Here is a 60,948-nt window from a genome sequence, read left to right as displayed (position 1 = left end):
ATAAGCTTTTGACTTTCAACTTTACAGTAAGGCTAGATCTTTTCCCATCCTCCAGGTCAATTTTATAATGAAGAAGTGGTGAATGTAATAGGCTGTGTATCATTTACCACAGTGGTAAATGAAGTCATTACTACTGTTCAACAAAGGCCCTAAGGCCATCCTATTATAAAGAGATAAATGGCACAGACTGATAGGACGGAACCAAAAAAAGACCAAGGAGACACCTTTGTTCTGTGAGATCAGAAGTGAGCAAGAGAGGACCTGGCTGAAATAAAACGACAGACACAAGAAATTTCTCATTTGCAATTTTAATGAAGCGTTGCTATTCATTTTTAAAGTCTTTCCTCATAAGCACCAAATTTTAATATCTATATCAATTTGGGGGGGAAAGAAACTCCATGAAGAACTCCCCTCCAGAAGAAAACAATGATGTGCACTCCTCCAAACGACCAAATTCAAAGTCTACCAAAATGAAAACAAAACAAAACAAAACAAAAAAAAAGCCCACACAGAAAAACAGAAACAAAAACAAAAATCACATTCTAGGGGTTCAGTGCATTTAGCAGCCTTCACTGTGCTGTCTAATCATCCTGGTTCATCAAAATATACATTTTTTCCGTTTGATTTTTTAAATTAAAAAAATAATTAAAAAGAGGAAACGTGAAGGAATTCACAATCAATTGCCTGACTTGTTTCAATTTCACACACAGCATAGAAAGGTCAGGAAGGCTATTTGCAGCACACGTGACTCGGGGACACTGACTTTCAAGGTTTAGCTTTCTTCCAAACAGTGTAAAATACCCACCTGGAGAGGGAGTCAAGGAATAAGAGTAGGTAATTGAAGGCATCACTTAAAATTTGTTTTCTGGCCTATAGATTGGAAGATGGATGCGCACGTCACAGCTTACAGCACTGTGGTAATGAGAGCGAAGGCCTCTGAGACAAGGTCACTTCACAGCCTGGATGCCCACCATCTGTGACGTTAGGGCGAGGCTAGGGGGGAGCTTAGCAGAGAAAAGGTTAAAGGGACACAAATATTCTCTCAGGGAACACTTGTGCTTCCAAAGACTCTAAAATGTTTTGGGGAATCAATATGAGAAGGAAGGGTGGGAAGGAGAGAGAAAGATCAGAGGGAGTTGCTGGGGGGAGGGGGTGGCGGAGGTGGGAGGAGGGGGACCAAGGAAGAGAAGGAAAAACTGGTGAAGGATGAGGGACCAGAGAGGAGCCAGAGGGTGGAAACCTTTCCTCCAGATGTCATAAACTGCTTTCAAAAGTCTTTGAGCATGTAGACAAAGATCTGACTGTCATGGAATGCTCTGGAGAGCAACCCTGATGAAGGGGCCAGGCAGCGAGAGGAAGCTTTGGACTGCAGAACACTGTCCGGTTTTGAGGAGGAAGAAATGCACTGTGAAAGTCCAATGAGAATGCTCTCCTTTGCCTCTTCTCGGGGTTCTTCTTTCTCTGAGCCAACTTTAAAGTGGAACTAAATGGAGAACACCAACAGTGACTTTGGGATGCCTGGCATTATTTTTAGCTCTATCTCTACTGCAAAGCGGCATCAAGCCAAGTGTAGAAATGAATATTAAAGTAGAATAATATAAGTGTAAAAGGACAATGAGCTTCTTCAGCCAGCCTGCTCCAGCTAGGGTGGCTTTCTGAAGCTCTCAAGTGCACACCAATCCCCTGGCGGGCTGGTTGAGACAAGTCACGTGGCCCCAGCCTCGTGTTTCTGATTGGACAGCAGGCCGGGGTGGGGCTTAGGAACGTGCCTGTTTAACTAGCTCCCAGGTGATGTCACAGGTCTGGTGGTCCTGTGAGAACAGTGGTGCCATATCATCCAAACCACCTGTGGCAGTCAGGCCACACCCCAGCACCTGAGGTTGGAACCCAGGAATCTGTATTGTTTTCAAGCTCCCAGGGGATTACAACGTATAGCCAAGTTTGAAAACCAGGGCCTTCTGTATACTACAGAACTAATTCTGTTTCTTGAAACTGGTAAATGGGCATGGTATTTACATGGGGGTTCTGACTGGGCAACACAATGATGTGGTCAAAGGATATAATTCCAAGTACGAAGGGACACAGACGATCTCCTTCGAGAATTCCACAGGACAATACAGGCGCCCCAGCTGTTCTTCATAGAGGGACAGGGCTTCTGTCAAATTGACACAGTTCCCCTAAATCAAAGAGAGAAAAGCAAACAACAGGAATCTTAAGTCCTAGGAGGGTCCCACTCATTGGAAGGTCTCTAATAAATGAGAACAATTCTAGCTTTAGATGAAAGTTCATCTCTGAAAATGAGATAAGGTTTCTGTACTTTCACAAATTGCATTGCATTCTATTTATAGATCCATTAGCTCATTATCCTTCTACTTCATTTACCAAGCCATTTCAAATTATTCGAGGATGAAGCAACAGAAAACAGTGAGACCAATTTCTCATTAGTGACACAGTCATTGTATCAACACCATGCAATTAGCGAAGATTCATACACATAACCCATTCAAAATTAGTTTTCCCTAAAGTCACTGCAGTATTGAGGATGAAGTATCAGAAACATAATGCTCTTGATTTCCAGAATGGCTTAAAGTACAACCCTCTTAAGAGTCTAAGATGTTGACACAGAACTATTTCACATCCTTGTGCTTTCTCCAACAAAAAGTCAATTCCATATATATACACTAAAGGTATTCCCTAGTTTACTCTTTATCAAACATTTTGTCTTGACTTCATTATTCTAATTTTTCTCTGTTTATTGCCATTTCTTTTTTGTCTCCCCAGCTGGTAGGAGTGGTCAATGAAATATAGTATAAATCTGCTGGAAAAGATTTTTTTTGAAATGTATTCTTTTTCTTAATTATTGAAGTATAGTTGGTTTACAACATTGTGTTAGTTTCAGCGCACACCAAAGTGATTCAGCTACATAGATATACACCTACATATACACATCTTTTCAGATTATTTTCCATTGTAGGTTATTAAAAGATATTGAATATAGTTCCTTCTGCTATATAGGAGGTCCTTGTTGTTTATCTATTTTATGTACAGTAGTTTGTATCTATTAATCCCGACCTTCTCATTTCTCCCTCTGGTCCCCTTTCACCTTTGGTAGCTATACATTTGTTTTCTATGTCTGTGAGTCTGTTTCTTACAGATTCATTTGTACTATTTTTTAGATTCCACATATAAGTGATATTTGACTGTAGACAAATCAAGGATAAACACAGTGACCTTGCTCCTTCAACTTTCTTCCAGCCTGTGACTTAGATGTGATATGTGGAGCTGCAGCAGCCACTCTATGACTATTAAAAACAATGGTGAAGAGAATCAGAAGTGCTGGTAGCCAAGACCCAGGAGAGCTGGTGAATGGATACAGAATCTGCCTAATTCTAGAGCTGCAATTCTCAATTTTTAATGTGTATATGAATCATATGGGGTCTTGTTATATTATAGATTTTCATTAGGTAGGTCTGGGGTAGGGTTTATCATTTGAGCACAATTTTCCCCCAATTTTCTCATAATGGATTTAGAAAACAAGATGAGCATTTAATATCAACTATTTCCTTTTAACCTCTGAAGTTCTAAACATTTGGAACAACTAGAGTATACGCGCTGATAACATTTCTTCGTAAGAACTTCTTTATCAATTTGCCTCGAAACAGCCAAGATGAAAATTATTCACAAATAAAGCATCCTGTGATACAAGCATTCCTAAGGATGGCATTTCAAAATCAAAAAAACCAGCCAGCTACGGGGAAGTGGGTAGACAGGACTATTCTGAGAGCTGGCCTGGGCAGCTTTAACTGAGCACATTCGATCAGCATGTCGTCACACTTCAGGGCCAACCTGTTTAGTAACCCATCATCTAGGGTCCTGCAGTGGGAATTGGCCCAAGTGCCTTTGACCAGCATATAATTTGGTTTCAACAGTAAGTTCACCATGAGAGTATATAAACACCACATGTGTAATTTAAGATTCACAAATAGAAAACACTCCCAGTTGTTTTTAGAACACCTCACTACTACGGAAGCTATAGAATGGAAGTGCCACCAAGGTTCACAGTTCAAGCTTTTCCTTGCCATCTTAAAAATGACACCATACTCTCTCTTTATAGACGGAATACAGGAAGACCTCCTTACAAAGACTGTAGTAAGTAAACAGAACAGTTTCAATTTATTCTTCCCCCAAATTGTCAAAAAGCAGTTTAAAAAAGAAAAATCCCCACAAATAGATGCCTACCCCAAAAAAGTACCATGATACATTTCACCTTTCTGTGTATTTAAACTACACTGTTCTTTTCTTAGGACATATAGGAGATACATAACAACAATCCAATAGCAAAAAATTCAGCACCTATTAAGGAGGAGAGGAAGAGAATAACGTGGCAAGGCTGGGGCACACCTGGGAGGTGAACCACAATACAGCGTCTTCCATCCTACAAGGCTCTTGTTGCCCCATGTTAGCTCCGGGTGACACCTGCTTTTTTACCTTATAGGTTTTAATATTGTTTGTATCTTTTTTTTTTCCAGAAAAGTCCTTTATTCCTATTAGGAATACTTTGGGATGCAGAAATACTTGGGGATATGTGGAAGTATAGAACATAAAAGGGAACAAAACCAGTAACACTGAAACAATGCCTTCCCACTCTCCTACTTCCCAACACACTGGAAGCCAGAGTGATCAGAACAATGGCTGCGGGTGGGGTGAGGCGTCTACATTGAGGGCGAGTTGTTTTCACAGCTCTGCAGCCTCTTGGTGCCGTGCAAGAACTTGCAGGGCAGAATCCGGACAACATCATTCTGTTTATAGCTTTCTATGCAGACTGCACAATGATTGAAGTCTGGGTCTGTTTCCTTATCACCCTTTTTCACTGTTCTTGTTGTCAATTTGCTGATGGCTTTCTTGGCTGCATCTCCAAGAGGATGTTTCTGCTGCTGCTGCTAAGTCGCTTCAGTCATGTCGGACTCTGTGCGACCCCATAGACAGCAGCCCACCAGGCTCCCCGTCCCTGGGATTCTCCAGGCAAGAACACTGGAGTAGGTTGCCATTTCCTTCTCCATGTTTGTATCTTTCAAAGAGTTTATGTCATATCTGTAATATAAAAAAGTCTGGAAGACTATTTACTTAATGACACCATTTTTATCTCTTCTAAAACAAGCAAAAATAACGTGATGATTTAGGAAATCACACATATGTGAAATACCTCAAAAACAGAGGGGAAAAAAACTCTGAGTTGCTTCCAGAAGGCGGGAGGGGTTGATGGAGAAATGTAGATGTGTCAAGTGTACTGGTAACATCCAGGTCTGTGGGAGGTGGGGGGAGGGGGGCTCATATCTTTGTATCGTAACTAACATGAATGTCACACACACATTTGTACTTCCAAATAACTAAAGTTTTTTTAATGGGGAGTGGAGGGGCGAAAGTCAAGTCCCAGGATCTGCCTCTTAGTTCCACAAAAGCAACTCTCTGCCCCCTGGCCCACCAGACGTGGCTCCATGGATCAGCACATTCCAAGAGGACTTCCCCAGCTTTGTGGCCCACAGACAAGGCTGTCTTCAAGAAGCCACAGTGAAATTAGTGACATCATAAAATCTCCATGGTGATGCAAGCAATTTTAGGCAGGGACGTTTAGTTTTTGCCAGTTACCAAGTTAACAAGCCAAACACCATTTTTGTCCCATCCTTAACCCTTCCTCTGTTTCTAAGCTACAGGCTAAGGGAAGGGAGATGTGAGTGTATTAAGGGCATTTCCTGAGCATACCACGTGCTACATGAGGAAGTGTTCCACCGTGGCAATACCATCGGTGCGTCCTTAGTCAGAGCATGCTGTGGCTCTTGACCCGACTATTGCTTCTTCACAGGTCTATGCCCCTGTGGTCCATATGACATGTTGAACTACCCGACATACTATGGGATTCCCAGGTATCATAAAATGAGATCGCCTTGAGTTTCCAACTGCAGTGAATGCAGGGGTGGGAAGCACGTCCTAACACATCTTTTGGATAACTCTTAGAAACCAGCACAGCCTTGAGTATTTAAGGTGGTTTTTAGTAAAAGTTGGTTGGCAAAGACCAGGTGATCAAAGCCTGGGTCTTTAGTGTTAACAAATGTGTGGTGACGATTTGTCAAGCAAGTGCTTCTATTAGTTGTCCACACTGAGAAAGCAGTCTACCAGGCAAATATTTATAACAAGACACCAGTCACACTTTCTTCCTAAGAGCACCTGTTGTCTACTGCAAACTGACTGGTTTGCATTAGATCCAAATTGTTCTCAGTCTCTTTTGATTAAAGATGCCAGAGCCTCCCCTTCTTTCCCATCTTAAGCCCCAAGGGATTTCTATTTGCAGAAACATAAAAAGAATCCAGTTCTATCAATATATGCTCTGCTTGAGAAATATTCACTTATGAAAACCCAACTCATTGAATTTGGGTTGCTTTTACAGGAATTAGGCCACTTGGTTTGAGCAGGTTTCATTGTAGAGCTCCTGTAAAGCAGGGGTGAGCAAATTTCTGCAAAGGGCCAGAGAGAAAATATTTTAGGCTTTGCAGATCATATAGTCTTCACCACAACTGCTCCGAGTTGTTGCTGCAGTGCAAAAGCAGCCTCAGACACTGTGTAATGAATGGGCGTGGCTGTGTGTCAAGAAAACTGCAAGAAACAAGCAAGGGCTGAGAAACAGCCCGTGGTTTATGGACCCCTGGCTTTTAAAAAGTCAATATTAGAATTTGTTTTTAAAAATCATTCCTAAGCATCAGGGGTTAAAAAAAATTAAAAGTCCACTTGTAGACAGTTGTCTGTTCCCCTTGAAGCTTGCCAACACTTTCAGCAAGTATGAGATGATCAAGGATTAACTGCCACCTGTAGGGGTGTTCTGTGCAAGGGGAAGAGGAAGAAAACAGGATCGGCTGGAAACAAAATCAAGGAGTTGTCGATTTGTTTTCAGCATTATGAATCTCAGACCTCATAAACTCCCCAGAGCTTACTTTAAAAAAGCCTCCTCAGAAGAATAAAATCAGAAATTTTCCCATCGTTCTTGATATTTTTTTAAATATACTTGGGCTTCCCTGGTGGCTCAGATGGTAAAGAATCTGCCTGCAATGCAGGAGACCCAGGTTCAATCCCTGGGTGGGGAAGATAAAAAATAAATTCCACTAAATATACTAGTGCTTAAAAAAAAAAAAAGTTGGGGGGGGGGGGAGGTAGAGTTCTCCTGAAAATGCTTAAGAACTAATTACAGGGACCAGACTACAATACTGTTTATCTTCTGCTTATGAATCAAGGGCTTTTTCAACCAAGTAAAAAGACTGATCATCAACTAGCTTGCTTTTGCTGTCATTTCCAAAATGTTAAAGACTTAAGTAGGATATATATATGTATTTTTATGTATCAGGAAATACTGACTTCAAACCTTCTTTTAAAATTAAGAATCCCCTAGAAAATGAGGAAAATACAATTTGCTTCCATCTGGTGGCAGCAGTTCATACTGCAGCCAGAGCAGTTTATGAAATTATATTGATGACTTTTCCTAGAGGATGAGGTGCAAAGGCAAAACAAAACAAGAAAAGAAAATCACGGTCTGTGTCTCCCTCTGGTGGCAGCAGCTGATACTGCAGCTAGTGCAGTTTAGGATGGTTTTTTCCCACTAAAAGACTCTCCAGAAAATGGAGGCGGGGGAGGGGAGATACATATATATCACGGTCTGTGTCTCTCTCTGGTGGCAAAAGCTCATACTGCAGCCAATGCAGTTTATGATGGTTTTTCTACTAAACACTCTCAGGAGGGTGAAGAGGGGGAAGGGGGTGGAAATCACGGTCTGTGTCTTCATCTGGTGGCAGCAGCTCATACTACAGCCAAAGCCCAAATTTAATAAATCGGAAGGTTATGGTAACAGGACAGAACAGAACAAGGCGCACGCCTGCTTAGTTGCTCGGTCATGTCTGACTCTGCGACCCAATGGACTGTCGCCCACCAGGGTCCTCTGTCCATGGGATTCTCCAGGCAAGAATACTGGAGTGGGTTGCCATTTCCTCCTCCAGAGGATATTCCCGACCCAGGGATGGAACCCATGTCTCCTGCATTGCAGGTGGATTCTTTACCACTGCGCCATGAGGGAAACTCGCAACAGGACAGGACAGAACTCATTAATTCCCTAAAAGGGACAGGTCAGCTATTTACAAACTTACTGCTTGAGAACACAGACAGACATAAATATAAAAAATTTTTTCAGTACAACAGTTTCATTTATCCACTTCTATATTACATCTTCAACTACCTACTTCCACATTGAGAATGCTGAGGATAAAATTAAAATATTGTATAAATGCTCAATGGCTTTATGCCACATTGCAAATACAACTAAGAAAAGCAATACTAATGCCATCACTACCAATATGATTACTGAAAATATGTAAGATTTTTGCACATACTTGTCCCAGTCTCTCCCACTCACCGTTGTTTCCAGTAGTTGTACTGTTCCAGCATTGGAAGAGCATATTGTCGTACTATACCCAGTCCCTTTAAACCTTTATTTAGTCTTCATTTTACAAGTAACTAAATAGTTAGTGCTATCTTTAGTCTTTATGTCAATGTCTAAGTATCTTGGTGTGTGAAGCACAAAATGCAAAATTTTTATTGAGAATTTTTTTGGGGGAAAAAACAGTTTAAAGTCTATACCTGTGTAAAATATTTCCCATCCTGTTTCAGTACTTTCATTGAGAGGTCAAGAATCAGTCTGAGAAACTCCCATGTGGAATCTGGATGTTAAAAAAAATTAAGTTTTATAAATATCAGTTTGCATGCATGAGAAACAACATCTAAAGTCAAACATTCACATTAATATTCAATGATTCAAAAAAAAAAACAAAAAGAAAAACAGAAATAGCCATGAGACCCAATATTCAAGGGCCTGTGAACAAGAACATATTGTCATATATTTTGTGTCTTAGACACATGTGCACATACACCTATATACAAACAAAATCAAAAGCATATGCGGATGTACATAACATTGCTCTCACCATACCCATAAAGGTTTGACAAAAAGCAGTGGCTGAAATCTGAAAAGAGAACACCTTTAAGCAAGGGGAAAAGCAGGAGAGAAACTCCAAGAGTGAGGGTGGGAACCTGAGTCTGGAAATTCAGCAGGAAGACAAGGTAACGGGAAAAACATGAACACTGAAATCCTAAGCGAGCAGTGATTTTGACTGCATGGCATGAAAAGGGGCCTTGTCTCTGGTATTGCTCAGAAAGGTCACCAAACTGTCCCAGTACAGGTTAAAAAAATCCCAGTATGTAAATTATAAACAAGCCGATATCTCAATGGTATGATTATGAGTCATTTTATTTCTATACTTGTTTCAAACAACTGTGCTAATTTTGCTCGTTTAGTGGCAAAACAGGATCTGACCAAAGCCAAATCTAGCCATCTTCCCACCACTGGCCTGTTTACTACCTTTAATAAATGAAGGAACTTCACTAGGCAATGTCTTAACATCTTTTCATTCTCACATGGTATTAAGAAAAACATTTCCGTATTTCTGTGAACATTATCTTGGTTGGGGCAGCCTGGCTGGGAGAGGGGTTTGGGGAATAATGGATATGTGTATATGTCTGCCTGGGTCCCTTCACTGTTGACCTGAAACTGTCACAATATTGTTAATTGGCTATATTCCAATACAAAATAAAAAGTTTAAAACAGAGTCTACCTTCTTCTGGAGATGTGGAGATTGGAACAGCTGTCAAATCATTAATCACATAATCAAACTCTCTCCCTTCTTTGGCGTACCTCTTCAGTACTGGAATACAGTCTTCTATAAGAACCTTCCAGAGAGAACAAGCATAGATGCAGGTGAGACAACATACGTGAAAGTGGTTAAACACTTGTAAAAGGAAGGGGGAAATGCACACAGGGGCTGCAGCACCTGCCGGAGGAACAACCCATACCTGCCAGGAGCTAAAAGTTCAGGGCTTACCAGATGCTTTACATGCCTTTCAATTAAGTGGAACAACTCCTCTTAGGAATTACTATCATCGCCATTTTACAAATAAAGAAAACAAACAAGAGAGGTCACCAAGTCTGCTCTTGCATGCGTGCTGTTGTGTCTGCCGCTTTGCGACCCCGTGGACTGGGGTCTGCCAGGCTCCACCGTCCATGGGGATTCTCCAGCAAGAAGACTGGAGCAGGTTGCCATGTCCTCCTCCAGGGGATCTTCTCCTGCATCACAGGCAGATTCTTTACCACTGATCCATCAGGAAAGTCCTCTCCTTGGTTGGCCCTTGCAAGAAACCTTGCTTTGCTCCAAACTCTGAGTTTGTTTGCCCTCCCTGTGCACCAGGCACACGGACTGGGTTTCACCACATCTGCTGAGCCACCCAAGGGCCGGTGCCCGTGGCAGGTCGGTCCTGGCCAAGAGCAGCCCTTTTCCTTGAGTCTCCAACCATCCCCAGAGTTCATTCCACTCAAGAGAACTAGGAGGGACAGGTGATACCTGCCCTTTTGGAACGAGGTTTTTTGGAAACAAATGTGACCTACAGCCCACCCACCTCAGGTATGGGTTTGGGGTCTCTCCCCCACATACATAAGCTAGGAATTCTACCTGCTCCCTCTGAGTTCACCCCCTTTCGGAAAGCGAGCCACTCTGGGCACACTGTGAGTCACCCTAATTCTCTCTTGGGACCCAGACTGATCTGTTCGGGGGCCTCCATGTGGGAATGGGAGTGCAATTTTGAACTATATACTTCACCTGATCTCGTCTCTGCGACCATATTTGTATTTTTATGTCTTTGTGTATTAGTACTCGCATTGGCCTGTTGAGACATCGCTAGTAATGGAGCTTATGCTGACACCAGGGTATTCTTCCCAACTTCACTGGCTTCATTTACAGCAAGGGATTTTGCCTTTAGGAGTGCAGCTTGGTCACTTGCCTTCATCTCTAATGGGGAACTGACTGGGTATCTCCTCTCTAGGGCAAGGGAGCGGCGACCTTGAGAGACCATTCTGCATTGCACTGGTGTGCCCTTTGCTTGGTATTTGACTGGGTGATGACAATTCCGTTCCATCTTGTAGTCCACTACAAAACAGGGAGATCAGCTTTGCTCCCATGAATGAAAGAAAAAATTTCACTGTATTGCTTGGCCCCAGTACCCCTCGAACACCCTCCAAATTAGAACATCCTTCACCTAGAACTGTTTTGTAAAAGGGAAGGGAAATGGGATAGAGTTCCTTATGCATAGGCTTTTATACTATTGTATCTTAGGGAGCCTTTTGGAATTGGTTTGGCTTTTATTTGGTGTGTGTGCCCAAGTGTCTGGGTACATGAGTCCTAATACTGTTCCCCCTTCCAGTTTTGATCCTCATTAAGGAGGTCTTGGGAACTTGAATGCTGATTCAAGTTCTTTTGTAAGAGAAGCAAGTGAATATGAGTGAGTGACAGGTATGTAGAAACTGAAGGAAATCTCACCCTGAAAACAGCCAAGATGGGGCTCTTTTGACATTTTGAAACTGGTTTTTGTGTGTGCCATCAGTATTAAGCTAGCTTTCTAGGAGAAACATGCAGATCTTTGTGCCTTCAAGATGAAAATGATCTACCTGGACTCGCAGAAACTTTAATCATCTGTAATCCTGGGGTGGGGTGGGGGGTGCTTTTTAAACTCAAACAGGTAAAGTTTTAGATCTGTGTCTGTACAGACATATGCATGTTTATGCATACATTATAAATACGATGTGCCTCCATCTCCAAATTGCATTGCTAAGCTTGGTTTGTGGATGAGCTCTGTTTAACTTAAAAGAACTTAAGTGCTTATGTAAATTCTCAGAAATGTAAAAAACTAGTCAGAATGAATTTCAGGTTCATATGATCTAGGAAATATTCACTATTAAACTGATATTTGGTATTAAATCAAGCTTTTAAATGTGCTGGTTTAATACAGACGTGTTTCTAGAGTCATCAGTATTAAGTATATTACTTTTATTGCATCTAAGAAAGTCAATAAAGCTCATATTGTTATAAAATTTGTCAACAAGAAAAACTATGATGAAACATTTGAGTAAATTAAATGTAAGAGCTTCCCTGGTGGCTCAGACGGTGAAGAATCCACCTGCAAGGCAGGAGACCCAGGTTCAATCGCTGGGTCAGGAAGACTCCCTGGAGGAGGGCTTGGCAACCCACTCCAGTATTCTTGCCTGGAGAATTCCATGGACAGAGGAGCCTGGTGGGCTATAGTCCATGGGGTCACAAAGAGTCAGACACGACTAAGCAACTAACACTTTCACTTTCAAGAGGATTTCTAGGTAAAACATTTTTTCAAATGTTTAAAAAAAGAGAAATATTTCAACACACAAGTAAAGCTTTTACTGTTTGCAGTAAAAGCATGTATGAAGAATGGAAATCCATTTTGTTAAATGGAAAAAAAGGTAATTCTGTCCTAGAGTTGGTTGTTTCTGAATGGTAAAGAAACTCAGGGACAAAATAATATAGGTATAGAAAGTTTTAGCAAGTTTGTGAAAAAGGAATACTTAGAAAAGTTCATGTATGTGCCTGGTCAGTATGGGCTATGATTAGACTGAATTTAAGTAAATAAATTTTATTATCAAGAACAGACTGATAATGCAAGACTGGAATTTGGATTTTTGGTTTCCTCTCTCTGCTTTCCCAGCAGAAAATAAAGTTTCCTTAGAGTGCTAAGCTGCTTTTGCCTTTTTGAGAGGTCTAATTTTAACTTCATGTATTTATTTACCTTTGAGATCTTTGTCACTTTGGGTGAATGGTTATTGTTTCACAGTGACTTATCATCTTCTTTGACTTTTTAGTATTTCTGACAAGTGCCCCAAATATCAAATTTGATCTGAAGTTCTTTTTGTCCTCCAGCTAATTTTGGGGTGCTTCAGAGGAACCCTTGAGGCATCTCCGAGATTAAATTAACTAGGACAATTCAGTATGTTAAATTACGTGGGAAACATTGCCAGATGAGAGATAAGCCTCCTTAGGTTATATTGTGTGGGCGAATGTTTTTACATTCTTAAAATTATATGGAATACAACATTGTGAATCAACTATACTCCACTAATAATTTAAAGAAAATTATATAGGGACTTCCCGAGCAGTCCAGTGGTTCAGTCCCCATGTTCCCACTCTATGGGGCATGCATTTGATCCCTGGTCGGGGAACTAAGATCTCCACATGCCACAGGGTGTGGCCAAATAATTAATAATAAAATAACATGGAATTTCTAAAATTCTGGTGTGTCCTAACAAAATGGTACCCATAATTCTAGTTATTACAACCAAGTCTGTCAGTGACATTGAGATCAGTTGTTTCACTGTACCTTTTAAGTCTTGTCACTCAATTACTGTCTTACTGCTTTTGCAAAAGTGCTTCATCTTCAAGAAGATTCATAGGAAAGGCTTTTTGACATGCCCTAGTTTCTAATAGATTTCAAATCATACCCATGAACTGGGTAAGCAAGTAAAGAATCCTAAAAGGAAAACCTGGTGGCTTCATAAAAAATGTTAACCAAAAAAAAAAAAAAAAAAAAAAGAGTACTACAGACTTCCCTTAGTGGTACTGTAGATAAGAATCCGCCTGACAATGCAGGGGACATGGGTTCGATCCCTAGTTCGGGCAGATTCCACATGCTTCAGGTCAACTAAGCCCCGGTGCAGCACAACTACTAGCCCACACGCTGCAACTACAGACGCCTGCATGCCCTAGGGCCAGTGCTCCACAACAAGAGGAGCACCGAGTGAGAAGCCTGAGCGCCCCAGCTAGAGAGTGGCCCCTGCTCGCTGCAACTAGAGGAAGTTAGCGCACAGCCACCAGAGCCAGCACAACCAAGAATAAATGAGTCTCTTTAATGTTATTTTATTCAATATATATAATGCATTGTGTTGATAAGAGATTTAAGATTCATATCTTTACATTTAACTACATCTTTTGGGGACAAGATTTAGGGGACAAAAATTCCTTAAAACTGCTAGATTCACTGCTTGCAAATATATATATATATATATATATATATATATACAAAAAAAATCTTTTATTTTTCTTTCTGTACTAAAGTTATTCCATCATAAAAGGAATGGGGTGTGCACTGGAACATTTTCTAAAACCGGTTAACAGTAATTGTGTTTTCAAATGACAAACAGTTGCAAGGACCTGGTTTGTTTTCTTTTTTAATGCTTTTTCCAGAATGATTTTCTTTCAGTTTTATTGAGATATAATTGACATACAACATTATAGTCATTTAAGGTACAACCAAAAAACTGTCTTTTTTTTTTTTTGGTTGTATTTTAAGGGCTAAGGGGCTTGCCTACTTGCTGTCCCACAGACCAGGAACCCTCTCCCCTTTAGAGCTTCGGGAAAACTCTTAGCATCAGAAGAGTTTGTCAGACTCCCCTTGGTGGCTATTCCGTTCCCAAAATGGGGAGGGGGATGCACTGGGGCACTAAACTTCCTCAAGAGCCAACCTATTTAAAATATTTTTCCTTCTCTAAAAGGTCCCCCTGTCTATGTCACCATCTGCCTTTGGGACTCTGTCCTCAGAGCTTGGACTTGCAAGTCGATAAGTTTTTTTCTGGGGCCATTAGTAAATCTTCCCACTTACATCCATATCCTGCCTCCAATCACAACAGTCTATGACTCTACAGTACTGCAGGTTTAGATGTGCTGTTCTTGTATTTTTTTTCTTAACCCACATAATTAAGTTAACCTAAGGAGTCAGGGAGACATGAATCTGAAACATTCCTCTAAAGTTACCCTAGAATCCTGAATAAACTGCCCTTTGGACTCTTTAACTTACTGTCTTCATCTCCAAAACAGAAAGCAGCAACCACATAAGACTTTGAGGATTAAATTTTAAAACACTTAAGCAAAGGGTCTGGCTCACAAGGCAAATATTTGTAAACAAATGATAAAACTTGCAGATATTTTAGTCACTGTGAAAAGTCTGTCATGCTCTGAAGAACCTAAATCCTCCCTCTTCCTTTTCATGTGTACAGCATTCTATTTTAACTTTTGTGTGTACTAAAGCATGCTCACCCCCAAAAGGATCATTTCCATCCATTACCAGACAGCTGGTCCCCTTTACACATTTCAGCCTCTTCCACTCCTTGCCCTTCTGGGAAGTACTACTCTGTTCCCTGGATCTATGTATTATTTGGTTTGGTTTCTTCTTTTAATAAAAAAATTTTTATACTCTGCATGAGTGAAATCATACAGTACTTTTCTTTCTCCGGACTTTATGCTAAGTGAAAATAATACCATCAAGGTTCATCCAAGTTGTCACAGATATCAAGATTTCATTCTTTTATTTTTATGGTTGAGTAAGATTCCACTGTGTAATATACACCACATCTTCTTTATTCATTCATCTGTTAATGGACAGTTAGGTTGCTTCCATATCTTGGCTATTATAAATAATGTTGCAATAAATATGGAGGTGCACATATCTTTTCGAATTAGTGTTTCCCTTTCCTTCAAATAAACACCCAGGATTAGAACTGCTGCATCATCCCTCCCTTTTTAAACTTTACAATAGTGTAAGTGAAATATGCATCTTTCCCTTTTGCCCATAAAACTATCACAGCTGCATTTTAACACAGATATAATTTCTCTCTTGGCTTAAAAATATTGGTATGAGTGTACCATGAAATCAAATTGGACACACACATCTTAAAGAACATGGGTAGGAGTAAGTAATTTATGTAACAAATTAAAGCACTCATCTAAACTGTTTATAAAACTAGAGATACATATTCAAGATTCTAGTCAAATAAAAATATGCATTAGCTTAGCTATCTTGCTCTATCAAATAATGTGGGTATGGGCACTAATATTTGGATACCCAAAATACAATACAAAATGTATCCTACAAACTGCAATGATTGGTCAACTTACAAGCACAGTAGAATTTAGGAACTTGGTTTCCCTGGTGGCTCAGCTGGTAAAGAATCTGCCTGCAATGATGGAGACTTGGGTTCGATCCCTGGGTTCAAAAGATCCCCTGGAGAAAGGAAAGGCTACCCACTCCAGTATTCTGGCCTGGAGAATTCCATGGACTGTATAGTCCATGGGGTCACAAAGACTCAGACACAACTGAGTGACTTGCACTTTCACTTTCCTTAACAAGAAGTAAATATTCCTATGCCAAACATTTTAATCATCTACACTCTCTAATTAAATTAGTAAATCCCTTCTCGAGGACTGAGAAATGGACTCAGGCTAAAATAGACAAAAGGTAGTGGTTGCCAGGTCATAAAAAGGTACATGAGGACCTCCCTGGTGGTGCAGTGGGTAAGAATCTGCCCGTCAATGCAGGGGATACATGCTCGATCCCTGGTCCGGGAAGATTCCACATGCCATGGAGCAAATAAGCCTGTGCATAAGCCACAACTACTGAGCCCGTGCGCCTAGAACCTCTGCTCCACAAGAGAAGCCACCGCAATGGAAAACCCATGCTCCCCAACTACAGAGTAGCCCCTGCTCACTGCAGTGAGAGAAAGCCCACTCGAAGCGACAAAGACCCAGCATAGCCAAAAATAAGTAATGTGTAAAAGGTACATGACATCTTTTATACAAGAATGTATTCATGTTATTAAATTCAAAGCATCTGGAATTGGCAATTTCTTTTCTTTATTAGATATACACATTTTCCCTGGATATAAATATATATAGAACTCACATAAGAGAATAAAGGGCAGCAGAACAGACTATCTCAAAACAGCAAATGTAGAGAGGCTTTCTCTGACCTCCCCTTTATCTACCTAAAGACAGAGTCCGCAAAAGGAACTAAATTATCAAAGACCCCTCCCCGAGGGATTCAACCAGGGAAGATGGCCTCTTATCAGGGCAGAAGAGGCTGACACCACACCCAAACTTTTTCACAAAGTATCACACCTCTTTTTCTACTCTTCTAAGGGCCCTGTCCATTTTTCCTAAGTCATTTACTCTCACCTAAGACACCTTTGAACTATGGTGTTGGAGAAGACTCTTGAGAGCCCCTTGGACTGCAAGGAGATCCAACCAGTTCATCCTAAAGGAGATCAGTCCTGGGTGTTCATTGGAAGGACTGATGTTAAAGCTGAAACTCCAATACTTTGGCCACCTCATGCGAAGAGTTGCTTCATTGGAAAAGACCCTGATGCTGGGAGGGATTGGGGGCAGGAGGAGAAGGGGACGACAGAGGATAAGATGGCTGGATGGCATCACCGACTCGATGGGCATGTGTTTGAGTAAACTCCGGGAGTTGGTGATGGACAGGGAGACCTGGCGTGCTGCGATTCATGGGGTCCAAAGAGTCGGACATGACTGAGCGACTGAACTGAACTGAACTGAACTGAAGACACCTACGTCCCCCTTTCCCTGTTAGGAAAATTTCCCTGTTAAGCCTAAATTCTAAAGCCACCTCTGAGTTGCTTATCTTCCTGTGTATCTTCCATGTATACATGAGTGTAAAACGTTAATGAATCTTGTTTTTCCTCTTGTTAGTCTTATCACAAGGGGTCTCGGGCAAGCATTGGAAGGGTAGAAGGAAACTTTTTCCTCCCCTACAAGATCATCCATCATCTTGATTATCTTCTTCTTTTTTAAAAAAACTATTATTTATTAGTTTATTTGGCTGCAATGGGTCTTAGTTGGGGCATGTGGGATCTAGTTCCCTGACCAGGGATCACACCCGGGCCCCCTGCATTGGGAGTGTGAAATCTTTAGCCACTGGACCACCGAGGAAGTCCCGATTATTTGTCTTCTTAACCAATTACACTTAAAGCTGTTTTAAGAAGGCACAGTTGTGATCAATAACATCATATTATCACTTGACTTAAGAAAAAACACTTATCTAGTAAAAATAATTACCTGATAGCAGTCTCCTTTAAGATTGTCTAAGACATCACCACATGTTTTTCGCATGTATTTCTTACATCCGTCAATCACCATTTGGTCAATGTTCAAAATAGGTTAAGGAGAAATTTCCCCTGGATTTGAACGTGTCAAAGGATTCTGAAATACTTTTTTAAAATACTTTTTAAAAGGTAAAGATGAACATAACATTTTTCACACTAATTTGGGCACTATAAAGATGAACATAACATTTTTCACACTAATTTGGGTACTATAAAGTTTAAAAAAATGATGGATGAGACGATGACTTCATTTGCGCACCAAGGACACTCAAAAGGCACTGAATTTCCTTCTAATGGAGAAGCCGTCTCAGCAACTGCTGGGCAGCTGACACGGTGCAAAGGTTGCCTGCTCTTTAATTCTCAACTCTGCTTCTTTGCTGGTGGCCTGCTGGTAGCCATATAAATAGACTACTGGTACTAAGTTGAAATCTTTGTTCAAAGTAATCTTATAACATTAACTGTAGTACTAAGATAAAAAAGGAGGAAGAGAACAAAGTCCACCAAACTTAATCTCTTATACAGCAAAGGATATCTCTACCATAGTCACCATCTTTGGTTTCAGTTTGACTATTTCACATAATATGCCCCCATCTCCGCCTCCCAGAATCAGTACATCTTTGCCACTGTAATCTTCTTTGCCACTGCCCATGATGGCCCGGGTATACGCCAAATCACTTTCCGCCAAATCTAGGGAGGAGAAACATCCAAAACAGTGACTTAACTAAAGTCTCAGAGCACCTGACTTATCATTCCAGAAATTGCTAGAATCTAGAAAATTCAGACGTTTTCCTTTTCAGTCTTTAAAAACTCAGCATATGGAAGGTTTTAATGTTTTTTTTTCCTTTTGGATTGTGGACTTTTCTTCATCCCTATTCGACTAACCCCCCAACATGTTACCTACATAGATTATACACACATATAGTTTAGTTTAGAAGAAAATTCAGTCTTTAGCCTGTTCAGATATGATAATTAAAAAGCAATTACATATTTCTAGATGAAATATAACAGCAGAGTTGCTTCAAAAGAATATGAGAGGGAGAAAAGTGACTGGAGTTTAAAGGAAACAAGACTGGCCAGGAGTTTATCATTGTTGACACTCAATGGTGAGTATACGTGGGTTCATCTAACTGTTGTGTCTACTCTGATTTGAAATTTTCCACAACAAAAAGACTTCCAAATAAACAAGCAATTAATATAAAATAACCAACAAGGACCTACTGTATAGCACAGGGAACTAGACTCAATATCTTAACAATAACCTATAACAGAATGTTAATAAATTTGTATTTTATATCTATGTATAACATAAAAAAAGAGTATCAAGACAAAGTTTTCATGGCTCTACTATAAAATATGAAAACCCAGACAAGCCACAGATAAATCTAATGTAAATATTCATCTCAAAAACCAAACACACACAAAAATAACCAGCAGTGCCCAAAGACACGTGTACCTGGACAAACCTACAATGGTGGGTCACGAAAACACAATCTAAAATTGTCACTTTGTTATGCGATTGGGGTAGAGATGGAATACTTACTAACATCCCCACTGAGGATGAGAATATTCCCAAATTGCTTTGAGTGTAAAATTTTAATGTTCTGGTAAGGTGAGTCTTCATCATACACCACTTTATCTATGTCGTACTCAACCAGGCGGCCATCCGCAGTGGGCCAGTATCTGTCGATGGCCCCTCCTCGAACTATGGGTGGTAATCTGGAAAAAAGGGGAAAGAAGGAAAATAGGAATGAGCCTTATGACAGAGTCTGCTTAGGTGAGGCTGCCTTAAAAGAAGACCTAGGAACAAGAATGTTCCACATGGAGCCACATAGCCTCAGGCAGACTCCTAAATAGTACACAACCAACCAAAAACTTGAACTTTGAGGGCTATGTAAGGATGGCCACCACCAAATTTCAACAGTGCTGTACATTAAGAATTAACTTGGGGCTTCCCTGGTTAGAATCCGCCTGCCAACGGAGAAGACACAGGTTCGATCCCTGATCCAGGAAAATGCCACAAGCTACGGAGCAACTAAGCCCATGCACGACAACTACTGAGCCTGTGTTCTGTGTATGTGCTCAGTTGCCAACCCACATCCAATTCTTTGTGACTCCATGGGCTGCAGCCCACCAGGTTCCCCTGTCCATGGGATTTTCCAGGCAAGAATACTTGAGCCTGAGCTTTAGAGCCCAGGAACCATTAACTATTGAGCCCACATACTTGTAGCAACTACTGCAGTTCATGCTCCACAAGAAGAGAATGAGAAGCCCTCAGACCACAACTAGAGAGTACCCCCCACTTGCCACAAGTAGAGAAAAGTCCAGGCAGCAACAAAGACCAGGCATGCCAAAAATAAACAAAAAATAATTTTAAAAGCACTTCTGCAAAAAAAATTAATTTATTTGGCTGTGCCAGGTCTTAGTTGCGGCATGCAAACTCTTAATTGCAGCATGTGGGATCCAGTTCCCTGACCAGGGGTCAAACCTGGGCCCACTGCATAGGGAGCTTGGAATCTCAGCCACTGGACCACCAGGAAAGTCCCAAGAATTTACTTTTTAAAAAGACCTTTCTGTAATACTTTAAATTTTCCCTAAAAAACGAAAAAGAAGTTGAAGGAGAAAATGGCCACTAGAAACATCACGCTTCATGCCCAAATACTCTAGCAGGAAGGACTCCCCAAGAATGTCTGCGTCACCACTTTGTCACTAGCACATGCATCCAAGTGCACACACATGTAATACCATCACCTAGCTGAGAATCCATGTTTAAGTGTTCCCAACTGCCCCAACTATCTCCTTCATAACTATTCTACTTTTGAATAAGAATCACATACTGTATTTTACTTTTTTACCCTCATTTCATCTAAAATAGATAGCTGTTGCTGTCATCCCTTCCCCATGTTTCATGACTTTCACATCTCAGCAAAGTCCAGACCAGTTCTGCAGAAAATCCCTCAGGGGGGGTTGCCTGAAGATCTCTTCAGTAGGGTCACATTGGCACATTATGCACCCATCACATCAGGGACACTGAGATGTATGCCTGTCCTAATTGGTGATGCTAAGTGTGACCATGTGGTTAAAGCCAACGCCCCCAAGATCCCTCCATTTGCAAAGGTACCTTCTGTCCCTTGGTAATTATGAAGCAGGGTGTGTGCGTGGCTGGAGGGGGAAGTCCATGAAATCCAGGTCAAGAAAACCGGGTCAAGTTCCTAATCTCTTGACACACCTTCACCAGTGGCATGTAGAAGATTCTTGCCTGAACCAATTATTATGAGAATGTCTGCCAACTGATGATTGTCTCATTCAGTCCTTTTTGTAATTCCTGAGTGTCTTACACAGAGCATACTAGAAACTGCCAGCAGAGGACACTACATGACAGGGAAAACCAGACTTGGAAAGGAGGCTTGGCCAACGAAGAGGAACACAAACAAGGTGAGCTCAGCGCACACACAACACAACCACGCGCAAGTTCTATGTCCGCAAATACAGTGGGGTTCGCAGTAAGCAATCCCCAGGTACCTAAAATGCTGGGCTACCTCCGACTTGCTCTCCAAAGTCTTTGCTCTCCCTGCTCACTTGTTTCCAAGAATACAGTCTGAACCTGTTACAGGTTAACAAGGCTTTCAATGAAGAAATAACTGCGTGTGTGCTAAGTCTCATCAGTCATGTCCTACTCTGTGCGACCTCATGGACTGTAGCCCACCAGGCTCCTCTGTCCTCGGAATTTTCCAGGAAAGAATCCTGGAGTGGGTTGCTATTCCCTTCTCCAGGGGATCTTCCTGACCCAGGGATCGAACCCGTCATCTCTCATGTTTCCTGCACTGGCAGGCAGGTTCTTTACCACTAGCGCCATCTGGGAAGCCCCATGAGGAAATACTAATATCTGTCAAGGGCACTGAATTTACAAAGCAAGTTTCCATAAACTATCATTTAATCCCAACTCCTCCTGATTTAACCACTTCACATTCTAGAACAAATGCAGCTGTTGGAATTAATTAGGCAGCTAAGGAATTTTTCTTGTAAAACGTCATTGCCCCGGCAGGACAGCCCCTGGGAGCAGGCAAACAGGGCTTGGGAGAAGCCTCTTCCACCCCTGGCTGATGAGTGGTGGGAGCACGAGCCCGTGACACAGGATGAAAGCACCAAACGTCAACTCAAGGGCTTTAGGGGGAGGAGCCCTACCCCTGGGGGTTGACAGCCAGCTATAGGCAGTTCCTGAACTCTTGCACAAAGCCAATGTAAACAACGTCCATTCTCAATTGCATCAATGGTGCCTTAGGTGCAGGTAGAGCTCTTTATTGCAACACAGTCCTTTTTAAAGAGATCCAAAGAAACGAGGATCTGAAAGGATGGCTTCACCTTGATGAATTACTCATTCTGTGATACCAGCAGGACCCTGGGGGCTCCTAGGCACAAAAGTCTGTCCCTCCATTTCTTGACTACAGGAAATAGGCTTCCTTCAGCCTCCTGGATCTTCCCTGAGTTCCAGGGAGCAGGTTCAAACACATGCTAATCAGAGAAGGGAGGGGATATTGACACAAAGGTAGAACAGTCAGAAGAAACAATAGGGCAGCCCTGGGGTAGAGTCCTGGTTCCCATCAAGGGATACACACCACGACATCTTTGAGAAGTTTGCAAAGACTAAAATTCTCACCAGGTAGGAGAAATTAAAGGTATGCTGCCCACAGGGGAGTAATCATTTCAGATGTTCCTGAGTCATTCCTTAATGATTCAGTCTCTAACAATGCCATTCCTCAGACAGCAAAGTGGCACCATTCTTGTCCTTTTGAGGCCAAAAACAAAGGGCCTACAACAAAGTATTCCCAATAGCTTCCTGCCCCCTCCACCCTGATTTTATAAAAAGATGTAAAAACAGTGACAAGAAGAACAAGGCCTGTGCTGTGTTTTGAACTGAAATCAGAAGTGTAACTGCACTCTCACTTCAAAAACTCCCATAGCACAACCACATAGGAACCAGATTTCATGAGTGCTGAGGCCCATAAACGCATTTCATCTATTCGTTCACTCCTAGAAGTAACCCCAATAAAAACCACACTAATAAAAAAAAAATCTGGCACATTGATGTTGGCCAATTCATTATCACCAAACTAAGGACACAGTGGGAACCCATTCAATTCAGATGGATCAATTCAGGAAAGATTAGGAAAACTTTGCAAACAGGAAAAGAGGAAAATTTCAGAAAAGATTGTGGGTGTGGACAAGTTACTTGAGGATGAGGAAGGGCCTGAGGATACTTAAACTGAATTTGGGGGATAAATAAGTCTGGCTCCTCTGACAGATTTCAATCAAGCAGCCAAGTTCTATACTGTGTCCTGCTCTCTTCACAGGCAGTTCCCTGCCTTGTATTCAAGTTGGAGATTAAACAAATTTCTAATTATTCTACACCTGACCTGGGGCTTTCCTCTGCTGCTGCTGCCGCTGCTAAGTCGCTTCAGTCGTGTCCGACTCTCTGCGACCCCATATACGGCAGCCCACCAGGCTCCCCTGTCCCTGGGATTCTCCAGCAAGAACACTGGAGTGGGTTGCCATTTCCTTCTCCAATGTGTGAAAGTGAAAAGTGAAAGTGAAGTCGCTCAGTCGTGTCCAACTCTTAGTGATTCCATGGACTGCAGCCTACCAGGCTCCTCCGTCCATGGGATTTTCCAGGCAAGAGTACTGGAGTGGGGTGCCATTGCCTTCTCCAGGGGCTTTCCTCTAGGCTGATCAAATTTAGCAGGATGAACCATTAAGTACTTAAACATCCTTAAACAGCCAGTAAGGATTCCTTCTTGTGGAAAATGCCCTGAACTGGAGAAGTCTGTATTCTGGCCACTTCCAGTAGTGATGGTCTGACCTTAATCAGGTCTCTCTGTGTTATTGCATCTATGTATTTGCCTTTATGAGCAAGCTGTTATTGTTGTTCAGTTGCTTAAGTCCTGTCCGGCTCTTTGCAACCCCATGGACTGCAGCATGCCAGACTTCCCTGTCATCATCATCTCCCAGAGCTTGCTCAAACTCATGTCCATCAAGTCGGTGATGACATCCAACCATCTCATCCTCTGTCATCCCCTTCTCCTCCTGCCTTCAATCTTTCCCAGCATCGGGGTCTTTTCCAATGAGCCGGCTCTTCACATCAGGTGGCCAAAGTACTGGAGCTTCAGCATCAGTCCTTCCGATGAATATTCAGGACTGATCACCAGGACTGACTAGTTTGAACTCCTTGCTGTCCAGGGACAGACCCATTTGGGGGGTCTGATAAGGAATCACCAGGGAGAGCAAGGCCAAACCGCTCAGAACAACTTACTGTGGAGCCATGATTCATTCAACATTCTTCATTCCCAGGACCTGTCAGACTCTACCCCTCCCAAAGAATGCCAAAACTTCACTTCTATCAGAGCTCTTCTAGCATCTGACACCACTAGCACATACGTCTGTGCCGTCCAGCAGAACATTTCTCTGTGCTGTCCAACATGGCAGTCACTAGCCATTAGCTAGTGACAAAAGGTGAGTAAGGAAATGAACTGTTTTCGTTCTTTTTATTAACTTAGTTTTAAACAGACACAGGTGGCATAGTAGCTGCACTCCTCAACGAAAGCTTAATGGTCTTTGTTATCAACTGAAAAGGGCCTACTGGGGGTGCTCAAGGTGGGTTGCCTCTGATGTTCTTACAATGTCAGTATCATCCTACCTGAAAGCACTGAGGCAAATTTTCTATCATCCCATCCTGCCAAAATCTCTCAAAACTGCTTAATTCTACTGTGGGGCCCAGAACTCTGAGGAAAGATAGATGATTTTTTTCTCTTCACTGGACACGGTCAAGGAGGAGTTTTCCAGCTCCTCTTTGAGGTGCCAGCCCCATCTGATTCTCTGCATTACAGTTTCACCCCTCAGCATCACTGTACACTCCTTTCTGCCCATGTTCCATTTTATCTAGCATCTTTCTCTCTCTCTCTCTCTCTCTCTCTCTCTCTCTCTCTCTCTCTCTCTCTCTCTCTCTCTCTCTCTCACACACACACACACACACACACACACAGTCTTCTGCCATCAGGGCCATCTACATTAGCCTATCAAGTGGCCAGAAGCAGAAGTTGACTGATCTCTTCCACATCTTACATAGACACTGCTCAGGGATAACAGGACACTGCGATTATTTTATTGATTGTTTAGTCATTCAGTCGTGTCCAACTCTCTGCAACCTCATGTACTGTAGCCTGCCAGGCTCCTCTGTCCACAAGATTCTCCAGGCAAGAATACTGGAGTGGGCTGTCATGCCCTTCAGGGGATCTTCCCCACCCAGGGATCAAACCCACATTTCCTGCATTGGCAGGCAGATTCTTTATCATCTGAATCACAAAGGAAGCCCATTTTATCAATTAACCCAATATAAAAGAACATTCAGGAGTGGACTTACCGCTTTACCCGCTCAGTACTGTCCTGACTCAATTCTTTCATTCTTTCTTCTACTTTGTTCAAAAGCTGCAATGACAAGAAAAGAAATCGATGGGCTTATCGAACAAGCTGGGTAGAAGAGCTAAATTACAGACCAGAAGGTCAGTGTCATGTTGACAGAGCTGCTACTCTGGCAGATGTCCAGATACACTTGTCCTCCCTCAACTCTCCAGCAGCCTGCGGGCCTGGCCCAACTCCATACTCCCCTGTCATCTTCCCCTCCCAGTGCCAACCTCACTTCAGTCTATGATATCAACAGTATCAAAAGGCATCTTAAGTAACAAGAAAGGGGAAGGCTCAAGGATATTGCAGCTATAATATCCTGGTTAAAGGTTTACATTCCCTCCAGTGCAAAGTCAAGTCGTTACTCAGTACTCAAGTGGCCAAGGGAAAGATGAGAACCAGGGTCCTAAAAATCACTTGAGGAATAATTATTTTTTTTCTAAAATCACTTATCTGAAGGCAGCCAAGTTTAAAATTAACTGGGAAGTCAACAGTTAGGTGAAAATGATTTTATCTTTGAACTGAGCCGTTTTTGTGATCCTTAAATACTTGAGTAAATAAAAGTGGAAAACTGACACTATCGACTTCTTTGCCTTGTGCATCGCCGTCGTAACTCTGAAGATCCAGCAACACCAATCCATGCGGGTAAATTCTCAAATTGGCAAAGCTACAGAGGAGAGCATAATTATAAGGTTAGGAACTGTATCATGGCACTCAAAAGAAAAAAAGCACCAACCCAATTAAAAGGCAAAACCACTGCTCTTTTTCCCCTAAATAACATAATTAACTCTGTGGCTTTCTTATTAGAAGCCTCTCCATGGGGGCAGGGAGGACAAACATTTAGGCAACATTTTAGACAGAATCATCAAGTGCTAAAGTTTTCAAACAGGTTATTGGGCCCAGAAAGTGATTTCAGCAGGAAGTCCTATGAATCTGATTTTTAAGAAGGCTCCTCAGCAGTGACTGATCCCTCCTTAAAAGGATGGGAGGGTGGGGCAGAGCAAACTCAGTTCTCCCAATTACCCTCGGAGTTCAAAACAGAGCCAAAACAGAGCCGTGTTTTTCTGACTGCACACAGGTGGTGGCTACATTCATTAAGTTAGCGGCCTACAAGTCAGATCCAGCCCTTGGCATGTTTTGTAAAGCATGCAGATTAAATATGGTTCTTACATTTTTAAAGAGTTGTTTAAGAAAAAAAAGGAGTATGTGACAGGGACCTTATGTAGCTCCTTACGGGAAAAGCTTTAACCTCTAATTCAGTGTGTCTGACCAGCTTTTTCGTGAAATAAAACTAGTGTATCACACATGTGTAAGAATTATCTGAATAAACTTTGCCTTCAATTCGACATGTATATTTGTATATATGCAGATATGTATGTGCACATCTGATATAAAATCACTTCTTTTTAAAAATATTTATTTGGTTACACCAGTCTTAGTTGGGGCATGAGGGATCTAGTTCCCTGACCGGTGATCAAATAGGGCTCCCTGCATTGGGAGCAAGGAGTCTTAGCCATAGAACCATCAGGGAAGTTCTAAAATCACTTATCTTACTATAAGGTGTGGTTAAAGAAACATTTGAATAATACTACTAAATAAGATGTAGAATTCTGTTCAGAGAATACAAGCAGTGTGCTTGGATTAAAAAAGATAAACACAGCTAGTTAATTTTTACCTTCAGTCCTTAAATGGCCTCAAAATCAAGTTCAGGCCAGGGGCACCACTAACTCATGTACACCTGAACTAGCTGATCGCGCCCCCCTCCCAATCTGCCAAACAAAGGAGAGGAGCTAGGAGTCAAAGAACGATAGAGAAATGCCACCTCTTAACCAGCTAGGTGGTTCTAGCACAGAATCCTCCACCAGAGAACCACAGGAACATGGAGATGCCGGAAGGTGGGGACAAGCACTGACCTCATCTGATTAAAAACAAAAATAATGAAAGAGGGAAAGTTGCAAGGGGGTGGGGGGAAAATGGAGGCCAAAAAAAAGGTGACAGGACCAAGACCTTTGGCAGCATGGGGATGGGTCCCAGCTGAGCAAGTGACCGAAGAGGAAGATCAATGTGGAAACAAGTCTTTAAGCACGTTAGTGACTTCCCTGATGGTCTAGTGGTTGGGACTCTCTGCTCCCACTGCAGGGGGTCCAGGGTCCATCCCTGGTCAGGGAACTAAGAGCTGGCAAGCTGCATGGCAAGGCCAAGAAAATAAGTAAACTAAGCGTGTTAATTTCTCTTCTCTCTGTTTTCAGAAGCAATTTCCAACAGCTCTTATCACTCAAAAACTCCCTTCCAGGAAGAATTCTAAGTCTTCTAGAAAACTGGGATTGGTGTCTAGGGTAGAAGATTCAAGAACTGAAGTAGAATTGTTGGCCCTGTCCAGCCCCAAAGGTCCTTAGGAGGTGGCAGGAGATGCAAGGGGCTTCCCTGGTGGCTTTGCAGAAAAGAATCTGCCTGCCAATGTGGGAAATGCGGGTTCCATCCCCGGGTTGGAAAGATGACCTGGAGAAGGAAACAGCAACCCACTCCAGTATTCTTGCCTGGGAAATTTCATGGACAGAGGAGCCTGGCAGGCTACAGTCCATGGAGTTGCAAAGAGGTGCACAACTGAGCGACTACACAACAACAAGAGATTCAAGGCTTCAGCTGGATTAGAGGAGGAACCTGACAAGGGGGCAGAGAGGTAAGGTCTGACTTGCTGTGGTCCCCAAGTTACGGACCAGAGCTAGGACAGGGAGAGAAGGGGGCAGGGAGAAAGGAGAAGAGAGGCTAGAGGGTGTAAGGCCAGCTGCAGACCTCTGCTTCCAGGAGACTTGCCAGTAACTGGGCGAGGACGGAGGCAATGGAGGGTCTGGGTCACCCTTGAGAGGAAATCACTTTAGATACATTGGAGGGATCTACTCTGTGCATATATGGGGATTTGCTATGCAATCAGAAATACAGATTTGGGCTTGAGGGCACAGGGGTTAAGGTTTCTTTGAGAGGTGTAGATAAGTTCACAGGGAAGAACTATGTAGACTTACAAAAATAATAATAGAGCTCAAAAGTACAAATTTCCTTCACCTCATGACATTGTCTTTTGAGCCTCTGTAAGATGGTGCAGGGGGTTCTTTTAGTTAGAAAAACAAGGGGAAGAATGTGGGACATTAATGAAACCTTGTAGAATTCTAGGACTTAGTTTCCATTGGGAGAAAAGAACAAAAGCCATCAAAAATACACAGGAGTTCATGTTTTAAAATTAACAGTGCAAATTACTAAGACTCTTAACAGTTTTAGACTCTAGAAGATACTACATAGACTTAGGGAAATACACAGAACTCACTGCACCAGTATCTTCTGTTATCAGTCATTTCTTTTTTCTTTTTAACTTGGCTGAGCTGGGTCTTAGTTGCAGCAAGCAGGATCTTTTTAGCTGCAGCAAGCAGGATCTTTTTAGCTGCAGCATACAGGCTCTTAGGTACAGCATGCAGGATCCAGTTACCCGACCAGGGATGGAACCTGGGCAGCCCCACACTGGGAGCACAGTGTCTCAACCGCTGGACCACCAGGGAAGTCCCCTGTTCTCAGTCATTTCTTAATTTAGGTTCCCTTCCCTAGTCTCAGGTTGACTTTCATTTCCACACTGATCAGAGAAAAAGTCTAGATAGATCATCTATAAAGTCTTAAGGAGAGAACAAACCCAAAATCTTAAACTCCTGGATGCCCCCAGCTTCCTATCAAGCTCTTTGCAGACTTTTTCATCCTGCATTTGACTACGGTCTGCATTAACTGATAACCACTTATTACACTGCTACTCACAGTGGGGTCAACTGACCCACAGCATCAACATCCTCTGAGAGGAGCTTGTCAGAAATACTATTTGGGGTGCGGCCCCAGACCTGCTGCAGCAGAAACTCTGAGTGGAGCACAGAGCATCTGGATCATGGCCTGCCGGTTCACACTGCTTATGCTGCCGAAGGCTTCTGAGGCGGGCACACAGAATCACCTGAGGGTCTTCAGAGAAACAGCAACACCCAGTGGCCTTAATCTCTGGGGGGAGTGCCTGGGCGTGGGATTCTATGATGATGATTCCAGTGCTAGAAGCACTGGATTCTAGTCCCCTCCTCAAAGATGTCAAAGGAGGAAAAGAAAAAAATTCTGGATGCCCCCCCACCACTCTTTACACACACACACACACAGCTAAAGCACTCAATCTGGATGCCCCCCCCACCACTCTTTACACACACACACACACACACACACACACACAACTAAAGCGCTCAATCTGGATGCCCCCCACCACCAGTCTTTACATACACACACAGCTGAAGCGCTCAGATCCGAATAGGAGCACTCACGGTCACCTCACCTGCCATTTTTGTTTATGTACGTCGCCAAATAGCCATGGTCCTGCCAGGTGTGCACTGACTCTGTCATCCCCTGCTCCTGGAAAATGGACTGGAGGCCTTTCAGAATGGTCTCACCATCAGCTGGAGAACAGGGGGAGAAGGCAAGATGGTCAGCTGAAACATTGAGAAGCAAAGCACAGTTTGATGAACCAACTTTTGAGAAATCCTGAACAGAGCTATGGGCATCACTTATCCCCTTTGTCATGAGCTAGAACTTGCTCAACCCCATAGGGAGAGGCTGCAGATTACCAGCTAACACAGTAAGAATGGCAACACCCACCACAGAACAGCTGTGCCAAAAATGCAGACAGATAATTCAGCCAACTAGAAATAGCATAACAAAATATTCAGCCTAGCCAGAAATCAAACAAAAACACGATAAAAGACATTCCACTTTAGGTGAAATAAACTTAATGAGGATCTAGAGTGCTAGAAAAGGGTTTCCATCCACTGTTGATGGGTATCATACATGACTTCAAAACTTCTGACTCTGTATTCCAGGTGTTCTGCAATAAGGATGCCTTGTTTTTTATTATTGGGGGAAAAAAAGAAATAGCACCACTCAGTAACCTATTTTTAATTGGTAGAAACTGAACAATTCAATATGCTACAACCTGCTAGGCATTCTGATGCCCCTCTCTCCCATCCCACCCACTATCCCCCAACCCCCACCAAAGAGGAGCTCAGGTCAAGGACTGAGGTCAAAGTTATAGAAATTGCATTAACCTCTGCAGGTTTACTTGAATCCAGAATCTTCACAAACATCCAACAGTATGATACTTAGATGAAAAGCAAAATGCAATGAATTCTCTAGTTGTATCTGCCAAAGTACTCATTCCTTGAGAAGGTTAAGGATAAAGAACCACAATAAGACAAAAGGAATTACTCTGTACTGTCCCATGAGCCCACCACAGGCTGATGCTTTTTCCACATAAAGGAAAAGAGGGCAGGCTGAGAAGCGTCAAAACAAAGCACCCCTGTGACTTAAACCAAGAGCAAAAAGAAAAAAAAAAAAAAAAACGGAAAATCCACAGTTGACCGCAGTGTGGTTTCACAAGAAAATTACACTAGAATTCCTTCCATAAACCAAGGAGTGCCAAAATGGACTGGAAGAATTCCTTCAAACTACACAGAGTTGATCTCCAATGACATTTGGAACTAGGCCCCCCAACACCTTCCAGCGCACAGTCAGAATAAGGGCTACAAACTAGGTTCAGAGCCCACACTGGGCAGCAGATATGTCTTATTCTGGCCTATGCAGACATTTTTAAGTTAACTGGCGTCTGAAAACCAGGTGATTTCATCTATTACCACTGTTGGGGGTAGAAAAGTGGCCTCCCAAAATATATGGCCACATTCTAACCCTCAGAACTTGGGAGTGCAACCTGATCTGGAAAAGGGTTTTTGCAGATGTAGTAGTTAATTTAAAGATGCCGAGATGGATGATCTTCAAGTATCCAAGGAGCTCCTAATTCCAGTAAGTCCTTATCAGAGACTGAAGCCTGGAAGACACAGGGAGGAGGAGCAGGAGCAGGTGAAGACAGGGAGAGACTGGCAATGTGATGGCCACCAGCCAAGAATATGCAGAGCACCAGAAGTCGGAAGAGGCCAGCGAGGACTCACCCCTAGACCCCTTAGGGGAGCGTGGCCCTGCTGGTGCTCTGCTTTCAGACTCTAGCCTCCAAACTTGGGAGAGAATAGGCTTCCTTAGCTTGAAGTCACCAGTCTGTAGTACTTTGTTACAACAGCCCTGGCCAACTAATACACCCACCAAAACACAGATTTTAACTTTGCTTAAAAAAACAAAAGCAAATGCAGTAGCAAAGATGGCAGTGAAGGAGTGATTTCTTTCATCTTCTCCATTTCCAAACACAGAGCAATTAGGGTAGGACTGCCAAACCTCACGGACAACATTTAGAACAAAACCAAACGACAGGCTGTGTGTATGCCTAGATAGCACACCGTGAGTAGGGAGAGAGAAGCAATCCCCGTCCAAAAACCTGTACGATACCAATAAGTGTGAGAGGAGCAAGTGGGCACAGCAAAGGGACTGCAAACCCCTCATAAAAACCAACAGGAGTTCACCCCAAAGGGAGGGGCCCCCTGCTTTCAGAGGGTGCCGCCTGGCAGGCCATGGGGCCCGGGGTCAGGTCAGGGAGTGTGGGGGTAGCCGAGCTCTGAGCTCAGCCAAATGACCTGAGGTCCCTTCGGGGAGGGACCTTGACTCCCACATCAGGAAGGGACCCCTGGAGCAGCATCCACACTGCCCCACCCGAGCACAAGCACTGGCCGATGCGAGAGGCGACCTCTTAGCCCATGTAAGGCTCCCTCATTCCCAGCAAAACTGTGTGTCTGGGAAACTCATTTGACAAAAAAATAATCTAGCTGGCTTTACTATTCTGAAAGTGGCTTCAGGAAGTTAAAAGAGGAAAGCTTGAATTTTATCCCCCAGAACCATGGTTTTAAGACTGAAATTGGCCTCTGAAAAAAAAAAAATTCAATTTCAAACTTGATGAAAACATGTGATCTTGCTCTTTTGGGGTCTGAGAAGCCAGGGGTGGGGGGTCAGGCCACCGTGGAAGTGACCGAGCTGTGGGGTGGTGAAGACAAGTGCGCCCGGCAGTACTTGAACTGTGACTAGGAAAGCCACTATGCAATTATTCAATCCCTCCTTGGCCAGAACAGATGTTTTCTGTTTTGAAAGTGTATAAAACAAATCATCACTCCCTGTAAACGGCCTCAGGCCCAAATTCAGTTGGCACATTCCACAACTGAACCCAAACCCCCCATGATGGTGGAGGGGGCCACGCCGGCAGGGCCACCCCGCGGGTCATTGGCCAGGCTGTGTGCTGAACAAGAGTCCCGGGGCTGAGTTGGAGCAAACTCTATCCCCTGGGTAGGAAAAGGGGGTGTCTTTGTCTGGTACACACAAAGCCCTTGACTGCTAGCCAAGTCCAGCGTGGCGACCATCCTAGCAGAAAGGCAGAGGGGGCTAACCTCCAGCCAGGTTGCAAATTGAAGAAAACACATTACAAAAGAGATTCAATTTAGTGTTCTTGTATTTCTATACTGTGGGATTATTTCCCAATTCAGTAAAAATACCCTAGGTCTGAATGACCTTTCCGACAGTCACCGCCGCCTAGATCCTGTGGCCATCAAGTGTGCTGGCCTTGCCAGGGACACAGGGATCAGGCCATTTTGTCCACTGTTCACCTCATGTCATATTCACCTTCCTCCAGACCTTGGGGCTCCCTTGTCAGCCAAGCTGCTCCCAGCCCTTGGAGAAGACTCCAGAAAGCAGAGCTGGAGCTGAAACACCTACCTAGGATCTCTTTTCCAGAGCCAAGTTCTTAAAATGAAAACTGGAAGTCAAAGAAATGAGTTCCAATAGCCTTAACAAGGTGGCCTCCTTGGTCCTCTTGATCTCAAGTGCTCAATAAATGTTTTGTGGGTCAAATGAAAAATTCATTTGGCTAAATTAATCATCCTATTTTTGTATCTTGTTGGAACATCCAGACCAGTAGTTTCCATAATCCTAGCTGTGCATTATAACCACCTGTGGAATTATAAAACTTCTGATGCCACATCCTACACCGATTATAGAAAACTTTGAGGGTGGGATCCAGGCATCACACTTTTAAAGCTCCCTGGGAAATTCCAATGTGCAGCCATATTTGACAACCACTGATCTAAACCACTAGATACAAAAAAGAAAACCAAACTCCCCACTATCTCCAAACTAACCACACTCAAGTCACCAAAAGGTTCTATCAGATAGAAACAGATCCTCAACAATAACAGGGGGCCTGAAAAAAGTCCAAACTCCCTGCTAGCTATAGCCATAGGTTATAGCTGGAGCCAATGCTCTGCAATTAATTATCCAATTGCAACCTCTATGCCTGTCTAGTAAGGAACACGTAACATGACCAAACAAAATGTATTTGCTGTAACAGAGTTACTCAACTTGGGTTGAAAATATGATGTGAATGATTACCCAAATTTGGGAATACAAGACAGCAATGTCATAAATGCCTACAAATCAGAAAATGTGAAAATAGATTCAATGATAAAAGAAATATAAGCACACCAGACTCAAGTGGACATGGTAATCCAAACTAGGCTAATAAAAATGTTGTTTGACACAAGCTCTTAGAAAACTCTGCCCAAGCAAGAATGATGTGTAACTAGCGAAGCACTCAGACAGAGCCTTCCACAGTGCTCAGCAACACAGCGAGCTGTCCCAGGGCAAAATGTGTCCTTTGTCCAACGGGCAACTCAATGTCCTCATTTCCAGACCACTGCCCACTTTGTGTGTGTTTATTCAACAAGAACTTAAGAGGAATCAACTTGGGGGTCTGGTCCAAATTAAATACACCACTATCAAAAGAAGGCCAGGGAAGAGTAGGTTTCATCTCCCTGCCTCATTTTGTCCCAGAGACCCATTTATGGGCCTCTCTCGGGAGAATGAACCTCACTACTCTTACCCTGGCCGAATCCCAAATCTGTATATCCAGCTGGAACCTTCTTCCCGCCCAAATGCTCACCACACTGTCCTGATCTGGAATCAAAACCCAGCTCAGACTTCCCTACTCCTTCCCACCAATGGTTAATAACCCTGCCACTTAAGATTGCCTGAACCAACGCCCCAGTTTCTCCCCCGAGTCCCCCACCAGAGTCTCTCTGCACCACTCAAACTCACTGGTCAGGACAGCCCTCACTTACACACCTCATTTCTTCAAATGGTAAAAAAGGAGACGACCCTTCACAGGGTCCCTATAAGGACCCTGCCCCGATGTTCGATCCCTCAAAATCAGGCACTGCCATTTAATCATTGATCCATAAGGTGGGCAGGCCTGTGGACATAAGTTAAGTACATCAGCCATGTACTTACACCAGCCAAGCTTACTAGCCCAATCCTGCCAATGAAATCCTACAACACTTGGTGCCCCAGCAAAAAGGCAGGGAAATATGCTCTGGTTAGAGTTCCACTTCTTCAGCTTTAAGAGTAAGATACGGTAACCGCCTTAACTAAGTGAATTCCATTAGAGAGGCTGGCCTCAGAAAATAAGCAATTCTCACACGTTTAGGAAAACTCTGGACTCTACCCCATGACCGTGACTTGCACCTTTAAGTCTTTTCTGACTTCAAATACTTCAACGAGGAAAATTCAGGACCTCAAGTGTGAGGGCTTTAAGCTGCACAACGCCCAGTCTCTGCCTCTGCGGGGCCACCGCCCTGCCACAACCCCACTAGTCCCCTCTGCATAATTAGGCTGTGTTCCTTTCTGCTCGCCCACATTTAAGCAGCACCTGGTTTATAAAAATTAGGACCGCCCCGCCCCCCAACTTTATTGTCTCCTAGATCTCTCCCACAAAGCTCGAGTAATTTAAGCTTCAAGAGGTTGTTAATTATTTCCATGGTTGCACCATGCCCAAGAGGTGAGGCCCCAAACCCAGCCTCCTTCCCCCAGACTCTGGAATTTCCAGAGCTCCCTTCCCTCCCTGATACTTGGTATCAGGCGCCCTCTGAACAACCTCCTCCACACACATCCAGGTCAGAGAGCCCACCCCTACCCCCGCCTCCTGTTTTCAGACATCTGCACTCTCTCTGCGGGAGGATGGCCCTGAAGCTGTTGGCAGATCTGTTTGCAGCTCCCCACAAGAGGAAGCATAAAGGCAGGTATCCTTTCCAAACCCGAGACTGATGTGTCAGAGAAACTAAGAGCCAGGCTTGGGCTGTGCGGCTGACCAGCTTTCTGGTCTTCTTGACAGACCCCTAAAAGAGGGAGCAAAGAAAAAGGGACTCCATATACGGTTGGAAATCAGTCAAGTATCTGCTTTAAAAGTACTCTCAGGTATCCTCATCTTCACAGTGGTGTGTTCGCAGGACCATATGCTTTGGTCACAACTCAAAACTGGACACTAAAGTTTACTCTATATAAAATATACCATGTTAAAAAAAAAACCTTCCAGAGTTACCAACCCCACTGGCATAACCACTCTGAGAACAACAAAATAGAATGAGCATTCCTTATGGGACCCGTTCCACCCCAGCTGACAGCCTAAGGGGTCAGGAACAACATCCTTTGAACACACACTGAATATGCTAGATTTTAAAAAAAAGAATATTGTGAGGCAGAAGCAACAAGGCCACATTACTGAAATTAAACGATAAACAGATGTCTTCATAAGTTTATCAAAAACACACTTAAAGTTATATTTTTCAAAAATTTAATTTTAACAATGGGTCTGTGTATCAGAAGACATCTCAGACATTCAAAAACCTAATTCATTTCCAGGGATTAAAGTGAAGGTCAAGCAGGTGCTTCCTCGGTCTGTCTTAGGTTCAACAACTTGGTCATATAGTCCCCCTTTGTAACAGCTGCAGGATGATTAATCTCATCACACAAAACCCACGCCAACAGGAATGTTCAAAGCAGCATGACTCACAGTCAGAAAGTGAAAACACCCAACAGCCCATCAAGTTATAAATGAATAAGCAAAGTGTGATACTATCTACACCGTGGACAATTATTTTGCCACAGAAGGAATGCAATATTGACATAAGCTACAACACATGCTAAGCGGAAGAGGCCAGGCACAAAGGACCACACATTGTATGATTCCATTTAAATGAAATGGCCAGGAAAAGCAAATCCCTAGAGACAAAAAGCAAATTCGTGGCTGCCAGGCCCTGGCATATAGGGATCTAGAAGGAATGAATGGAGTGATGGCAAAGGGGCATAGGGTTTCTTCCTGGAGTGACGAGAATGTTCTAAAATTGTGGTTATGGTCGCACAACTTGGAATATAATAAAAAACTACTGAACTTTAATTAAGCAATTGTATGAGTCATATCTCTCAGTAAAGTGGTCCAAAAACATTCAAACAAACAAACAGCACTTTCACACTCTCAGTTACTGGGGGGTGATCAAGGCAGCAAACTTCCAGAAACCAGTTTCTACCCTTCAATCAACCATAAGAGGGGCCCCAGAGACTTCCCTGGCAGTCCACTGGTTAAGACTTCAAGCTTCCACTACAGGGGGTGCCGGATCAATCCCTGGTCAGGGAATTAAGATCCTGCAAGCCACTCAGCCAAAGGAAAAGAAAAAGAAAAAAAACAGGCACCAGTTCAAAGGGGTCGCAAGGGGTGGTCTTCTGTACCCATCCCCACCAATCCCCAACCTCATCATTTAGCATGTGTTTGAAGGGCTGCCTCATGTAGATGCTGTCTGAGTCCTTGGAGATGGTTTCCTGCCACTAACACGTGTGTGCAGCCCACGTCAGTGCCTTGGGTTTGATCACAGCATTGAAGTTCAGTTATGAATACTGTACTGTATATTTGAAAGCTGCTGGGAGAGTGGACCTGAAAAGTTCTCATCACAAGGGAAGTAATTTGTAATTATGTGTGCTTATGGATGTTAAGCAGATATTGGGCAATCATTTTGCAATATTTCCACTTATTGAATCATTACCTGAAATGTTCTGTCAGTTACAATTGCCTCAATAAAAAAATAAAAAAATCCCAGCAGCAGGGTGGGGCTGCAGAATTCTGAAAGGGACAATGACATCAACACTTTGGGCATATTTTCAGAGCACAGTTTCTGACATACACAGAGAAGAAAAACTACATCAGGAAAAAATTACTCATGACAGTAAGCAAAGGACCTATTGAAGTTGAACTGACAGCCATACAACACAGAAATAACACCCTAGCTCTTTTCATGCAAACGTATGTTAAGGAAAACCATATGGGACTGTTTACAGTCCCAGCCACAATGACTGTTTCTTAAAACTCACACTGTGGTGCACTCAGGATACTGTCAACGCGTTGCTAATTGCTTCACCACCCGGCCTCCCCTTTCCCACCGCAGGAGCAGTGAAAAGGGCATCTCCCACAGCCATGTGGGCCTCCAGCACCTACTGGGGAGGTGGCAGGAGCCTGGCTCTACTTTAAAGTAACAGCAACTCAGAAACAATCTCCTTAAGAAGCTAGAGGAGGATTTAAAAAAAAGAGTAATCTATGAGACACAACTGTCATCCCTCTACACTCTGGAACCAGAACACTAATAGTAATACCAGAGTGTAGCTCTTCTTCCTGGCACGGCCGTTTCCCTGAAGACTAGGAGACTTCTCAAAGTACAGCCAACACCCACAAGCCTCAGTGGGCAAAGGGAGGGGGACCTCCCGCCCCAGAGGTGGCACGTGGCTCCGAGTCTCCCGTCCTCACATCCTGACTGAGCCCACGTGGGAGGCTAAAACCAAGACTTACAAAATGAAGCAGAGAAAACGGAGATTAGGCCAAAGCCTGGCTTTCCTTGGGTGGTGGGGGAGTTGACACTTCTTGTTCGTGGCCACGAGGTGCTGAACATCAAGCCGCTTGCCCTCTCCTGGGAGCCGCTGGAGAAACGCTATGGCCCTGGCTTTCAGGGGAGAAAGAAGGCAACCGGCCCGGAGGTGTGGAGGAGACTAAGGGAAGATCATCAGGTCAGAGGACAAGGGCACAATAAACCCTCTCGGAGGGCCAGGCTCACCCTGACAGACAGGAAGGGGAAGTTCAAGGGAGGTGAAGCAGGCCCAGCAGCACCCCCAAAAGGACAAGCAGGTGGCAAGACGGGAAGGACAGGGTCTGAGGTTAGAGGACAGAAGACCGGAGGCACCTGGCCCAGGAGGACAGAGCAGCTCCTACGATACTTTAGTTCAACACTGCTGTCCACCGCGGGGCATGGAGGGGTTCAGCCACCGCCTGCCACCTCCCCCTCACCTCCCAGAGCGGCAGGAGGGCACCTGACAGGCTGACCCAGGGAGGCATGGCCTTCGGCTCCACTCAGAAGGAGAACAAGATTTCTTTCCCAAAGTAGAAAAGCTAGGACATTTTTTTTAAGTCCAGGAAGGATGAAATAAGCTTTCCAATCACTTAAACAATATGAATATCCAGCTTTCTTCCCACTAACTTTAGGTGGGCAGGCTCTCTCTCAGCTCAGACCTATTATGAAAAACATGTATGTTGCTATAAAAAAAAAAAAATGCTACGGTTTCTGCCAGAGTTTCTATGCTAGGCTGCAAATCAACCATGAAATACGATTTCCGGAGATAAAGCAGTTTGGACTTTGTGAACTCGGATGTCAAAAATCACATTCATGTCAGAAATGCCCCGAGGCAGCCCGGGCACCCTCCCTTGCTCTGGCTTTGGCTAGGCCACACTCAGCCAAGTTGACACCCAAGTCTGCCCGCCTCAGAAGGGCCCAGGAGGTGCCTGCAAAGTGAGTGCGGCTGGAGAATGGCACAACAACAAAGAGGGCACGGGGAGGGGCACGTGCTAGGACAGATGGCGAGGCACCTGGGACCTGCACGTGCACATTTTCCAGACGCCTCTGAAGCTGGCTTAGAGGTCTAAAGGCAGCGGTGAGCAGGCAGGCTTGCTCTGTGAAGGGCCACACAGAAATGACGACAGGCTCTGCAGGCTGAGTTGGGTCCTGTCACAAACATCTGTATGCAACTGATTTACTGCCCTTTAAAACGGCAGAGGGAACTCCCTCGTAGTCCAGTGGTTAGGACCAGGCACTTTCACTGCCAAAGGCCTGGGTTCATTCCCTGGTGTGGGAACTAAGATCCCACAAGCCTTTGCAGCGTTGCTGGAAATTAAAAAAAGTAAAAAGGCAGAAATCATTCGGAGTTGGAGTTTGGTACAAAAAGATGCCAGAAGGGCAGGATTTGGTCCAAGGGCCTAAGTTTGCTGACCCCAAGTCTGAGATTTTTCCCAACTCTAAATTCTTAAACAACAAGCACGGGGATGCTCAGCTGTAATTCAACAAGCTGAATTTCCAGAAATGACATTCTAGAATTAGAGACTGGAATAATCTGAGGGACATTTTCTACATTTAACTTAGCAACTTACTAAATATGGAAAAAAATAACAGCTAATAACCTGCATAACTAAGAACCCTGCATTTTAAGGAAAACATAAAAGTTACATTAGTAACTAATAGGAATAGCCTCACACTAGAGAGTTAAGAGTATTTGAAAGTACCAGCCTTCATTTTAAAGTCTCAAATCATGAAGCTATGCTCCCACTTCAAGAACTCAGAAAAAGCAAAAAATAAACCCAAAGCAACCATGGTGATGTATGGCAGAAACCAACACAATATTGTGATTATCCTTCAGTTAAAAATAAATTTAAAAAAACCCAAACCAAGCAGAGGAAGGGAACAGGATAACAGCAGAAATCGATGAAACTGAAAGCAAAAAACTATAGAGAAATCAGTGAAGCAAAAAATTGCTTCTTTGAAAAGGTCAATAAAATTAACAAACTCTAGCAAGACTGATGGAAAAAAAAACGGATTACCAGTATTAGGAACCGAAGAACTATCATTCCAAATGCTGCAAACACCAGAAGGATAATAAGGGAATCCTACAAACAACTATAAACACTATAAACTATAAATTTGACAATTTAAGGAAATGAACTAATTCCTCAAAAAACACAAACCACAACCAATATGAAACAGGTAATCTGAACAGCCCTATAACTTAAGGAAATTGAACTTGAAATTTTAAAATTCCAAATAAAAGAAATCTTGAGGCCCAGATAGTTTCACTAGAGAATTCTACCACACATTTAAAGAAGTAAACAGCAATTCTACATAATCTCTTACTGAAAATAAAAAAGGAGAAAACACTTCCAAATTCATTTTATGAAGCCGTTATCCTAACAGCAAAACAAGACAAAGTTAGCCCCAAAAGAGAAACCTACAGACCAGACCAATGCCCCACGTGAATAGAAACACAAAAATCTTTAACAAATTCTTTAATTCCTTAATTAATTTAGCAATATAGGAAAATTATTATGTACCATGACCAAATGTGGTTTACTCCAGGTATACAAGTTCAATACTTTTTTAAAAAATCAATTTGATGTACCATATTAATAAACTAAGGAAGAAAAGAAAAACACATGGTATCAACTGATGAGGAAAAGTATCTGATATACTTCAACACCCATGCAAAATAAAAGCTCCCAGAAAATAAGAACAGAGGGGCATGTCCACAACTTGATAAGGAATAATCTACAAAAAACCTACAACCAGCATCGTACTTAACGTTAATGGACAGAATGCTATCAGTAAGGAGGCAAGAATGTCTGCTCTCACTGCTGCCATTCAACAAAGTACTGAAAGTGCAGCCAGCTCAATAAGGCCAAGGCATCGAGATGTACCCACGGTGACAGAGCTATTAAATTAATGGTAAAGCTGGGATCCAAAGTCAAGCAACTGGGCTCCAAAGATCCAGTGCTTTTCATCTCAGCCCAGTGTTCTCCTTGAGTTACATATGGGACGAGAATAAGCCATTTGCTTCACATACCAACACATCAACAGTGGTTATCTACTTGTCATAAGATCAGAGATCTGGGTTTTTCCCCATTTTCCCTACACCTTGTAGGTAGTCTAAAATGAGCACATAACTTAAAACGAAAACACCTAAAAAGACAAATGTATAAACCATTACTTGAACAGCTTTGGCAGTTTCTTCAAGGAAAGCCATATCCTCTATGCAAAGAAAAAAAATATGCATGCAAACTCTAAATAGTTTAACATTCGCAAAATGCTTTCTTTTTAAATGACCTATCATATTCCAAACAAAAAAATTGATGTTAAGCTCTTTTTCTCTCCAACCTAGACAGACCCCATTTAGGAACATCAAACACTTGGACTGACAGGCCCACGACTCTTCCTACAACCCCAGAACTAACTGGGCCACTTAGCTATAGCATTAAACAGTTCAAAAAGTCAGTGTTAAACCCCTACTGTTTTCCCAAGTGTGATCCACAGCACTGGTTCTAAGAAAAGGGGTCCCATTAGTCAGTCACAGGATGTAATGCACAGCATGGTGACTATGCATTGGTGACTAGAGTTAACACCATACTGCATATTTGCAAGTTACTAAGAAGAGATGTTAAAGTTCTAACCAGAGGAAAAAATAATTTTCAAATTATGTATGGTGCTAGATGTTAACTAGACTTACTGCAGTGATCATTTTTCAATATATACACATATCGGATTATGATGCTGTACACTGCAATGAATACAATGTTATGTGTCAACACACCTCAATAAAAAAAGAGAAAGGGCCCCATGCTGAACACAGTTTGAGATCTCTTTTGATATTTTCTAGAAATTCAGAATGCCCATTATCCTATCAGTACTGCTTGACCACCGTGATCTGCATTTGGTGTTAAATGTAACAGTAGCCTAGAAACTGCTCAGGAGTCTCACAGGAGAAATTTCCATTCCAGGGGAAAAGAGTCATGCAACAGAAACCCAAGGAAGTGTTATCTTAAAAATCAAAATGGCTTCTTAAACTTCTGCTTTAGTAACTTAGAGTGGTCCTTTAAGCAGACCAACCTTCAAATCACAAGCCAACCCTTTACTTTCTGCCTATTCTTTTGCCAGCAAAACTTTCCTTATCTTTCAGTAAGTGAAATTCACACCTCTTTATAACTCATCTTCTTTACCCACTGGCAGAATTTCAAAGTGCTCAGCGCTAAGTATTGCAATTAGTGTGAAGTGTTTTATGTATCGCTTGACACTCTTCCAGATATTTTATTGGACATCCCACCCAACAGCACAATGTGTGGGATTCTGGTATCATTGGCGCCTTTATGCAAAGGGTGAAATTAAGGCACATGGGAAACTACCCAGGGGGTCAAGTCAGCTCAGGATCCCAGAATATGCTACTGGATCTTACCAGCTCCTTTTGACTCTGCAACTTAGTGCATAAATATCTTTCATCACAAGTACAGCCACTAGTTCAGGGGCTCTTTCCAGAACACAAGCGACATCGGCAGTTTAACGAAATGCAAGCCCACCACAACTTAGGGCTGCAGAGTTGTCTTTTTCCTGGGGTCTGGAAAAGTGCCTAGCTGTAAGGGTTTAAAAGAGCATTTGTGCAATGGTTTACATACTTGGTTTGCAGAATTCAATTGAGGAGGTTTCCCGACTTTTCAAAAGAACTGAGCCTGTAATTAAACTACCATGAAATGGTGGTTGGAGCCACAGCGCACACCAGCAGGTTTAGGTTACAACTGCAGTGAAATGGTGGATTAAAACGCCCAGAACATGCGTGACTCCAAAAACTAAACTCAATAATAGCTTTCTTGAACACGTGTCTAAACAGATGCTCAACCACAATCCAGTAACTTTCAAACTAATCCCTACCTGCCAAGGGTTACTATAACCACGGTGGTCTCAATTCAAATTACAAAGTCCATAATTCCAAATCTTTCCATGGTCCCAAGTTCAACACCAAAAGCTCTAACTTTTCAAAGTTTTCAGAGACCACAGCACTTCAGGCTACCTCCCAAGAAGGTAGGGAAGGCCTTCAAAGAAAACCATCTGCATTATACAATTAAGAGGATACAAAGAGGGACTTCCCAGGCAGGCCAATGCTTAAGACTCTGGTGGGGGTTCGATCCCCAGTCAGGAAACTAAGATCCCACGTGCTGCATAGGTTAGCCAAAAAAACAAACAAACAAAAAAACAAATAGAAGACAAAGAAGATTCCAAACTGGTAACTCCTCCACTGCAAAATGAAACCAGCTTTCCCCCACAAAAATAAAACAAAAAACCCACAAGACAAACCATCTACCAGTTGGTTATTAAACTGGAAAACACTTTTTAAGAAACCACCACCTGCAGAGCCTCAGATTACTTGGAAAAAAAAAAAAAAAAAAAAACCTCTTGTTAGCTGGGGTGGGGATTATTCCTAATACCTGGATTATGGAGTCAATTTCCTCAACAGCTATCATCCTTTCCAAAGCATCTAAAACAACTAGAGAACTACCAAGTAAGAACTAGATGAGGATTTTTTATATAAAGCAAAAGTATTAGCAATTTTACCATATGCTATCTCTGGAGGCGTAAAGATATGGGTATAGTTTCAGAACTGTACTTGAAAAAACCATTAAGGTTTACACAATTTTTAAATGGCAAGCTCACAAGATGAATTCCGAGCAATGTGCAATTATTCAGCCTGGGGTCAAATAGAGCACCATCAGAGCTCTTAAGAGTCTTGCAGAGTTGGGAGTGAAGAGCATGCCAAACGTAGGCTGACTCCGAGGAGGGACCTCCCCAGGCAGACTAGAAAACATTTTCAAAGACAATTAAGGTATGAGAGAATATCTACGTAACACAGAAAATACCTTCCCTGGGGCTGTTAGAAAATTAATTCTAAGTCCAGGTGCTATGTGGAAGCACAAGGAGTGTGAGACTCAAGTGTGTGTTGGGTGAGGATACAGAATGGGTAGAAATGGACCTTCAGGGACCCTGCAAGTGCTGATAAGGAGTCTCAAGTCATTCTGTAGCGTGATGAGGAGTCAAAGGAGGGCTTTGAAATGGGAAAAGGGACAGGGATCTGTCGACTGAGCCCTTCCCCAACAAGGGAGACAAGTTGAGAGATTGTGGCCAAGAACAGTAGCCAGGGAAAAGGTGAGCAAGGAATTTGAGATGGTAGCAGGTACAATCCACAGGATGGTTTCTGCTACAAGGGGTTTTTTGTCTTTAATGAGGATCCTATTACTGTGTGATGGTTCTCATACTTAATCAGCATCAGAATTGCTGGGAGAAAAGCTGGTTAAAAATGTAAATTTCCAGGTACTACCCAGCCCTCAAAGATTGTGATTCATGTCAGTCTAGCGTGGGGCCTGTGAATGCCTCTTCCCCACTCAGCAGCCGCCCCAAGTTTCATTGTTAAAGCAGGGGTGTGGGTGTGGGTGGTGTCACGGTGGCGGATAAAGTGTAATGGGACAAAGATAATGATAATGCTGAAGGGGTAGGGAGAAAGCTTTTTCTACTCTTGAACAAAAGAACAAAAAAGCCAGATGCAATCAAAACTGGTTTAAGTTTTATGCTTATAGTTATAGCTACTGAAAATACACAAAGATGATATGTTTCCACCAGAAAGCAGCTCAGTAAACACATGCAAGAGCAGGAGCTTGGTGGAGAGGTCGATGGTTCAGGAGCTCAGGGAGGGAGGGTCACCTGAAGCCACAGGCTTTGCTGGGTACCAAGTGCACACCGACCTCAGTGCAAACCTCAGGGGAAGGTAAGGCCCATCCTCCACCCCGCCGGCCCCGTGGAGACTTCCAAAAAGAACCAGGGAAATTTTGCTAATGATTTGCCACCCAGATCACAACTTGGTTAGAACTTACACTGGGGATTCTCTACCTCAGCACCACAGATATGACGGCTTGGCAATGCTTAGCAGCATCCTTGGCCTACTAGATGCTGATAGCGCCTCACCGAACTGAGGAAACAGTGATAAATGGGTGGAGGGAACGCAGGGGACAAGGCCACTGAGAAGCACCGCCTCAACTCAGAGGCTTCACAGCTGCAGAATGAACAAAAAGGCCTTGGAATCAGAGAAACAGGGCTCTGAATCACAGATACCCCACTTAAGAGAAAAAACTTCAATGTGCTCATGTATTCACCTTTAAAATGGGGATAAGAGAACCCACCAGATAGGGTTGTTGTGAAGATTACGTAAAATAATATCTTCTGAGCTTAGGGCAGTGCCTAGCCCAGGAGACAATTAGTAAACATTGGCTTTCATGTTTTCAAAAAGATGTTTTGAAGCAGCAGGGATATTTGCTTACAGCTTTGGCTTTGGTGGAAGTGAAGCGCAGTGAAGTCGCTCAGTTGTGTCTGACTCTTTGTGACCCCATGGACTGTAGCCCACTAGGCTCCTCCATCCATGGAATTTTCCAGGCAAGAGTACTGGAGGGGGTTGCCATTTCCTTCTCCAGAGGATCTCCCCGATCCACGGATTGAACCCAGGTCTCCCTCATTGTAGGAAGACGCTTTACAGTCTGAGCTACCAGGGAAGTCCTAACCTCCTCCCAAAAGGAACAATACAGAGAAATGACAGTCCCGGTCCTCTCTCTAGCTCCTAGGATCTATGGGTTGACGGACTCCCAAAGGGCCACTGGACACAAATCAGGGGCTCTGTGGACACATATGAGAAAAACATACATCCTTATTTTCACTAACTGAAACTTAACATTTTATTCATTGCTGCTTGTAAAACCACACATTACCAACTACCTGGCCATTGTCACAACAGAAGTACCGTTTTTCCTTATCAAATAACAGCTGAAATACCAATTTTCATGGCTCTACTTCAAAATTATGGAAATTATGAGGCCCAAAGCTAGACTATATTTTAATGCGTTACTAAAGAAGCATATATTACTATTTCCTATGCCACATATTAGAGGATTTATTTTGAAGATGTTCTTTTTTTAAAAAAATGGGTTATTTTACACATTTAAAATTATTATGCTGAGAAGCGTTCCACAGGCTTTCCCAATGAGGGTTAAAGGCAATACAATTTAAGAACCTCTATCCTACACCTTTTTTGGCTAAGCCCTTAATTCCCAAGGAGACTTATGTTGTTTTGTGTTTGTTTTTGGCAGTGGCACCCTCTTGCAGGATCTCAGGCCCCAACCAGGGATTGAACCTAAACCATGGCAGTGAAAGCCCAGAATCCTTACCACAAAGCCATCAGCGAACATCCATGTTCTTAATTTATTAAATAAGATTTTTGTTATGAAACTAATTTGTTCATTTGAATGACACAAGTCACTTTGTTTCCCTACCTAAACTATAGATCAGTGGTCCAAAAGGCGGACCCAATAGCATTGGCCACATTTCCCCACTCAGGACCCATTCTCCACATTCTAAAGGTAAATGTGTGCCTGGTTTTCCTCTAGTGGACTTGAACTAGCTTTCCACCTTTAACATAACACCAACCAGGTATTGTATTTAACCAGTACTTCTCAAACATCTGTAAGAATCAACAGGTCTGTATCCCAGATCATGAAGGTCAGCTTTCAAAGATACTCCCAGCCCAGGGACGAAATGGACACGAAAAAGAAGACTGCTACCTTTCCAGGGCAGGTGGAGGTTAATGTGTACCTCACTCTCCTCTATCTATAAAGCACACTTGCTGGCTGCCTGATGTAAACGAACCACATGTCCTCCACCTGCCCAGAGATGCTTAAGCTATACCAATGTGGGACATGTTTATTCTTGTTAGCCTCAGGCTGAGAAATCACAAAGTGTTTTCCCGGCTCAAGGGTCTTCAAAGTCGAATACTTCACTTACAAGATCAAAGTTGAGATTTTTTTTTTCCAGCAGAAACTAAAAATTCCTGAGTTACCTCATCAACCAGATCTAAACAGGCACCACCAGGCCCAACTTATAATTGGCTGCAATGGCCCAGGACCTGCTGGGTACTAGACTAGCTGGCTTGCACTGGTAACTGAAGTTATACAAAATCGCAACACAGCAAAAGTTTAATTCCATTAAAATCACATCATGGAACTGGAGCATTAGGAAGGATTACTGACAAACGGGAAAAAGAACATGATTCCAGGCTCCACAGGCATTTGACTCACCCTTGAGTCACATCCAATACTCACATGCCAAGAGTTAATATCTTTTGACTCATTATTATCAATTAAAATAAATGTTTTTGGAGACCTCACAGGTGGTAGACTTCTCACCAAGTGCCCCTTAATGAGAACCAAAAACTTTGATCCTAGTTTAGCCAGATCCCTTTATTTTACAAGGGTGGACACCTAAGGACAGCAAGGGTGACATACCTTCCCCCAAAATCAAGTGATGGGGGAATACAATAAGAATCAGGGCTCTTGTTCTCCCAAAACAGTTCTGCAGGGACTCAAGATCTAACACAGATGCATACTCAACATGTCCCCTTAGTATCTCTTTCTTCACCTTGCCATCAAAACTTTTTCATCTTGAAGATGAAAACAATCTGGGAATTAAGAGTAACTGGCTGGGAATTCTCAATCTTTTTTTTTTTTTTTAAACTTTCTCGGCACACAACTAAATTATTTAGATGCTACTTCCACACCTCACCAACTTCGAACCTGCCAGATTCTCCTGCTCCCTTCCAAACTGCAGGTCCAGAGTTCTCTCTCCCTCTTTAGCCAGTGACTGCCCCAAATGTACAAGTTCTCTCGATTTTTCCCTGGCTTCTACAAAGGAACACAGAAGGCCATTGGGAAGGACCTGAATTAAGCTGAAAAGTGTTTAAGGCTTCAAGCAAAGACACTCAGATTGAGGGAAGTGCCAAAATCTTCCAGCCTCATCGTTACCCTCCTGAGAGCCTAGAAAACCCACGCTCAATGCTAACAGGTGAGTGTTCATACATGCTTGTCACCAAAAACTCAACTTAGCAGCTAAGTGACCTTGAACCACTATTTCTTCCTCAAGCCTCACTCTCCTCACCCCTCAGTTGTGTATACTAGAAGCTTCACTAAGCCCTACAGCTAGCAGGCTAATTACTCAACAAAACCTTTTTAGCTATCTGCAATCACCATTTCATCTCCTGATTCTCCGCAGCCATCTCCAGCCTCACACCAGAAAAGAGCGAACTAAGAAATGCTTTTTTCTCTTTGTCACTTCCCCACCACCCAAATAAACTGATAACTACTTAACTACCTTGCAGTGTTTTACGGAAACTCCATTCAAAGTCCGGGGCGGGGGAGCCCTACGAAGTGTGCACTGTCCTCCATTGTTCCAAGGCTCAGAAAGGTCGAGAAAGTCACAAGCAGAGCCAGTCAAGACACGACGCAAACGTAGGTCTTCCTTCTGTCCCTAAAGTCTTATTTTCCCCCTCTCATCTTATGCCTTTGGAAAACATTTACATTGGGGGAGAAATGCTAAGTGAGTACTCAGAAGTTTAAAAAACAAAAGCGGGGGAGGGGAGAGAAAGTGTGAAAGTAATGTTTTCAACAGTAATAGAAAAGGTGGCTCTAACCAATAGGGAGGAAGACAGTGAAAAAGCAAGACCTGGGTGAGACGCTCCAAGTGGGATGGACGGGAAGCGCAGATCCAAGTCTGCGGCACTCACAGGTTTAAAAGCCACCAGAAAAAAGACCAGCAGCCCTCCCCCCCACCCCGTCTTAGAAGCACCAGAAAAAAGCGTGCAGAATACCCTTCGTCTCCATGATTCCTGCAGTCGGTCCGGACTTTCCCAGCCCTCTGTTCTGGCCGGCTCGCGGTCTTCGAAGCCTCCCTGACCCCAGACTTAACAGTTCCCGCGCTCGGACCTCACCCCCCCCCCCAATAATAATATAATCATCGTTTCCTTTTCCCCTGCCCCGTTCCTTTCCGGGGGAATCTGTCTCCTACGCAGTTGTCTGAGAATTCTGCGAGCGCGGCGCGGTCCTGCCCCAGGCCGGCTCCCACGAGGGGAGCCCCCGCCCCCGGGGAATTTACGCGCCTCGGGGAACTGGGAAGGGGGAACGGTCCCACCGGCCGGCCCCCGCGCACGCCCCCCGCCCCCCGGGGGGGACGCGGCCCCCCGGGAGTCTTCCTCCCGCGCGGGGGACGCCAGGGGACCCCGACGGGGACGGCCGATCCCGCGTGGGACGCGGGTGGACGACCCGGGCCCCGGAGGGCGGCTCGGTCCAGGTCGAGGAGGGAGCCGGCGCGGCCCCTCCGGGCCCCGCGCCCTCGCCGGGACCGAGCGCGGCGGGAGGAGGAGCGCGGCCTCCGCGCGGGCGCCGGTGCACGCGGCAGCCGGGGAGACGCCCGCGCCGGAGCCGGGGCCGCGCGGCCGTCCGCATTGTTCGGCCCGCGGCGCGCGCCCCGCCCGGCCTCGCCGGCCCCAGCCCGCTCGGCGGCGGGAGCGACAGGGCAGGTGGCGGGCGCGCGCCCTCACCTTTGGCGCCGAGCATGAAGTCGAGGGTGCTGTGCCGTGCTGCTGCCATAGTGAGGCGAAGCCCTGGGCCATGCCTGGGGGAGACGGCCGGGGAGACTGGGGGGGCCGCGCGGCGTGTCAGGCTGCGGCCGGCGGGGAGTGCGCCGCGCCGGGGAGGCCGAGGGTAGGAGGTGGGAGGGGCCGCCGGGAGCCACCCGGGGCGCCGGGGGCGGGGCCGGGCCCGCCTCTGGGAGGGAAGAGGAGAGGACGCCCGCAGCCCCGGACTCGGAGCGCCGGGTGTGAGGCCGCGCGAAGGCAATGGTGGAAACGTGGGCGCCGTGCTCCCCGGCGTGCGTCACCAATGGCCGCGCCCCGCGCCGAGGATCGGGCGGGCGCTCCCGCCGTCCGTTAGGTCACCTTAGGTTTAAACCGCGCAGCACGACTTCCGGGGGGCCCACCCCCCGCACTTCCCCCAGACCGGCCCCCAAGCCTAGGCCCCTCTGATTTCCTGGCCAAGCCAAGAAAATGAAATGCTTGGATCCACCCTGGAGTCTAAAAGCACTGCCGCCTTTTTCTTAACTCTTCCGATGCTACAATTTAATCCATTAGAATTGCCATTGCCATTATCATCAGCCAGGGCCGGCCCTGCGTTTCAGCACCGAATAGGAAGCTCTTGGGTATTACATGTTAGGTACCTACGTTTTTTGTGTGTGTGAAAAATGGGAACTGGGAAGAAGCAAGTGAGAGGCAAACGTGGTTAATGTTAATTTGAGAAATGACAGCTTCTAGAGTTGCTCTCCATCACTGATGGCTCTGTTCATGGCAGTGAACCTTTCTCCTGAGGGCTTCTCTATGACTTCGGGCTTCTAGCTGGTATTCAACAAGATGTGCAAAGGAGAGGATAGCAGCATCTGGGCACTAAAGCCTTCTTGATAACACTGTCCCTGGGCAAAGGCCTCCATCATCCCATCAGTCCTTTGTGCCTCTCTCTGCGTTCCCAAGTTCCTCAGAAATTGCTGAAATGGCTGGACAAAGTCTAGATCAGTGAACTCTACCTCCTCGTTACAAGCCCAGGGCGAACCTAGGTATTAAACTTATCTCTTCTGCAAACACTCCTTATTGGCTGCTTTGCTGAGTCCTTCACCTTTCTTCAAGAACTGGGCCAATTTCTTCATCAGAGGCCTTCAATAGACCATCCTGTTAAGAACTGGATCTGCTTTCAGCCCCCACATTGATTTTCTCCTGCCCAGGTCACCTGTTTGTTGCCCTGAACAGTTTGCTTTCTTCTGTGGATCCCAGGGTCCTCAGTTTCAGTAGCTATTCTGCTATCTTGGCCTTAAGTCTCTAATCTTCAGACTGCAGCTCCTGTTTGCTTCCTGGAATGTTCTCCAGTTCTGGCCATTCCTCTGGAGTTAGGGCCCTGGGAACCCAGTTATCTTGTCTGCCATGTTGCAGAGGCAGCAGGGCTCAGACAGGCCTCCTCAGGCTCAAAAGGGTCCTGTACTTGGTTTAACTTTCTGCTCTCACTGTCTTGAAATTGTTAATAAATCTTGAACGAGGGGCCCCTTGTTTTCATTTCGCACTGGGCCTGCAAATTATGGAGCCAGTCCTGCTTAGCAGCTTGTGTCTTGGCAGGAAAGCTGACAGCGGCCAGAGCTAGTGCCCGGCCTTGCCTCTGCAGGTGCAAAACAGACAGAAAGGAAAATCAAGACGCTGTGCCATTAACTCATCAGACAGCCACAACAAAAGCGGAGTTTAACAGAAATGCTTCATACTGTTAGCATAGCATCAGAGATAAATGGGCCTTGAAATGGAGCCAGCATTGTTGGAGTAATTTTAAGCATGTTTACAATGCCTGTATCACCTACCAACGACAGGATCCTGGCAAGATTGTTAAAAGTAGGACATGGACAAGAATCAAAGGCTTGAGGCCTTTTTAAATACCTCCAACTGGGCTGTGAGTACCTATCTGGATTCTGGAAGGTGTTCTCCTTGCCTGGGTTTTATAATCTAGGTCCCTCACTTCAAGGTCTGTTAGAGGACAAATAATCACTTCGTTTGTGGGAACTGTTTGTGTTAGAGTTGACTGGTGTCTTCTGTGAAACTATGGTCACATCAGAGAATTCAGCAACTTATCCTGCAACAAAAAAGCAGAAGAGGGATTTCCATGGTGGTCCAGTGGCTGGGGTGTGGAATCTAGTTCCCCAATGCAGGGGACCTGGGTTCAGTTCCTGGTTGGGGAACTAGATCCCACATGCCATGACTAAAGATCCCACATACTGCAACAATCTGACCCAGTACAGCCATTTTAAATAAATAAATTTTTAAAAAGCAGAAGAGACAAAAAAAAAAAAAAAGCAGAAGAGACTTACCCAACTCCAGCCTGAATTTTCAAAGCAACATCCTCATCATCAACAAAATCTTGGCAATGGTGAAAATGTAGACATCATGGATTAATGTCCTCTTGACTGCCCTCATCTATTCTTGGCCCAAAGGAGGCCTGAGACAGAGAAAAGCAGTGCCTGGTATCTGACAAAAGCTGACCAGGCACTCTCCTGTTGAACACAAACAATTCCCCAGAACGCCAACATCAGACAAGGCCACCCTGAGTTCAAGATGGGACTGAACAAAAACAGGACCACTCTGGAATCTTGTGAGAACACAGAGCAGGAACTTGTCCAAAGCACCAAAATCACCCAACATCCGTGGGTCCTGGCTCCTAGGAGTGGCTTTGGCTTCTTTACCACTCCCAGCCTCAGTCTGGTCTTCCCCCTTCTCTGTAAGGTTACTAAGATACCCCATCAGGACTCACCCCTGCTTCTTGACAGCACCCAATCCAGAGCAACGCCCAGCTTCCTTCAGCATTCCCCAGAGAACCCTCTGCTACATGGGGTCCTTCCTGAGCCCTCTCTCTCTGATGCCCCGTGGATCCCCACGCTGCAGGGCTATTCCACTGCAGGTGTTGCTTCGGGGCGGGGTGGGGAGGGGGCGCAGTGGTGGTGGGTGGAAGATGGTGACAATAAGATTAAGTCAGTACGTAGAGGGGAAAAACTGCAGGTGACCCTCTTAGCAAAATGCTACTTACTGTGAGATACTTCTCTCATCCAAAACTCATGTTGCAGGGGTCCATCTGCTTATTGGCAGTCATGCCAACTTGCACGTCCACAACAGTTTTTAAAAAACTCAGAAGAACCACTCTGTCCTGCACAGTTAATAACAGTAGCTACCTTCTGGGAAGAAGAAAATGGAAAACAGAAAAGAACTGTGTTAAAAAGGAGAAGGCAGTGGTGGTGGCCGGGAAAGATGGGGTGCTAACTGGACACCTCCTGGAGCTATAAGAACCCAGAAGCCACCTATTGGGCTTACAGTCCAAACCTTCCTTGTGAAGAGAGGTAGGGGACCTGCGCGGAGCGCTCCCCAGTAGCCCTTTGTTTTACTGTTTTGTTTTTTGCTTTTTCACCAGTTCACTTGGGACCCTTGGAGACAGTCTGCCTCCCTCCCTCCTGTGTACAGCTGTGGTGAAATCACTTCCTTTCTTAAAAATAAAAAAGAAGAACTGGCCTTAGCTGTTAGGGTTACAATGGCTGACAGAAATCTGGATCACTCCCCCACCATTTCTCAGATGAATGTGGGCCTCGCCTAGCTAGTTAAACATGATTTAAATTTCTTTTTTTGTTGTTGTTGTTTTTTTTAATTTAAATTTCTGATTAAAAAGAGTATATTATCCGAGAGGGATCTGGAATCCTTGATACAATGATTCTCAACTTGGGCTGTACACTGGAATCACCTAGGGGACTTTAGAAGCTCTTGCTGCTCCCTGAGCCTGCAGCTCAGGCATTGGGTTATTAAAATAAATATATAAAAACCCAGGAGATTCTAATGTAAAGTGAAGTGTGACACTGCCAGATCCCAAAGCATTGTGAACCCCAATAGATAAACCCACAAGGATGGCTCTGATACAAGTAAATAAAGACATTCAAAAGCCAGAAAATAGCAAGTGTTGACAAGGATGTGGAGGAATTGCTGGTGGGAGTGTAAAATGGCAGAATCATTGTTGAAGACAGTTGGGCAATTTCTCAAAACACTACATATACAGTTACCATGCAACCCAGCAATTCCACTCTTGGTATATATACCCAAGAGAATGGAAAAACAGGTGTTCAAACAGAAACATGTCCACGAGTGTTTACAACAGCACTATTTACAATAGCCAAAAGGTGGAAACGACCAAATTTCCATCAACAGATGAATGGATAAACAAAATATTATTCAGCCATACAAAAGGAATGAAGTACTGATACATGGCACAATACAAATGAACCTTGAAAACTATGCTAAGTGGAAGATGCCAGTCACAAAAAGACAAGCACTGTATGATTCCACTTGAGATGTCCAGCATAGGTAAATCCATACAGACAGAAACAGGGCTAGCACTTGCCAAGGGCTGGGGGAAGGAGGGAAGTGAAGTGCCTGTTTAATGGGTGCAGGGTTTCCTTTGGTGGAGGATGAAAACGTCTTGCAATTACATACAGGTGCCCAAATTGTAAATGTATTAAATGCCAGTGAGTTTTTCACTGTAAAATGGCTAATTCCATGTTATGTACATTTTACTTCAATTTTGAAAAAAAAAAAAAAAAAGACAACCAAATTTGTAAGGTAAAGCTCTATAGAAATTTTTATTAAGTGAACTACATCACCCATAGCAAATTTTAAGTAAATGCCCAATGGAGTGGACTCGAAGTGAGATAGTGAGATGTTTGCAGAATGGAGCCGAATTGAAGGCTGCTGTGAAACCAGCCTCACGGTTGTGGTTTTCCCAGAGAAGAGCATCCTTCAGCCTCAAAGGCTAAGTTATTGAATCTTTACAACAGCCTTAGGAGGTAGGTACAATTATCCCCATTTTACTGATGGATTAACTGAGGCACAAAGAGGTTATGTAGCTGCAAGTGCTGGGGCCAACACTTGAACCCGGGCAGGTGGCTCCAGAGTCTGGCTATTCAGCCCTTTATGGTGCTGGCTCTGATCATCCTGCCAGTTGTCTCAAAGCATCCCCATTTTTCTTACAACTCCCCAAAGCTGAGGGGCATAAGTCTGCCCACCTCCCACCAGCAGGCGCTCCCTCTCCATTACAGAGTATGCAATTGGAGAAGGTGTCCTGTCTCCCTCCTCTCTGAAGCCGTCGCCTATCTCTACAAAAACAATTTCTGGGGTGAATTCCTACCAAACCTCTTACTAGCTGTGTGACAGTGGACAGGTTCATCAACCTCTCTCTCTGTGCCTCCTCTTCCCCTCCACCACCCCACAGCATTACTCCAGTTTGAGAAAGCCTGACTTAGAGGGAAAATTGGAAGCCTGAGGCTCCATCGCTCAGCCTGGAGAAGACACACAGGACCAGACTTTTTAAAGAGAACCTCCTTGAGACTCTTTACAAAGTGCTTATTGCTCCAAGTGAAATGCTATCCAGGGACTTCCCTGGTGGTCCAGCTGTTAAGACTCTGCGTTTCCACTGAAGGAGGCATGGGTTCAACCCCTGGTCAGAGAACTAAGATCCTGCATGCCTTGCTGGCGTAGCCATAAATAAATACTTAAATTGCCATCTGGAAAAAAAAAAAGAAGAAATGCTGTCCAACCCATCCCATTTCCTCCTTTTTTTTTCCATTTCCTCCTTTCCTCTCATTTCCAGCAAAGAATGATGCCTTATGGGGAGGGGAGATTAAACTGTTGGAAGGCAATACCTAAGTGCCGATGCTCAAATAATGACACAATCAAAATTGTTACCAAGAAAATAATAGAACATGTTTTGGTCCCAAAAGTAATGCCCTGGCTTCTCATCTGAATGCAGCATTTACTACAGCTATACTCAGTGCCTGCTCAGTTGCTCAGTCGTGTCCGACTCTTGCGACCCCATGGACTGTGAGCCCTCCAGGCTCCTCCGTCCATGGGATTTCCCAGGCAAGAGTACTGGAGTGGGTTGCCATTTCCTCCTCCACACAGCTATATTCAAAGATGTAACTAAATTCTCAACTATTAGCACTATTAGTTACATATATATAGTACATTCCTGTTGTAAAACAACTATACTTCAATAAAAAAAATTGTGATAAACAACAGATACATACTTTTCTATAACATTGATTCCTTGCTTCCTCTGTCTCTAGGGAGGTACCTTGCAGAATGGTTAGGATCAAAGCCTTTGTCAACCACCCTGGATCCTAATTTTGATTCTTCCATTTGCTTGCAGGTGACCTTGGGCAAATGATCTAATCTCTCTAAGTTTCTTCAACTATGAAGGAGGTATCACAACAGCATCTCTTTCACATGATTGTTCTGAGGATTAAATAAATTAGAAGTATAATAGCACTTCAACAGTGCCTGGCACATAAAACACCCCATGCAATGATCAGTTATTAGTGAGTTAAGGCTAATGTTTAACTGGGGAGTTTCCTTCGCCCCAGTCCAAACGGTGAGTACCTGGGGGTTTAGAGGGCAACTCCCATTTCAGTTACCATTTCCCTAGAGGAGAGGCAAAAGATTTGCAAAGCTCACAGAGGGTCCACTTATCTTAAATGTATTTGCTACAACTCGGCAGTCAGAGGTAGTCCCAGAAGCTGACTGCACCGGGATTGGACATAAGCCACTATTTTGCAGCACCATGCCCTTTTATCTGCTGGGCGTTTTGAGTCTTTGTCCTCACCTGAAACACCTCCTTTCTCCAGTGGAAAAGCCCACACATGAGCATTCAAGGGCCAGCTCAAATGCCACCCTGATCTAGGCAGAGCTGATTGCTCGTTTGCTTGTTCACCTGTGTTCCCACAGCTCATCAGTCAGCCCTCCAGTGAAGAACTTTCCATCTTGCATTAGTGGCAGCATGCTAGTGCTCCTCCAACTAGACCTGTGTTTCTCTCCAGCCATCACTTCTCAAATGAGCCAACGATCCAGAAAAGCACAGCCCAAGTTTAGATGCTTCTTAGTGAAATGAAGGCTCGGGGACAGGACTGGAAGCAGATAGGGTAGGGGGTCCCCAGAGAAAGAGAACCAGCCAGGCATGGCTTTCTTGAAAGAAGAGAAGCCATTTTTGGCCTAAGCCGTTTTGTGATCTAAGCCTGGCCACAAAGCTTACCCTTCAACAGTCCTCAGTAATTAATCATTGCAAGGGAAGTGAGGGGATGCAGGAACAAAGGAAAATCAGTCAAGAAACAATAGCTCAGCAATAAAACAGAGTCCTAGTTCCTCCTTAAGGGATATACACAACAATCTGATACATTATCTTTGAGTTCTTTGGGAACTAAGGCCCGCAGCCAGGTGGAGGATGGAATGAAGATATTGACCTTTTCTGATCCTTAAGACTTCAGTCACCTAAAGCTTGAACTCTGTCAACCCTTGCCCCAATGCTATCCTGAATTCTTCTCTGCCCAGTTCACAAATATGCGTGTACCCTTAGCTTCAAACTTCCCCCATTTTGCTCTTTGGGGAGATACTGCTTTGGGAAAGATCCCCAGTGGGTGTTCTCCTTACTTGCTCCAATAATGACTCCTTCCTCCTACTGATCAATCTCTGACTTGGCTATGTCTTTTGACTCGACACCCACCAAGAGATGAACTAGTTTTTGGGTAACAGGACTCTGGTGCCCCAGTTCCCAGGCCAGGGTTCTTTTCTTTAAACTCCATTTTCCTTGTGTGCAGCTTCCATTATTGAATGTCCACTATGGACCATAGTATTTGTAAAGTACTGTGGGTTCTTTCTGACTCAAGTTTGGATCACTCAGTCATGTCCGACTCTTTGCAACCCCATGGACTGTAGCCCGCCAGGCTCCTCTGTCCATGGGATTCTCCAGGCAAGAATACTGGAACGGGTTGCCATTCCCTTCTCCAGGGGATCTTCCCAACCCAGGGATAAAACCCAGGTCTCCTGTACTGCAGGCAGATTCTTTATCATCTGAGCTACCAGGGAAGTATATGTCATTTCTAATCCTTGCAACCCAACAAGGTTTAGCCCCTGTTTAAAGACAGAGACACTGGGACTTCCCTGGTGATCCAGTGGTTAAGACTCTGTGCTTCCACTGCAACGGGCATGGGCTTGATCCTTGGTGGGGAAAGTTTCACATTCCCTGTGGTACGGCCAATACATAAATAAATAAAAGGGATTGTTATTAAAATATAAAAATGAAAAATAAAGACATAGACACTGAGGCCAAGTGCATGCAGGGGTCAGTCTGACTCCAAAGTCAGGAGACTTCTAGTTTATGGTGTTGCCTCTCAGTACTGGAAGTGAGAGCAGGAAAGAGCACTGAATGGTTCATTTAAAACTCACTCATTCTACATGCAGATAAGTGTTGTTTTAAGGAAAGGAGAGAAGAAAAGGAGAGATTACATTTTGGCATGCAAAGGCAAAACAATAAATATTCTTTTTTCCTGTTCCTGGATCCCATTACAGCTTCTTCAAAGCAAGTGAATTTATGCATGTTGACACAGCTCTTATTTTAAAATCTTCTTTGGCTCAGTTTTCAGCTTCTTTCCCTTGGCACAACCAGTCCCATGACTCCCCTCTGTCAGGCTCTGAGAATCTGCCTAAAATCATTATGCAGCAGTTACTGTTAAGATCCACGCTACAAAAAAAAAAAAAAATCCACGCTACAAAAATAACTCACTTCTCTCCAGTATGCCATAGGGGTTTCTTCTGGTTTTACAGTATATTACATTGTATAGCACCATGTTAATCATAAAGGTCTTGAACTTTAAGGATAAATTAATATTTTAAAAATAGATTTACAAATATATAGTTTTCTCATTTTTGTCTGAAATGGTGTATATGTATATATTTTACTCCCACTCCTGCCTGCTGGGTCTAAGTATATTTTGTTTGGATCTAAGTATACCAGTTGTCATTAAAACTTCACAAGTAAAAATGAATGGGTATTATTTTAAACTTGCTTCCTTTAAAAAAAAAAAAACAGGTTATTGCGCTTTGGTTATTTGCAATTAATCAAAACTAATTCAGAAACTTCACATTATCATGCTTGTGCGAAATAGAAAATCATACTGCAGTACGAGATGCCTGCCAAATGGGAAAAATAAAGCTCAAAAAACGTTCCATTGCTGTTATAAAGCAATGGTAAGATCTCCAATCGGGCCAAACCAACATCATATGCCTCCCACTGGGATGTACTGAGAAGAACCCAACATCCTTCCTATGGTCTTTTTTTGCCAAAAATGACCACATTTTTGCCAAAAATGACCATATTATTATTTTCCAATAATCTAATCATGAAGAAACATCAGATAAACTAAAACTAAGGGACCTCTCACAAAATGAATGCCTTATATTTTTCAAAAAATGTCAAGGTCAAGAAATACAAAATCAAGTTGAGGAACAGTTCCACATGAAAAGAAACTAAGAAGACCAGACCACTAAATCACAATTTGTTAGTCTGGACTAGATCTTGGACCAGGAAAGAAAAATAGAAATAGGAGACACTATTGGGACAACTGACAAAAGTGAAACAAGTCCTGTGGGTTGAACAACAGCTTCATCACAGTGGTGAATTTCCTGACTTTGATCAGCATACCCTGGTTGCATAGAGAATGTCCTTGTTCTTAGGAATTACAGACTGAACCATTTTGAGTAAAGGGCTATAAGATCTCCAACTAACCAGTGGTTTGCGGGAAAACAAAAAAAAAATGAACATAAAAATAAAGAGAAGAAGAGTGACTGATAAATAAATGGAGCAAAAGATCAACAATGGTTGAATCTGGATAAAGGGTATAAAAGAATTCCTTGTACTCTTTTTACAGCTTTTCAGTGCATGCATTTAAAATTATATAAAAAAATAAAATTATATCAACATGAAAAGTTACCAAAAACATTGAATGTGTAGAAAATGTAAGAATATACAAAGAAGGAAAAGAGGAAAGCAATGCTCCTGAATTATATATGACACATCATCCAAGACGTTTAAATCTCTCAGTAATGGACAAGCTTGACTTCAGGGAAACAACTTTTAAATCTCTCAGTAATGGACAAGCTTGACTTCAGGGAAACAGTCTGCCTTTTAAAGTGCAGGGTTGAGGAAAACAGGAAGGGGGCCTTTCTGATACTTACAACCCATTGTTCACAGAGTTAATGAAAAAACAACAACCCAAGAGGTACATGCCTCATCTAACCCAGTCATTCTCTACCAGGCCTCCAGGCCTCACCTCACCTTCACTGAAAACTTTGACACCTCTGTGACCTCAATGCCATGCTGCCTCATCCTGGGTGGAGTTTTGGCTTCTCTGTGAAAGATTCAGCCAACGCCCTGCCTCAATTCCTTAATCTCAACTCCAGTAATTCCGGATACTTGGGGCGGGGCAGGAGGAGGAAGCAGCTTCTTGGAAAGGCCATTGACCACTCGGAATATGTGTGCTGCACCCATTCTTTGATTATATCAAGACCTTCAGTCCTCAAACCACCCAATTTCCCTTCACTGTATCACTCACCTTCTTCTCTTTATGGTTAGTCATCACATCCTCAACCTCTTAAGCCCTTGTACTTTGTCCCTGCAAACTCCCAACCCTGGATCAGTCTAGCCTTTTGCCTCTTCTGTTCCTTCCCACTTGTTGCTCAGGATAATGGGAAAAACCTCATGTTGGTGCTGACTGGTATGTGCCTGCACACACGTGTATATGATTATGGGAATGTTTCCCCCAACATGATTGGGCTTCCACCTTATTTAGCAATCCTTTCTCACCTTTGTTTGTTTTTTAATATTTATTTATTTGGCTGTGTCGGCTCTTATTTGTGGCATGTGGGATCTAGTTCCCTGACCAGGAATCAAACACCAGGCCCCTGCATTGGGAGCGTGGAGATTTAGCCAGTGGACCACCAGGGATGTTACTCTTGATTCTTTTATTCCTTGAAATTATTTCATATTGTTGAAACTTCCTTTTCCCATAGTTTCCATGACATTACTCTCTTTGGGTTTCCACTGCTTCTTTGCCCCGCTCTCTGTTGCCTCTCTACATGTTGAGTTTCTTCAGGGTTCTACCTTGGCATGTCTTCTTTCCTTACCCTGAAGTTGGTTCTCAAACCTGGCTGCATATGAGAATTGTTACAGGTAGCTAGGTATGAGCAGAGAAAGGGGTGTATGAGCCAGATGGCAGGAAACGACACAGCTTGTAAACAGCAGGGGTCCATGGGCAGAAAAGAAAAGCAGGACCTCCAGACTAGGAAAGCACACATTTCGGGGTATCCTGGAGTCAGACAAAGAAAGGTGGGCAAAGGTGAGAATCTCCAGCATCTGAATGTTGACCTTTGCCCTTATGTTGTCATTACAATATACTTAACCTTGCAGATAAGAAGTACCCATCATGCACCGAGGCCATGACACTTCCAATCAAAGCAAAATAAGGACAAAAACCCCTCCTCCCTTTGGGAAGGTGGCGATGGGATGAAAATCAGGGACTATAACCCCCCCAAACTCACCCTCCCCAATGAATATTCCACCCCTTCATTTG

The 60,948-nt window shown here is 43.7% G+C and overlaps 1 protein-coding gene across 2 annotated transcripts; it reads right to left on the bottom strand.

Annotated features, from left to right (window-relative positions):
- Window positions 1-292: 292 nt before the first annotated feature.
- SMS (spermine synthase) lies at window positions 293-49,807 on the bottom strand. 2 transcript variants are annotated; one of them, XM_065915880.1, is made up of 11 exons: window positions 49,478-49,807; window positions 29,694-29,814; window positions 25,925-26,015; window positions 25,308-25,372; window positions 19,437-19,612; window positions 18,429-18,583; window positions 17,850-17,939; window positions 9,705-9,819; window positions 8,674-8,753; window positions 2,062-2,177; window positions 293-805 (listed from the first exon to the last, which is right to left on the bottom strand). In XM_065915880.1, exons 1-11 carry the CDS (start codon window positions 49,524-49,526, stop codon window positions 766-768), a joined length of 1,098 nt encoding a protein of 365 aa, XP_065771952.1. In that variant the 5' UTR covers window positions 49,527-49,807; the 3' UTR covers window positions 293-765. The 2 variants fall into 2 exon arrangements, with proteins under 2 accessions (XP_065771952.1, XP_065771953.1); XM_065915881.1 differs by lacking the exon at window positions 49,478-49,807 and adding an exon at window positions 48,749-48,852.
- Window positions 49,808-60,948: the final 11,141 nt, after the last annotated feature.

This window comes from Muntiacus reevesi, chromosome X (genome assembly GCF_963930625.1).
Source record: "Muntiacus reevesi chromosome X, mMunRee1.1, whole genome shotgun sequence".
Lineage (NCBI taxonomy): Eukaryota > Metazoa > Chordata > Mammalia > Artiodactyla > Cervidae > Muntiacus > Muntiacus reevesi.
This window is presented reverse-complemented; position numbering and strand designations above follow the sequence as displayed.

Coding starts and splice junctions, on each gene's coding strand:
- SMS (XM_065915880.1), bottom strand. CDS start 49,526: ATGGCAGCAGCACGGCACAGCACCCTCGACTTCATGCTCGGCGCCAAA. Junction 25,373..25,924: donor AAGGCAAAGAAGTCGATAGT/GTCAGTTTTCCA, acceptor TTGTCATTGCAG/CTTTTGAACAAAGTAGAAGA. Junction 2,178..8,673: donor ATGGGAAATATTTTACACAG/GTATAGACTTTA, acceptor TCTTTGATTTAG/GGGAACTGTGTCAATTTGAC.